Source organism: Dipodomys spectabilis, unplaced genomic scaffold, assembly GCF_019054845.1.
Source record: "Dipodomys spectabilis isolate Male_0828 unplaced genomic scaffold, ASM1905484v1 ptg000173l, whole genome shotgun sequence".
NCBI classification, from domain to species: domain Eukaryota; kingdom Metazoa; phylum Chordata; class Mammalia; order Rodentia; family Heteromyidae; genus Dipodomys; species Dipodomys spectabilis.
In genome coordinates this window covers 9,889,271-9,961,359 of record NW_024870850.1, presented here as the reverse complement: position 1 = coordinate 9,961,359, position 72,089 = coordinate 9,889,271, and the positions used below count along the sequence as shown (strand labels likewise).

The following is a 72,089-nucleotide window of genomic DNA, read 5'->3' as shown; positions in this document are numbered from 1 at the left end:
TCTGGGGAAGATGGGGCTCAGGGTCCTGCTCTGGAAGGGGAAGGATACTCCCAGCATGCCCTGGGACGTGGGGCAGTGAGCATCATAGGAAGGAGACCTGGGCCTTGAGCATGAGGTGCTGCATGTGGCTAGGGCATTGCCGGTGTCTGAGGGTTTGTTCAGCAACACCAACTGGGGGCCAATCCTGAGCAGCAGGTCCAGGGAGCACGGGTGGGTTCTGAGGATTGTAGTTCAGTGCCAGCCAGGCTGGAAGGTCTCTGAAACTCTTATATCCAAATAATCACCAAAAAAACCAGAATTGGTGCTATGGCTTAAGTAGCAAAGCACTCTCCTTGAGCTGAAGAGCTCAGGGACAGCACCCAGGCCCAGAGTTCAAGTCCTGAGACTGACAACACAATAACAGCATCAATGATACTATTCAGAACTTCCTATTTTTGCCATGCTATGATCTCTGTCTTCTGTGTTGTTCTTTTTATTTCATATACTTCATCTTTCTGTACTTCACAGTGAATTTCCATCTTGGCCACCTAAAGAAATGAAAATGAGCTGATGTTCTTATGGGTTTTTTTTTTTTTTTTTTTTGGTGCTGGTTCTGATAGTTGAAGCCAGGGTCTGGGTGTTGTTTCTGAGCATTGTTTTTGTGTAAAGTGAGTGCTCTGCCACTTCAACATTCTGACTTTTGTTGGTTTACTGGAGATAAAAGACTCATGATCTTTCCTTCCCAGGATGGCTTGGAACCATGATCCTCACATATCAGCTCTGGGAGGAGCCAAGTTTACAGGCCTAAGGCACTGGTACTCAGCTAAGTGTGATCAGTATTAATGTAACTTGTGACTGTTTAAACACAAACTGTTACAACTGTGTTTGCATTGGGCTTACTGCTTATGGGGGAAAGACATGAGGTCAGAATCATTCTGGTATGTTGTCCTCTTTGACAAGGTAAACATTCATTTTATTTTGCTGAGAATCCAGGAACAGGTGCCTTATACCTTACACTCTTTCCTTAGAAATGACTTCATACTAACTTCCTTTACTATTGGAGTATGATGAATGTATAAGAGCAACTACCTATTAATTATTAGCCCCAAATTGTAAGTTTATACTCAATAAAGGGTAAAAAGTTATTGGATTTGAAGTTTCCTTTTCTCTAGTTGACAAGTGATCAGAGACTCCATAAAATTTGATGTAGACATTTGATATGGCAGTTGAACACCCATTCACTTTATTTAGTTAGACTGTTTTGGTTCTCCTTGAAGCTTTATTGTAGTAAAATTCATCAACTCCCCTGTGTTGAATACATAGTTGTCCAACAATAGCAGCCATTACATAAGCACCTACAGAACAGTGAGTACTCTCTTCTTTGAGTCATTGTAAATGAAATAACCTATTGGGCTTCCAGACATTTCTATCTTTGTGCAGATACTTTTCTGTTTTCCAGCAATGGCCCAGCAGAATTAGAGACAACACTGTGTGTGTTTCTGTCATGCATGTGTGGGTGACTTCACTCCACTGAGCCACAGCTATAGCATTGAATGATGTCCAGATCTCTGCACTCAGAGATATGAGCTTGCTTGTCCTTTAGACTCCTGACTGTATAATGCAGTGATGGCCTGACAATATTCCCACTTCAAGCTCCTCAACACTTTTGATGTCTTAAGGGACTCTTCTGAATCATTCTTGTTCTCATAGATTTGTAAAGAACACTGAAAGGTATGGAGTCTGGCGTATCTAATGGTTTTGTCCTCTCTTTCCGGATCTTTTTCTCTTCTTATAAATGATTCCATTTCTCCATCCAGAACAATACATTAAAAAAAAGGAGAGAATGAAGATGTATAAATGACCCACCTTGGTAATTCTCATGGATCACTCTATCAGATTTTCAAACAAAATCAGTTCTTGGCCATGTGGCCTAGTTGGAGAAAACTGGTCAACTTTCACCCTTTGTCCCAGACCTTCTGGAAAATCCCAAAAGCTCATAATGTTCTCTGCCTAAAATTTCCTTTCTTCATTCAAAACCACTTCATCTCCAACAGGATTGGTAAACTGGATCTTCTTCAAAAAGGGATGCAGCTAAAAGGGACACATTACAGTATGGTGAAGTGCTTCCCAGAGTTATCACAGAACCCCAGAACAATGGATGCACACAGATTATCCTTCATTCCCATCACATGATTCACACACACCACAGGAATCCAATCAACTCTATCAAATGCAGGCCCACAGTGGACTAACTTGTTAAGAAGTTTCTAAATCCTGGTTATCCAAAATGGAATGGAGAAACTCAATTTCAAGGAAATGAAATTCCAGCCACATCCAACCAAATATCATTATTTGGTTAGAATTCATATTAGAATTCATTTCTATTATGACAGACTTCTATCACCTCTTTATAATGAATTCCTATCACTTATTTTATGATTGTGATCAGAGAGTCAGTCTGAAAAATAGATAAACAATAAACTAAGCAAAATTATAAAATATTTATGACAACTATGAAAGATTACTTTAAGCAAGACTCAGTTCATTGTGTGTGTGTGTATGTGTGTGTGTGTGTGTGTGTATGTGCCTACCTTGTACCTCAACCACAGGGCCAAGGCCCTCAACTTAAAGTGTTTTTTTTTTTCTTTCAAGATAAGCATTCCATCCATTGAGTCACAATTCCACCTCTATCTATTTGGTTTCTAATTGTAGTCAGGAGTAAACCACAGGTGTGAGCCACTTGTGTCCAGACAATCCTAGGTTTTCAAGAACTAGTCACCCTTGATCTGTTATTTTAAAAAGGTACAAGGAGAATTTGGATATATGCTACTGAAAGGGGATAGTTTTTCCCCGCAGACTGAGGATGGAGACAGAAGACACAGCACTTCTTGTCACAGATGCAGCGATCTTCAAGACATTGTCTTCATAGCTCTACAGTCATTTCATGGTCAGCACTATAGGCACAGTGTCTCTTATATTTTCCAAAATGGAGCCAGATGACCTAGTACTATCTACTATGAAACCTTCAATAGAAAGTCTACATGCCTAGAACAGATCACCTAAAACCAATGCCTTTACCTGTAAAGAGAAAAATGCCCTTGGTCGTGCATTGTCCACTCGTGGCTCTTCCATGTGATGAAAAAATATCTGATGGAGGGCGTGGGCCATGGCATACACAGCATTGTAGATGTTGTAACTCTCTTCTGACACGGTTATGTCAAAAATATGCCTCAGAAACCAATGCAATGTTGCATTGTTTGAACAGTGCCCCAAGTCTCTGCAATCAGACTTAATCAGTAGGCTATAACCAGACTGAATCCATGACGTGGGAAGGAACTATCTCCTGAGTTCTTGCACAAGGTCTTTGTCAGAATAAAATTGGTGAACCCAGAAGAGTTTCTATGATAGTGAGAGAAGATGAGAGGATCATGGAAAGAATTAGATTTGCATATGAAGAAACTCTCAAGAAATAAAATTCAGTTTGAGAGCAGATTGTCCACCTGAGTTCAACCACTATCAGCAGAGATGCAGGGCCTGCTGTGTTAGGAGTAAATAGGAAAGCAGGCTGCCTTGTGTCTGTGCTCACTTGCCACACTTTTGCCGATGAAGCACACTTCTGCAAAGAAGTAAATCTTCCCTTCTGAGGAAAGTAAAGAAAGCAAAGAAGAGCTGGGAAGGTGGCTCGCTGGTAGAGTGCTTGCCTTGTATGAGGTCCTGGGTTTGATTCTTCAGCACACATAAGCAGAAAAAGACGGAATTGGTGCTGTGGCTCAAGTGGTAGAGTGCTATCCTTGAGCTGAAGAGCTGAGGGATAGCTCCCAGGCCCAGAGTTCAGGCCCCACAACTGGCAAAAAAGAAAACAAAGAAATACAATTCATGTAATGTAGTAGAGGCACACTAAGCTGACTCAGAGAATGTCATCATTCAAGAGGATTCCCCAGAAGCAGAGCAAGATGGCAGCAAACAAAGAGAGAATATAAAGATTGCACCACCCAACAAAGAACATATGATAGCCCAGTGGTGTGGACCAAAGAGTACTTCTCCAGTAGAACAAAACAACAGAAAAGGATGTATGAGAAAACTTCTCCAGTAGAACAAAACAACAGAAAAGGATGTATGAGAAAAGGTGGAAGAAGCCATCTCCATGTTCCTCCCCATCAGCAGCATTAGTGGCTCATTATGGACAGAAACCCTCCAACATTGCAGGGAGGGAGAGAATTAAAGTTAAATCTCAGCACCATCCCCATATACTGAGACCAGTGTTGGGGAAGTGCTTATAGTCTCTACTCTTATGTCCAGACATTTAGATTGTGCCTCTGGAACTGGTTTAGGACAGAGAAGGAAGACAGTGCCACAACCTCCCTCCTCCAATCTTGTGAATGACAGCAGGTATGAGATACAACCTCCTAGTGAAGAGGGCATAAGAGTGAGTCAGGGTTTTTTTTTAGAACCCTTTGTCAGCATGTCATGGTTGGACCAATAATCCAGAATAAACTAGAGGCACTGTTTGGTTTTCGCACCCCAGCTTCCATTGGAATCTTTCAGGAGGTGTTGGAAGGTCCCTGAGGCAGAACCAAATGCCATTTGCATCAGTTTCCACCATGGGTGGAGTAGGCTGACACCTGTCTTCCTGCTTAGCCTTGTAAAACCACTATTTCTGTGTGACTCTGTTAACATCTGGCTCAGTCCCAGTCTTGTTGCTCAGTGAATCATCTCAGGGACCATTGCCCTAGAAGGACTGTACTCAAGATGGAATCAGGATGAAACTTAGGTTGTTCTAGGAATCCAGTGTGCATTGGTCTACAACAGCACAAGCTAGAGTGAGGCCTCAGTGTATCCACATGACTGTTTGGGCTTTCTGGATGGGATATTAAGCCTGATGCATGGCAGTGTTCACTAAAATGGCCCTGTGGCTTTTTTGTTGTTGTTGTGGGGCTTGAACTCTAGGCCTGGTATCTGAACCTGAATCCTTCAGGTCAAGGCTAACTCTTTAACACTTGAGCCACAGTTTCACCACCAGTTTTCTTGTTTTTATGGAGATAAAAGTCTCACAGACTTTTCTGCCTGGTCTGGCTTTCAACCCTAATCCTCTGATCTCAGCCTTCTAAGTAGCTAGGATTACAGGTGTCTGCCACCGGTGCAAAGATTGTGGCTTCCTTGACAAAACTTTCCAAGCTGCTATGACACATCCTTGTTCTCCATCCCGCTTGTCATGGGTAGGACAGGGAACAAGATGGTGATATTGTCCCACAGCTTAGTGTGGCCCAGGTGATAGCACCAGACCTGTGCCATGACCCCATAGCCAGGAGAGCCACTGGCAGAGCTCTGTACTCATCTCAGTACTTGGAAAATCATCTATCACCAGACAATCGGAGTTCTACTCTATCACTAATTGCATATGGTTGGGGCAATCTTGGACCAGGAGCCCACCTCTACCACATACAACCTGGGAGGATCTTAGTTATCACCTAGAGTGGTCTAGGCTTTTTTAAATTGTGAAAATACTGTACAAAGGGGTTACAGTTACATGGGCAAGAAAATGAGTACATTTCAAGCATTTTAGCCTCCTCTCTTGTTTTCCCTTCCCATCCCTTCCTATCTTCCCCATGCCACTCCAATCCTCCTCCCCCACCACAGTTGTAAAGTTCGTTTTCGACATAACGACTTGTACCTCTCATTGTTGCAATTGGTCCACCTGTATCCCTATTTAAACGATATGTTTTTCCCCCTTCCCCTCCACAAATTATGCGGACACCACATACAGTGAAAGCAGGGGTTATACCATGGGGGAGGGGCATACAAAGCAACAAAGAAATAATCTTATAAATGTGTTAGAAACAATGGCATGAAAGAAAAAAAAACATTTGAATACATATCTTAGGGTTCATTTCCCTGACATCAACTTATCTGATCTTTTCTGCTTGACTCAGACATATACTAATTATTGCAAACAAGGGAAACCATGGGACATATGTTTCTTTGGGCCTGGATTACTTCAATTAATATAATTTTTCCAAGTCTTTCCATTTCCTAACAAATGGGCAATGTCATTTTTCCTGGTGGATGAATAGAATTCCATTGAGTATATATACCACAATTTCTTGATCCATTCATCTACTGAGTGGCATCTGGGTTGGTTCCATATATTAGCTATGGTAAATAATGCTGCAATGAACATAGTTGTGCTGGTAGCTTTAGTGTGGTTTTGTTTGTGAACATTTGGGTAAATGCCCAAAAGTGGGATTGCTGGATCATCGAGGAGCTCTATGAGGAGTATTTTGAGGAACCTCCATACTAGTTTCTAAAGTTTTTGAACAAGTTTACACTCCCACCAACAATTCAGTAAGGTTCTCTTCTTTCCACATCCCCTCCAGCATCTGTTGTTATTAGAGTTCTTAATTGTAGCCATTCTAACTGGGTGAGGTGGTATCTGAATGATGTTTTGATTTGCATAGGCTGTTTGGTCTTGTTTGCAATAGACTGAGGATGCCGTACTGAGGCATGATAGACTAGGGGGAAATGAGGCCTGATTAATGCATGCCAGCAATCCAAAAACTCAAGCTTAAATCTTGATAATCTACTTCCCTCATAGAAAGGGAATGAAGTCATTTAGGGGAAAATGGAGTAGCATAGATTAGGAGAAAATGAGATATGGTAAGCTATAGTAAATAGAGAGTTGTTCATTAATCTACATCCCTTAAGATTATTATTGCTTTTTTATACAGAGATCATGTCATTACAGTCAGAAATAACCAACTTTGGGCGAGAAATAAGGATTCTGTGACATTGTCAACAATCATTGTACTCACAGTCTGATTTAGGGAATTGTAAGCTTTTTCTATACCTACTCAATAATAATAAAAACGTCAAAAGAAGACAGTGAAACAAATGGACATTCCAACTTTGGTAATACCTATGGGCCACTCTATCAGAATTTCAAACAAAATCAGTCACTGAATATGTGGCTTTGATGGAGAAAACTTGCCAACTTTCACCCTTTGTCCTAGACCTTCTGGAAAATTCCAAAACCTCAGAATGTCACACTCTGCCCCTAATTTACTTTCCCCATTCAAAACCACTGGTTCTCTGACAGGATTGGTAAATTGGAAATGCTTCAAAAAGGATGCAGCTAAAAGACATACATTACCCTACGTTGAAGTGCTTTCCAGAGTGAACACAGTAATGCAATATCATGGACAGATTCTGATTAGCTTTCATTCCCACCACACAGTGCACACACAGCATAGGAATCTAATCAAGTGGAGCAGATGCAAGCCTGTAGAAGACTAAAGTGCTGGGGGCAGGGAAGGTGGCTCAGTGGTAGAGTGCTTGTCTTGCATTCATGAGGCCCTGGGTCGATTCCTCAGCACCACATAAACAGAAAAAGCCAGAAGTGGCACTGTGGTCCAAGTGGTAGAGTGCTAGTCTACAGCTGAAGAGCTGAAGAAGAGCACCCAGGCCCTGAGTTTAGGCCCCACGACCGACAAAAAAAAAATTAAAACTCCAGCTACATCCGCCTAAATAATGAATTATGATAAGATAGACCTTAACTGCCTCTCTTCAATGAACCATACATAACCTTTTACTTTATGAATGTGATCAGAAATTCAGTCTGAAAATAGATAAACAATAAACTAAGTAGAATCAGAACATTTATGACACCTAGGAATGATTATCTCAAGCAAGGCTAAGTTTATTGTGTGTGCCTGTCATGGGGCTTGAACTGAGGGCCTGGGTACTTCCTTTAATTTTATTCTTTCTCTAGGCTAGCACTTTTCCATAGGAGTCACAGCTCCACTTCTGGCTTTTTAGTGCTTAACTGGAGATAAGTGTCACATACATTTCCTTGTGTGGCTTGGCTTTGAACTGAAATCTTCAGATCCCAACCTCCTATGTACTTAGCCTGGAATGATCCACAGGTATGGGACAGTTGTGCTCAGATAATCTTAGGTTTTCAAGCAAGTAGTCCACCTTGACCTATTATTTTAATCAGTTACAAGGACATTTTGGATTTTTTAAAATATGTTTTTTTATTGTGAAAATATTGTTCAGAGGAGCTAAAGGCACATGAGCAAGGTAATGAACACATTTATTATCAAGTATTTTTGCCTCCTCCTTTGTTTTTCCCCTATCTTCCCTTCCCTCCCATCTCCACAACTATACCCCTCTACTCCCAACGCCCCTTAAATTGTAAAGTTTGTTTTTCACCATAGTGTTCTACATCTCATTGCTGCAAAGGGTCAACCTATATCCCTATTTAAACATTTTGTTTTTACCCTTCCACTCTGTGATTTATACCTAGGTCAAATAAAGTGAACATAGAGATTATAGTGTGGGAGAGGAACATAGAAAGCAACAAAAAAATCACATGATACCTTATAAATATGTTAGAAACAATAGCAAGAAAGAAAAAACCACTTTTGTCCCTATCTTGGAGTTCATTTTGCTTAACATCATCTTATCTGGTCATATGTACAAAGCTTTTGATCTTTTCTACTTCTCCCAGACCTATACTAGTTATTGCAAATAAGGGAAGCTATGGGACACTTTTTTTGGGGGAGGGTCTGACTTACTTCAATTAATATAATTTTTTCCAAGTCTTTCCATTTCCTAACAAATGGGGCAATATCATTCTTTCTGATGGAGGCATCGAATTTTATTGTGTAAATATACCACATTTTCTTGTTCCATTCATCTACTGAGAGGCATGTGGGTTGGTTCCATGTCTTAGCTATGGTAAATAATGCTGCAGTAAACATAGTTGTGCTGGTAGCTTTAGTATTGTCTTGTATGTGATCATTCAGGTAAATGCCAAAAAGTGTGATTGCTGGGTCATAGGGGAGCTCTATGTGGAGTCTTTTCTGGAACCTCCGTACTACTTTCCAAAGTGGTTGAACCAATTTACACTCCCACCAACAGTGTAGTAGGGTTCCTTTATATCCACCTCCCCTCCAGAATCTGTTGTTATTAGAGTTCTTGATTATAGCCATTCTAACTGTGGTGAGGTAGAATCTAATGTTGTTTGGATTTGTATTTCTTTTATGGCTAGAGAGGTTGAGCATTTCTTCCTGTGTCTATTGGCATTCTTATTTCCTCTTCAGAAAAGTTTTTCTTTAAGTCTTTAGCCAACTTATTTATCAGGAAGTTGTTTCTTTGAGCATTTGTTGTGGGGAGATATAGATTTTGAGTTCTAAGTATATTTTGGATATGAGACTCTTGTCCATTGTATGGCTAGTGAAGATATTCTCCCAATCCCTGGGCTTTCTATTGACCTTGCTAGCTATGTCCTTTGCCATGCAGAAGCTCTGCAATTTCATGGGATTCCATTTGGCCAACCTTTCTTTGATTTGTTGTATTTCTGGGTCTCTATTATGAAAATTTCGGCCTCTGCCAAGGAGACCTAGGATTTCTCCTATTCCATCCTGTAATGTTTTCAGGGTGTCTGTTTGACCTGGAGGTCTTTGATCCATTTGTAGTTGATCCTGATGCAGGGTGATATGTAAGAATATAGCTTTAGTTTTCTGTAGTTGATTAACCAATTTTGCCAGCACCATTTACTTAAGAGGGTGTCTTTCTTCCATTCTATTTTTTTAGCTAACTTGTCGAAGTTTAGGTGGCTATAGGTTTGTGAGTTGACTTCTGATTTTTGAATTCGATTCCATTGTTCCTCAGGTCATTTCTTGTGCCAGTACCAAGCCGTTTTGATATTAAGGCTTTGTAGTAGAGTTTGAAATTTGGTATTGATATTCCTCCAGCACTGTTCTTTCTGTTCAGGATCGTTTGTGCTATTCGGGGTCTTTTATTGTTCCATATGAATATTTGGATTTCTTCTTCTATTTCCTTGAAGAATGAGGTTGGAATATTGATAGGTATCACATTAAATTTGTAAATAGCCTTGGGAAGTATTGCCTTCTTCAAAATGGTGATCCTTCCAATATGGGAGAGTGGGAGGTTTATCCACTTTCTAAGTTCTGCTTTGAATCTTTTTTCAGGTTTTTAGTTTTCATCATAGAGGTCCTTCACTTCTTTAATTAATTCCTCCTCATTTTTTTGTTTGTTGCGATATTACCAAAGGAGTTGCTTTCCTGATTTCAGCCATACTCTTCTCATTGTTGGCATACAGAAAAGCCAGTGATTTTTGAGGGTTAATTATGTACCCTGCTAGTTTGTCAAAATTTCGAATCAGCTTGAGTAATTTGGGAGTGGAGTCCGTGGTATTCTTTAAATACAAGATCATGTCATGTGCAAAGAGGGAGAGTTTTACTTCTTCTTTCCTATTTGGATCCCTTTTATGATTGCATCTTGTCTCATTGCTGTAGCTAGGCATTCTAATACTAAATTGAAGAGAAGTGGAGAGAGTGCACATCTTTGTGTCCTTCCTAAGGTAAGAGAAAAAGGCTTTAGTTTTTCAGCATTAAGTATAATTCTGGCTGTAGATTTGTCATATACAGACTTTATTGTATTGAGGAATGTTCCCTGGATTCCTAGTCTTTCCAGAGCCTTCATCATAAAGGGGTGTTGGATCTTGTCAAATGCATCTAATGAAATACCCATGTGGATCTTATCTTTGCTGTTGTTGATGTGATGGATTAAATTAGTTGATTTGCATATATTGAACCATCATTGCATCCCTGAAATTGATCCTGTTTGATCTTGGTGTGTGATCTTATGGATGAATTGTTGAAGCTGATTGGCCAAGATTTTTTTTAATTTTTATTTTTTTATTGTGTAAATACTGTACAGAAGGGTTACAATTACATCGGCAAGATAATGAGTACGTTTCTTATCAAGCATTGTAGCCTCCTCCTTTGTTTCCCCTTCCCATCCCTTTCTATTCTTCCCCCTCCCCTCCAAATCGTCCTCCCTCCCTCCCCCAACACCCCCTGCCACTGAAGTTGTACAGTTTGTTTTGGTCATAACGACTTGTACATCTCATTGTTGCAATGGGTCCATCTGTATTCTTATTTAAACGACATGTTTTTTCCTTCCTCAACACAAATTATAACGACATCAAATACAGTGAAAGCATGGGTGATAGTGTGTGGCGGGGGACATACAAAGGAACAAAGAAATAATCTTATAAATGCCTTAGAAACAATCATATGAAAGAAAAAAAAACATTTGAATACATATCATAGAGTTCATTTCCCTAACAACGCCTTATCTGACCTTTCCTGCTTGACTCAGACATATACTAGATATTGCAAATAAGGGAAACCATGGGACTTATGTTTCTTTGGGCTTGGCTTACTTCACTTAATATAATTTTTTCCAAGCCTTTCCATTTCCTAATAATTGGGCACTGTCATTCTTTCTGATAGAGACATAGAATTCCATTGTGTATATATACCACATTTTCTTGATCTATTCATTTACTGAGGGGCATCTAGGTTGGTTTCATATCTTAACTATAGTAAATAATGCTGCAATAAACATAGTTGTGCTGGTAGCTTTAGTGTGGTCTTGTTTGTAAACATTTGGGTTAATGCCCAACAGTGGGATTTCTGTGCCATAGGGGAGCTCCATGTGGAGTCTTTTGAGGAACCTCCATACTATTTTCCAAAGTGGTTGAACAAGTTGACACTCCCACCAACAATGCAGTAAGGTTCGCTTCTGTCCACATCCCCTCCAGCATCTGTTGTTATTAGAGTTCTTGATTTTTGCCATTCTAACTGGGGTGAGGTGCTATCTTAATGTTGTTTTGATTGGCATTTTTTTATGGCTAGGGAGGTTGAGCATTTCTTCATGTGTCTATTGGCCATCCTTCTTTCCTCTTCAGAGAAGTTTCTCTTTAAGTCTTTAGCCCACTTATTTATTGGGCAGTTGTTTATTTGACGATTTGTTGTTGGGGGATTTAATTTTTTGAGTTCCAAGTATATTTTAGATTTGAGACCCTTGCCCGTTGTATGGCTAGTGAAGATCTCCCAATCCGTGGGCTTTCTGCTGATCTTGATAGCTATGTCGTTTGCCATGCCGAAGCTCTGAAACTTCATGCAATCCCATTTGTCCAACCTTTCTTTGATTTGTTGTGTTTCTGGGTCTCTATTAAGAATATTTTGTTTGGCCAAGATTTTGTGGAGAAGTTTTGCATCGATGTCCATCACAGAAACGCTTGTATAGTTCTCTTTTTTTGATGAGTCCCTGCCTGTTTTTGAGATGAGGGTTATGATGGCTTTATAGAATGAGTTCCGTAGTGAACTTTCTTTTTCAATTTCATAGAAGATTTGAAGGAGTATTGGTGTGAGTTCTGCTTTGAAAGCCTTGTATAATTCTGCTGTAAATTTTCAGGTCCTGGGTTTTTCTTTGATGGGAGGTCTCTTATTGCTCTTACTATTTCAAGGTTTGATTTGTGTCTTTTTAGTTGGTTTAACTTATGTTGGTGTGGTTTCGGGCATATCGGTTTTTGCTAGGAAATTGTCCATTTCTTTCAGGTTCTCAAACTTATTATCATAAAGGTTTGAGAAATATTCCCTTATAATGTTCTGAATCTTGGTCGTTTCTCTGGTGATGCTTCCATTCTCATCTCTGAGTTTGTTTATTCGGGTGTGTTCTTTTTCTGATAAGATTTCTTAGGGTCTGTCAATTTTTTTTTTTAACTTTTTCAAAGAACAAACTCATTGTTTTGTTGATTCTATGTTTTTTTTTGAATTCTAATTAGTTTAACTTGATTTAATTTTAATTATTTCTTCCTGTCTACTGGATTGAGGTTTATCTTGCTACTCTTTTTCAAAGAAGTTCAGATGTTTTATTAAATTGTTGGTTTCAAATGTCTCCAATTTGTTGATGTAGGAAATCAGAGCTATAAACTTGCCTATGAGTACTGCTTTTGCTGTGTCCCAGAGGAGCTGTTAATTTGTGTGTTCATTTTTGTTGAATATCATGAACATTTAAATTTCCTTTCTCATCTCTTCCATGATCCACTGATGATTCAACAGTGCGTTGTTCAGCGTTGTAATTTTATTCCCTTGTCTGAGAGCATGCGGGCCGTAACTACAATGTTTCTGAATTTGGACCAGTTTGCTTTGTGACCTAAAATGTGGTGTATTTTGCAAAATGTTCTGTGTGCTGCTGAGAAGAATGTATAATCTGATGCTGTAGGGTAAAATGAATATATATAGATATCTGTTAAATCTAGTTGATCTATGCAGCTGTTTAGATTGGTGGTTTCACTTTTGAGTTTTTGCTGAGTTGTTCTAACTAGTGAGGATAGTGGTGTTAGTTAAAGACCTCAACACTTAATGCTTTTGGATCTAGGTGAGATTTGAGGGAAAGTAGTGTTTCTTGATAAATTAGGGTGCTCTGTTGTTTGGTGAATAGATATTTAGAATTGTGATATCCTCCTGAAGGAGAGATCTCTAATTAGTATTTAGTGATCTACTTTTTCTCTCCTCACTTATTTTAATTTGAAGTCTATTTTATGTGATATTAGGATCGCAACTCCCACATGTTTATGGGGGCCTTTGCTTGGTAGATTTTATTCCAGCCTTTCACTTTCATAATATGTTTGCTTTAATCGGGAAGGTGTGACACCTGAGAGCAGTTTATAGAAGGATCTTGCTTTTTTTTTTTTTTATCTAAGTAGGCAGTCTATGTTGCTTAATTGTTGAGTTAAGTCCGTTAATGTTGAGAGTTAGGACTGAGAGGTGTTTGGTAGTTCTGTCATGTTATCCTCCTTCTTAGGTGCTGTGACAACTTGGTTCTTCACATGGTTCTTGGATTCTCAGTTTGGGTACAGTTTCTTGGCCTTTATTATGGTCTTGTTGGTTTTCTATGTGTAGGACATCTTTGGGTATCTTCTGTAGGGCTGGTTTGGTGGGGATCTATTGTTTGAGTTTTTCTTTGCTGTGGAAAGTTTTCATTTGACCTTCATTATGAAGGAGAGTTTAGCTGGGTACAATATTCTTGGTTGATAGTTGTTTGTCTCTAAGGTATGGTATACATCATTCTAGCCTCTTCATGCTTTAATTGTCTCTGCTGAGAAATCTGAGGTGCTTCTAATTGGTTTCCCTTTATATGTGATTGATCTTTTCATCTTGACAGCTTTAAGAATCCTTTCCTTGAGCTGAATTGATCCTGTACAGATTATAATGTGATGGTGGGATGTCCTGTTCGGGTCTGGTGTATTTGGGGTTCTAAAAACTTCTTGTATCTGAACAGGCCTATCTTTTTGCATGTTTGGGAAGTTCCCTTATGGGATCATGTTAAAAAAATTTCCTAGACCATTAACTTCTGTCTCTAGATGCTCTTCTACATCTATTATTCTCATACTTCTTATGGTGTCTACCACACATTTCTTTGATTTGTCTTGGATAAATGTATTCTCTCTCTATATAATATATTGGCTGTCTCCAATCTCTGAGATTCCATCTTCTGAATGGTCTAACCTACTGTCAAGGCTTTCTACTTTGTTTTTTATTTCCTTTCCTTCTAATTGTTTGGCTTTGATGGCTTCAAATTCTTTGTTGGAGCTTTGTTTTAGATTGTATGAACTTCTTCACTTCTTTAATTTGGTGTTCAGTGTTTATTCTCAAATCACTTAGTTGATTGGTTATGGTTTTCTTGGACATCTGTTGGGCTCCATTTAGCATTCTCTTTGTGGTCTGTCTGGATTCCTTCAGCTGTCTGTTTATGGATTCCATGTATACCTCTATTGATCTTTGTCTATTCTCTTCCTGCTCACACAATTCCTGTCTTATTCTTTGATTAGCTTCCTCATGCTCATACAATTCGTGTATTTTTCTTTGACTGTTCTCAGCCCGCTCATGCAATTCCTGCCTTTCTCTTTGGTTGTTCTCAGCCTGCCATGCAATTCCTGTAGTAATCTTTGATTAGCTTCCTCATGCTCATGAGATTCCTGTATTAATTTTTGGTTAACCTGATCATGCTCGTGAAGTTCCCATATTAATCTTTGGTTGCCCTCATCTTGCTTCCTATCATGGTCACACTGAATCCTCTACACATTTTCACACCTTTCATTCACCAAGTTTACCGGTAGTATTTGTAGAGCTTTTTGGGAATTCTCTTCTGGATTTTTCATTAAATGTTCTGTCACTTCATTATCATGAGTGGGAGTTGAGATACCCGGACTAGCCATTTTTCTTGTCTTTCTCTGGCTTGTTTTGTCCGTTTGGTAAGAAATTAACACCAATTTTGTGCTAGAACACTATTTTAAGGCAAGCATCAACCAGAGTCCTGTAGTTACACATTAAAATGGCTGCAGATACAATCTAGTTCAACAGGTACAATCTATTCATCATCAAACAACAATGGATTAATGGGCTAAGGATATCAAAGAAGGATTCAGAGGACCAGACCTTAATAGGTTTAGGGAGAATTGTGAGGAAAAATAGGATTAGAGGAATGTGGTAAGGTAAAAGGCAAGAGTGAATTTAACCAAATCCTAATCTCAGAGAGGGAATGGATAGGACTTAATGAAAGGAGAGAGGTAAAAAAAAAGAAATAAGAGAAACAAAAATTTAAATTTAAAAATGGAAATACTAAAGTTATGGAAGAATAAAGAAATGATATTGTTGAAGAAAGGGATAGGAAGAGAGGAGGAGAGAGATAAGAAGGAAAAATGAAAAAATAAAAAATTTAAAAAATGGAATACTTAAAAATTATATAATTATAATGAAATAGTACTAGTATTAAAGAAGTTAAGCCTAAGAGGTTGTGAATTAAGTAATAAATTCCTGGATTAAATATGTACACAGTGAGGGATAAGGTCTTAGAATAGCTGACAGGTATATATTTCGGGATCAGCAGAATTGCAATTAATCACTCAAAAAAACAAAGAATAAAGGACTCAATGGTTACAAGAGATTTCACACACACACACACCTGAAATAAAAATTATGAAAGAAAAAAATAATAAAAAATAAACTTTTTCAAAAATTAAGTAGAAAAAAGAGTTCTTTGATTTTTTTGGTGGAGGGGGAGATCTTTTATTTCCCCTCTGTCTGTAACCAGTCTCTTCGTGGAGTCTCTGGTCTGCTTGTGGTGTTTGGTTTTCCTGTGGCTTGATTGGTTTCTTAAGTTTGTTAGAGCAAGCAGAAAGAAGGTATTCCTCCCCCAGGACTTTGTGATCCTCCTCCCAGTCTAGTTGAATGCGGGGGAGTACTGCTTTGAGTATCAGAAAAGCTGGAGATGTCTGTTTCCTCTAACTTGGAGTTGCTGTGCTGAGGCTAGGTTCTGGGTAGAGTTGAGGTCTGTCAGCAATCAGTAGCTTTTCCCTGAGGGGCTAGCTCCTAAGACACTCATAGAGCCCAGCCTGGAGCCATTCTCAAGGTTTATGTTTACTGAATTTCAATTCTTTGTGTTTTGCCCCTTCTGCTGTCTAGGCTGCAGTGGAGAGGGGCAGCCTCTACCTCTGTTTACCCAGTGAAGAAAGTCACTCCTCCCGAAGTTGAGCTTCCTCTCTCTGAGTGGAGCTGAACCTGGTAAGTCAGGTCAGGTTCCTGTGACCTGTTGAATGGCTCCTATGGTTTCCTTTCAAGGCCTGAGTTGGAGCTAGCTGCTCTTGCAGGGCATTTGTCAGTAACGAAGTTGGAGATATTCTGCAGTGTTTGGGGAGGGCCTAACTTCCCACTGCTGCTCCATGAGAAGGATTGAGGTTATCTTGTTTCTACTCATGCCAGACTCTGTTCCTGGGCTGTCCCTTGTCTGCGAATAGCAGGATGAACATTTCTGCTCCTTGTAAGTTCTTGCTGCTGGTGAATAGAATCTGCTCATACACCATGTCTGGCGCCTTTGTCCTGGATCGTCTCTGTTGATATGGTGGCAGTGGTAACTGCTGCTGCCATCGCCAGAACCACCCATGCTGTGCCTACTGGCAAGTGCTGAGATTTGTCTTCTTGACCAAGCTTCCTGGATTTTTCCTCTCTGACCAAACTCTCTGTAGTCTGATGGCACACTTGCTATGATTCTCCAGCCTAGGACTGTTCACTGGAACACTAAATCTGTTTTCTATGAAAGACCTTCTTTAGCCTCCAGTTTCTCCTCAGCCATCTTCCTCCAGAGTGATATTTTGGATTTATACTATTGAAAAGTTGAGATCTTATATCACACAAAGTGAGGATGAGGACAGGAGACATAGCACGTCCTTATCACAGATGTTGAGTTCTTCAAGTCACGTCATGGAGAGCATGACAGGGCAAGTGTATCTGGTATTTTCCCTAAAGGAGGCAGACTGTCTAATTCCATCTGCTATGAAAGATTCTAGAAAGTCACTATGCCTGGAACATATCACCTAACATAAAAGTCATTACTTGGGACAGAAATGTCCTTGGTTGCTCTTGGTGTGCTGGTGGCTCTTCCATGTGATGAAGAAGCACCTTGTGGAGGGCGTGGGCCACGGCATGCATGGTGGTGCAGATATCGTAACTTTCTTGTGACACAGCCATATCAACCAAGCCACAGTGGCATTGGATGAAGACTGCCCCAATTTTCTATAATCAGACTTAGGTTAACTAAAGGGGGAAAAATAATCACAATAGCTGGAAGAGGATGGTCATTGTCAGGGTCACAGTCCTGATATTAAGTAAAGTATGCCAGACCCAAAAAATATAGGTCAAACGGTTTCCCTTAATTGTAATTTTGGTATATGTCTAGGCTAATCTTATCATATGATCTGAAAAACTAAAAAGTTATGTACATATGACCATATAAAATGATGCTCAGCAAAATGAACCCCAAGGTACAGACACATGAGGTTTTTCTTTGTTGTTTTTAATGTACTATGTGATTTTTTTGTTTCTTATGTATGTTCTTTCTCCTACGGCATATCCCTTTTGTAACTGTATTTGATTTAGGTACCTTGAATCTTGTATATACGTTTATCTAATTTGGGGAGGGGAAGTGGGAATAACAAAATTCTGAAAGAAGGACACAGGATGACCCATTGCAACAATGATATTCATAAGACACTATGTTGGAAATGCTCTTTACATATTTGGGGGAGAGAGGAGTGAGAGAGGTGGGAGGGGGAAGGGATGGTAGGAGAAAAACAAAGGAGGGGTAACAATGTTGGACTAGAAATGTACTCATTACCTTACTGATGTCACTGTAACCCCTCTGTACAGCATCTTTACAATAAAATAAATAGTTTTAAGAAGAATCCCCACCCAAAAATGGCTTGGATCCCTTCTATGCTCAAATTTCTTCAGATCAACTTTTACCTGAATGGAAGTGACCCTGTTCAGTTCTTCTCAGTATTCCCAGAGCTGTGAAATTGTCTGTTGTTACCTCTTGGATTCACATTTCTAGAATAAAAACTTTATATCTTTATCCCCAATCTCAGGTTTCAGATTCATGCAGACATGAGGTCTCACAGGACTTCTCTATCTGTAAACCTCTAAAAGACTTGAGATTCCTCTTCAAGATTAATAAAAGGAGAGTTAACCACATTGCCTGAGTGGTGTGATCAAGTTTCCAATTTTAAATTTCTGTTGACTCAATTATAAATATCATTCTTTAGTCTCAGAACAATTGTTAAAGCTCCTTCATTAAGCTTAGGATGTATAAGAAGTCACCTTTTCTAATGACTATTTCCTGGGCTGAATTGGAAAGTAACCCATTTTGACAGTGGGCCCAATTTTATACAAGGGAGGTTATTTCTGGCTAACTTCCACTCTTGGGCAATTGAGCTCAAAGACTTCTCTCTTCTGGAAATAGCACTCTCATACTTATAGTCAATGGGATGGGAAAAACTCTCCCGCAGAGCAGGAAGGCTTTAGCTATCATTCCTGCAGCCCAAGGAGGAATCTGCAGAACTGTAAAGGTTAAATGCTGTGTGTATATTCCACACAACTCAAATATCTCCCCAACCCCTCTGGTTCTACACACTCAAATTGATACTAAGTCTGACTCTGCTCTTAGTTTTAACAAATGCCTTGCTTAATGGTTCTCTGGAACGACTTGTGGGGAAATTTGTTATTTATCTTTATGGCATTAATAGGTGGGGGTGTATTGATCTACTGCACCTTATATAGCTTCTGAGGGTTATTATGATTCAGAATTTCTTGTTTGACTTCCTTTCCAGTTTTTGGTTAAAGAATGCTCCTAATGTTGTCCCAAACTGACAATTCAACAACAGAACTTCCCATGTCACCCATTGATAAGATAGCATAAGACTTCAAATGTCAATGACCCTGCGCAGCCTAATGCAGTGACAGAAACAGATCTTCACCAATCAATGTCCTTTGAGATTAAGGGACCAAAGTCATTTGAGGGGAGTGAGGCAGGATAACCTCGGAAAACTGTGGCAGGGTAAATAATTCACAGTAATTAAAAAAGCTAGCAGCTAATACAGAAGATTTTTACCCATCTACATCTTTTATGATTAAGGGAACAAAGTCATATCAGGGGAAAATGAAAGATAATCCAGGGAGAATGAGGCATGGAAAATCGTTACCAGACATGATCAAAAAACCCTCAAGCTTAAAAGTAATCCATCCACTTCCCTTAATAATAAGGTAAGAAAGTTATTTTAGGGGAAAATGAAGCAGGAGAAATTGAGGAAACATGGTACATAGAAATACAGAAGCACTATCTTTGCTTCAAAGAGAGACAACAGGGTGCATTCTTTCCTGTGAGGTGCATATCTTACCCCAAGAATTAATATTTGTCTGGCAGGAAATATATCTTCCTGAGAAAATGCTCCCCCCAAACTTAAGCAACATGACTCCTTTCTTTCTTTCTTTTTTTCATTTTATTGGCTTCCTATCTTTTTCTTTTCTTTCTTTTTGGTGAAAATATCATACAGAGGACTTACAATTACATAGGTAAGATAATGAGTACATTTTGAATCAAGAATTGTAGCTTCCTGCTTTGCTTCCCTTACCCATACCTTCCCATGTCCCACCTCTCCCCAGTCCCCACCCCTACCCTGGCAAAGTCGTAAACTTCGTTTTTCTTTTTCTTTTTATTGTGAAATAATGTACAGAGGGTTTACAATTACCTGGGCAAGATAATGAGTACATTTCTTTTCAATCATTGTAGCCTCCTCCTCTGTTTCCCCTGCCCATCCCTTGCCATCTTTCCTGGTCCCCAACCCAACCCTCCTCCCTCGCCATTAAAGTTGTAAAGTTGGTTTTTGACATAGCGACATGTGCATCTCATTGTTGCAATTTGTCCACCTGTATCCCTATTTAAATGATTTGCTTTTTCCCTTCCCCTCCACAAATTATACCAACATGAAATACAGTGAAAGCAGGGGTTATACTGTGGGGGAGGAATATACAAAGCTACAAAGAAATAATCGTATAAATATGTAAGAAACAATTGCATGAAAGCAAAAACATTTGAATACTTATCTTGGGGTTCATTTCACCTAACATAAAGTTATCTGCCCTTTCTGCTTGTCTCAGACATATCCTAGTTATTGCACATAAGGAAAACCATGGGATGTATGTTTCTTTGGGCCTGGCTTACTTCACTTAATATAATTTTTACCAAGTCTTTCCATTTCCTAACAAATGGGGCAATATTATTCTTTCTGATGGAGGCATAGAATTCCATTGTGTATGTATACCACATTTTCTTGATCCATTCTTCAACTGAGGGGCATGTAGGTTGGTTCCATGTCTTTTCTATGGTAAATAACGCTGCATTAAACATTGTTGTACTGGTAACTTTAGTATGGTATTGTTTGTGGTCATTTGGGTAAATGCCCCAAAGTGTGATTGCTGGGTCATAAGGGAGCTCTATGTGGAATCTTTTGAGGAACCTCCATACTACTTTCCAAGGTGGTTGAATAAGATTACACTCCCACCAACAATGCAGTAAGGTTCCCTTCTGTTCACATCCCCTCCAGCATCTGTTGTTATTAGAGTTCTTGATTTTTGCCATTCTAACTTTGGTGAGGTTGTATCTCAATGTTGTTTTGTTTTGCATTTCTTTTATGGCTAGAGAGAGTGAGCATTTCTTCATGTGTCTATTGGCCATCCTTCTTTCCTCTGCAGAGAAGATTCTCTTTAAGTCTTTAGCCCACTTATTTATTGGGCAGTTGTTTCTTTGAGGATTTGTTGTTGGGGGATTTAATTTTTTGAGTTCCAGTTATACTTTTTATATGAGACCTCTGTCCGTTGTGTGGCTAGTGAAGATCCTCTCCCAATCTGTCGGCTTTCTATTGATCTTGGTAGCTTTGCCATCCTTTTCCATGCAGAAGCTCTACAATTTCATGCAATCCCATTTGTCCAACCTTTCTTTGATTTGTTGTGTTTCTGGGACTCTATTAAGAAAATTTTGGTCTGTTCCAAGAGACCTAGGGTTTCTCCCATTCCATCCTGTAATATTTTCAGAATGTCTGCTTTGACTCCGAGGTCTTTGATCCATTTGGAGTTGATTTTGGTGCAGTTTGACATAAGGCTTTACCTTTAGTTTTCTACTAGTAGTTTACCAATTTTGCCATCACCATTTACTGAAGAGGCTGTCTTTCTTCCCTTCTATTTTTTTTTTTAGCTCCCTTATTGAAGATTAGATCGCTATATGTCTATAGGTTCATTTCTTGGTTTTCAATTCTATTCCATTGGTCTTGAGGTCTGCACTTGTGAACATACCAAGGTGTTTTGATTACTATGGCTTTGTAGTAGAGTTTGAAATTTGGTATTAATATTCCTCCAGCACAGTTCTTTCTGTTAAGGATCGTGTTTGCTATTTGGGATCTTTTATTGTTCCAAATGAATGTTTGGATTGCCTCTTCTATTTCTTTGAAGAATGAGGTTGGAATATTTATAGGTATCACATTGAATTTATAGATAGCCTTGGGAAGTATTGATATTTTCTCTTTTGGGGGGAGAAAGGTCTGGTTTTGGGAACCGGACTCTGGGCCTGGGCACTGTCCCTCAGCTCTTCAGCTCAAGGCTAGTGCTCTACTGCTTCAGCCACAGAGCCACTTCCGGCTTTTTTTTTTTTTTTTTTGCTTATGTGGTGCTGAGGAATCGAACCCAGGGACTCATGGATGCAAGGCAAGCGCTCTACGACTGAGGCACCTTCCCAGCCCCAGTACTGCCATTTTCAGATGTTGATCCTTCCAATCTTGGAACACGGGAGGTGTTTCTACTTTCTAAGTTCTGTTTTGATTTCCTTTTTCAGATTTTTAAAGTTTTCATCGTAGAGATCCTTCACTTCTTTGGTGAATTCTTAGTTATTTTATTTTCTGTGGGGCTATTACAAATATGTTGCTTTCCTGATTTCAGCCATGCTTTTCTGACTGTTGGCATACAGAAAAACCATTGATTTTTGAGGGTTAATTTTATACCCTGCTACTATCCAATGCTTAAAGTCAGCTCAAATAAATTGGGATTGGAGTCATTAGATTCTTTTTTTTTATTGTGAAAATACTGTACAGATGGGCAAGATAATTAGTACATTTCTTATCTAGCATTGTAGCCTCCTCCTTTGTTTCCCCTTCCCATCCCTTCACCTACCCCCTTGCCCCATCTAACAAATCTCTCCCCCCACCTCGTGGTATTCTTTAAATAGAAGATAATTTCATCTCCAAAGAGGGAGAGTTTTACTTCATCTTTCCCTATTTGGATCCCTTGTATGTTTGCATCTTGTCTGATTGCTGTAGCTAGGCATTCTAATATTCAATTGAAGAGTAGTGGAGAGTGGACATCTTTGTCTCATTCCTGAATTAAGAGAAAATGGCTTTAGTTTTTCACCATTAATTATAATGCTGGCTGTAGGTTTGTCATATATAGCCTTTATTGTAATGTGGAATGTTCCCTGAATTCCTAGATTTTCCAGAGCTTTCATCATAAATGGGTGTTGGATCTTATCAAATGCTTTTTCTGCATCTATTGAGATAACCATGTGGATCTTATCCTTGCTCTTGTTGAGATTCCCAATGCTCTTCCTCTGTTTTTTCCCTACAGTATAGACTTTCCTGTTTTCTTGTGTTTTTTATTTTATTTTTGAGGTGTTTCTGGGGGTTGAACTGTGGGCTTGGGGTCTGTCCCTGAATTTTTCTGCTCAATAACTTCTAACACTTGAACCACAGCTCTACTTTCTTTCTTGTGTATACTGATTCTTCACATTCATGGGGACAAAAGTGTTGGTGCAGTTGGGCACCGTTGCTCACACCTGTAATCCTAGCTACTCAGGAGGCTGAGCTCTGAGGCTTGCAGTTCAAAGCCAGCCAGGAAAGGAAAGTATGTGAGACTTTTATCTCCAATAAACCACTAGAAAACCACATTTGGCAATGTGGTTCAAGTGGTAGAGCCCTCGCCTTGAGCTGAAGAGCACAGGGACTGCGCCAAAGCCCAGAGTTTGAAACCCACGACCGATTTCCCCCATCCCCCAAAAAAGTGTTGGTGCTTCTAATCTGCCATGTTTTCCTGACTCCTCCTTTAAAAGACAATATGCTGAGGATTCAGAGCAAGATGGCAGAGGGGAAGCTAGAGGCTAAACAAGCTCTCACATAGAAAGCAGTTTTAGTGTTCCAGTGACAGTCCTTGGCTAGAGAATCACACCAAGTGTGCCATTACACTACAGAGTTTGGCCAGAGTGGGAAAATCCAGGCCAGGAGACATATCTGCGCACTTGCTTGTATCTGTGGCTGCGGCTGCAGCGTTGGCAGCGGTGGCAGCGGCAGTAGCTAACATACCAACAGAGAGATTTTGGGACAAAGGCTCCAGATGTGGTGGGTGAGCAGATTCTATTCACCACCAGTAAGAAGTGACAAGGAACAGATATCTTCATCCTGCAGATCACAGACCAGAGACCGCCCAGGAACCAAGGCTCTGGCTTGAGTAGAACCCTGACATCCTCACTCCTCAGAGAACAGAGGAGGGAATGCCACCCCTCCCCCACCACCGGAAATCTCCATCTTTGATACTGGCAAAGGCCTGGCTGAGAATCTAGCTTCAACACAGGCCTTAGAAGGAAACAATTGGAGCCATTAGCATGTCCCAGGACACTGACCTGACCTGCCAGACTCAGCTCCACCTAAGGGAAAGTCATGCTGCCCAAGCAGAGGCAGCTCTGCCCCCGGAAGAGTGACTTTCTTCACTGGGTAAGCAGAGCCAAAGGCTGTCCCTCCCAACAGCAGCCTAGACAAACAATTGAAACTCAGTAAACATAAACCCTGAGAATGGCTCCAGGCTGCGCTCTGTGAGTGTCTCACGAGCTAGCCCCTCAGGGAAAAGCGACTGTTTGCTGAAAGGCCTCAACCCTACCCAGAACCTAGCCTCATCACAGCATCTCCAAACTAGAGGAAACAGCCATCTCCCTCTTTTGTGATACTCAAAGTAGATCTCCTTCCCTCTGAACTAGCCTGGGAAGAGGATCACAAAATCCTGGGTAAAGCAGAGCATTTTTATGCCTGCTCAAACAAACTGACTTATGAAACCAATCAAGCCACAGGAAAATCGAACACCACAAGCAGACCAGAAACTCCACCAAGAGACTGGTTATGAACACAGTGGAGATGCAGGATCTTCCCATTTCACCCTCCCCCCCCCCAAAAAAAAATAAAAGAATTCTTTTTTCTACCTATTTTTTAATTTTAATTTTTATAATTTTTTCTATTAATTTTTTTTCTCATAATTTTTATTTTGGGTGTGTGTTTGTTCTTTCTTAATATCTCTTTTAACCTTTTGGTCCTTTTTATGATTCTTTTCATTTTTTTAACTCTCTTTCTTTATTTTTTCTGTGACTTAATTGCTTTTCGGCTCACCCCCAGATATTTACCTGTCATCAATTATTAGACCTTATTCCACATTGTATACATACTTAATCCAGGAATTTATTGCTCATTTTACAACCTCTTAGGCTTAACTACTTTAACAGCAGTATTATCTCTTTAACCTATATACATTTCAGTAACCAATTTTAAGCATTTTATTTTTTAGTTTTTCATGTTTCCTTTCTATCCCTCCCTTCCTTTCATTCTATCATTTTCTTCTCAAGTATCATTTCTTTAAACTTAAATAATTTTAAGTGTTTCACTTTTTAAATTTAAATTTTTGTTTTCCCATTTTTTCTCCCTTTTTTTAAAATCTCTCTCCTATGATCTGTCCAATCTATTTCCCTCTCTGAGATTATGATTTGGTTAAATTCACTCTCTTTTTACCTCTCCACATCCCTCTAATCCTATTTTTCCTCATATTTTTCCCTAAAGCTAATAAATTTCTAGTTTGCCAAATCCGTCTCTGCTGTTCTTAGCTCATTTACCCATAGTTGTTTGATGGTGACTAGATTGTATCTGTTGAACTAGATTGTATCTGCAGCTTTTTGACTATGCAACTACAGGACTCTGGTTGATGCTTGCCTTAAAATAGTGTTCTAGCACAAAATTGGATTTACTTTCATACCAAATAGGTAGAACAAGCCAGAGAAACGCAAGAAGAATGACAAGTCTGGGTATCTCAACTCCCACTCATGATAATGTGGTGACAGAACAGTTAATAAATAATCCAGAAGAGATTTTCCAAAAAGCTCTACAAACACTACTGGTAAACATGGTGAATGAAAAGATTGAAAACATGCAAAGGACTCAGTGTGAGCATGATTAAAACAAGAGGAGGTAAACCAAAGATTAACAGGAATCTCATGACATGAGGAAGCTACTCAAAGATTAGTACAGGAATTGCGTTAGCAGATTGAGAACAGTCAAACAGAAATACAAGAATTGCCTGAGCAGGCTGAGAACAGTCAAAGAGAAATACAGAAATTGCCTAAGTAGGTTGAGAACAGTCAAAGAAAAACACAGGAATTGTGTGAGCAAGCTGAAAACAGTGAGAGAATTACAGGGATTTTGTGAACATGAGGAAGCTATTCAAAGAGTAATACAGAAAGATCTTTACTATCCATACAATGGATAAAGGCCTCAGACCTAAAATATACCTGAACTTAAAACATTAAAGCCCCCAACAACAAATCCTCAAAGAAACAATGGCCCAATAAATAAGTGGGCTAGAGTCTTACAGAGAAACTTCTCTGAAGAGGAAAGAAGGATGGCTAATAGACACATGAAGAAATGCTCAACCTCCCTAGCCATAAAATGCAAATGAAAACAACATTAAGTTTCCACCACACCTAGTTAGAATGGCTATAATCAAGAACTCTAATAACAACAGATGCTGGAGGGGATGTGGACAGAAGGGGACACTACTGCATTATTGGTGGGAGTGTAAACTTGTTCAATCACTTTGGAAAGTAGTATGGAGGTTCCTCAAAAGACTCCACATAGAGCTCCCCTATGACCCAGCAATCCCACTTTTGGGTATTTACCCGAATGATCACAAACAAGACCATACTAAAGCTACTAGCACAACAATGTTTATTGCAGCATTATTTACCATAGCTAAGGTATGGATCCAACCCAGATGCCCCTCAGTAGATGAATGGATCAAGAAAATGTAGTATATATATATATATATATATATATATATATATATATATATATATACACATTTATATATGTCTATATATGTGTGTATATACACATATAGACATATATATATAGACATATAGACATATACATATATATATGTATGCCTATATTTGTATATATATGCAAATAGAATTCCATTAGAACGAATGTCATTGCTCTGATTTTTAGGAAATGGAAAGACTTGGAAAAATTATATTAATTGAAGTAAGGGAGGCCCAAAGAAACATAGGTCCCATGGTTTCCCTTATTTTCAATAACTAGTAAATGTCTGAGACAAGCAGAAAAGGTAAGATAAGTTGATGTTAGGTGAAATGAACCCAATCCTCTGCTCTCCCAAGTCCCCTTCTAGAAGTAAATCCCCTTAGTTTGGGACATTTTAAAAACATGCTCCCCATTCTCTCCCACAATGACCAAATTCTTATTTTCCTTAAAGCTTCTCAAATCCCCTTTTTAACCCCAAATAAATATCTCTTCTTTCCTGCTATCTGCTGAGGGCTAAAACCCATTATCCTTCAGCTTCTTTCTGCCTCTCTCCTCATTCCCATTCACTCTCCCACAAACTCCCATTTTAGGAATACAAAAACCCTAATGGCTCCTACCGCTTGCTTCAGGACCCTGAAAAAATAATCAGAGTCATCTCATCTGTTCTCATTTATCCTATCCTTGTGTTCCACATCTTCTCCAACTCCCCAGTCTTTTCAGTTTTTGATTTAAACGACACCTTCTTTATTATCCCCTTACACATCACCTCAAGGCCCATCTTTGCTTTCACCTAGGAAAGACCCAAATACTCTACAGGCGCAGCAAATAACCCAGACAGTATGCCTCAAGGATTTACAGACTGCCGCCATTATTTTGACCAAACCCTACAATAGGACTTGACCAATCACAACCTGTCCCCTAGTTTTCTTCTTCAATATGACCTCCTTCTCTTCAGCCTTTCAGTTGAGCCAAATATCAAACAACCTGATCAGTAGTTATTCAAAGGGTCTATATCCTCAGAATCCTCCCCTAAGTGTACCATTTTTAGTTAATTATTTGTATGTTTATAGTTTAGACTTAAATTCCGGAAACTAGCAAAATCTGTCATATTGTTACATATATAACACATATTGTTTGTGATAAATATGCAAAGATACAAAATCTCTACTTCAATTGAATAATTCTTCTGTTTGTTCTCATTTCATTCTCCCCTCAGCATTACCGTGTTAAATCAGTCTTTCTAAAGCATTGCTTTGATTTTTGTTATCACCTGATTTCAAAAAGAAAATGATTTTCTACCAAATGAACTTTTCTTTCTTAAGATCTACAGCTTTTCCTCCAGCTTTTTCCTTGCTGTGGTTTGAATGTGTCTTCTCCAATATGACAGTATTAAGAGGTGAGGCCTTTCCAATTTGATTAGGAAATGGAGGGACAAAGTGAGCAAATGCAGCAGTTGTGGCAAAGGAATTATATAACTTGTGTGTGGGAAAAGAGGGAGAATCTGGGAAAGAGCAAGGAAAGAGGTGACATTGTCCAAAAAGAAATGTATTTTTACCTGACTTATGTAACTGTAACCCCCCATATATCCCCTTTATAATAACCATACACATTTTTTAAGTTGACAAAAAGTAATAAATACATTTTAAGAATTAGTAAAAAAGTAAATAACAAACATTCCACTCACCTTCTTAACCCTCTTGCTTCTTGGGGCTACAGAACCTTGAAAGACTCGACTCAGTTGTGCCAGATGTTAGTCACATCTAGGGGTCATTATTTCTCATCAGGGATGAGCTATACCTCCCTGCAGAATTCAGGACCTCCTCAATTATCACCTGTCCCTTTCCAACTAAGAGAATCTGGCCTTTCTTGGCCTTCTTTAACTTCTTTCGCTCTGGATTCCCATTTTTTCCCTTATAGACTTTCCCTTGCACTCTGTCACTAAATGGGTCCTTTTCATTCAACATGATTGCCAGTAGTGTTTCTAGAGCATTTTGAGAACTATCATCTAGGTTTTTCATTGACTACTCTGCTGCCAATTCCAAGTGGGATAGAACAAGCCATAGAAACACAAGATAAATGGCAAGTGAAGGAGCCTCAACTCCAAACATCAGGCAACAGATTCTGATTTCTTCAAGGAGTCTTCTGAATGCTTGAACTGTTCCTTCTCTTGTACTATTTAAAGAACATGACCATATATTGTGTCTGAGCATGATCTAATGTATTTCCCCCTCTTTTGGGATCCTTTTCTTTTCGCTATCTATTAATATTGAGGATCCTTAGAGACTGAGGTGACAAGGCTCATCTCAGACCATCATGCAATAGGTACCTTCAACTTCTCGTGAGGAATAATGACCAATAATCAAACTATTCCTACAGTGGTTCATCTTAAGTTACGTTGATGCCGTGGCATTTTTTGCCAGAAAAAAGTACTCATAGAGATTCCCATGGGAAACTAGTGCTGCTTAATACCCTGATCTAAATTTCTGAAGTAGGTAAAAGAGAGTGAGAATGTGAGAGAGAGAGAGAAAAAAGGAGAGGGAGAGAAAGAGAGACAGAGACAGAGACAGAGACAGAGGTATGGAGGAGGAGAGGGGGAGAGACAAAGATACGGAGGGGGTGAGGGAGAGGTATTTCCTTGGAAAATACACTCAGTAATATTGCAGAACAGTAAATATTTGAACAGAAATACACAACTAGCTCAGAAAATATACTCAAGTAACTGAAATCAAAGCACAGAGACTTTCACCAAAATGAATGGTCATATATCAGTGAACTGAGCAATATAATGATATTCAAGCAGTGTTATAGCATGCATATAGAGCAAAGAAGAATAACAGTAGATTTGTAATAAAAAGGACGATTGATAGCTTAAAAGGAAGATTACATTGGATGAAGCAAAGGATATCCAGGAGGAAATACAAATTGAGACAGTCTCGTTGGAATCTTGCTCTAACTCTAACACAAACCGCAAAATGAATGAGTTAAAATGGTTTTTGACTGCCGAAATTGTATAGATTTGTCTCAGACCCTCCAAGCATTCTAGACAAAATTTATGTCCAACTTTAGATTTATTTCTTTCAGTTGGTCTCTCCCTAAACCTGTGCAGTGAACTTTTCTCAGGTCTTATCAAGAGGATGTAACACTTGGGGGCAAAGATGCAGCTCAGGAGGCCTCCACTGGAGGCCAAGATGGAGAAGACCTCCACGGCCACCATGACTTTCCCCTTGGTGCTGTGGTAGACAGGCAGGAAGGTGAGCCACACACTGCAGAACATCAGCATGCTGAAGGTCAGGAACTTGGCCTCATTGAAGGTGTCAGGCAGGTTCCTGACCAGAAAAGCCACAGTGAAGCTGACCAGGGCCAGGGCACCCAGGTATCCCAGGAAAGAGTAGAAAGTGGTGAGGGAGCCCATGTTGCACAGGATGATGATATGGCCATATTCAGAGTGTGCATCTATGTCCACAAAAAGAGGAGAGATTACCAGCCAGAGACCACAGAGAGTCACTTGGATGAGGGTGCAGATGGGGATGATGAGGTTAGGAGCCCCGGACACCAGCCACGGTCTTATTCTTCTCCCTGGATTAGTCAGTGTGAAGGCCAGAACCACAGTGATGGTCTTGGCCAGGACCGTGGAGACAGCCACAGTGAAGACCACTGTGAATGTGGTGTGCTGCAGGATGCAGGTGGCTGTGTTGGGACGGCTAAGGAAGAGCAAAGAGCAGAGGAAGCAGAAGGTGAGGGAGATGAGCAGAATGTAGCTGAGGGCCCGGTTATTGGCTTTGAAAATAGGGGTGTCTTGGTGCTTGATAAACACCCCAAGAACTGCAGCTGTTAGTGCAGAGCAGCAGAGAGCCGTGCAGACCAGAGCCAGGCCCAAGGGGTCTTAATAAGCCAGGAAACTCTCAGTTTTCCTGAGGTAGTGGTTTCTCTGGGTGTTGGTAAATTGATGATCTGCACACCTGACACACTGTTCCATGTCTGGTGAGGAGTGAGAATCACTATTAGACTGGGTTCCATATTTCTCTTTCCTCACATCCTCCTCTACTCAAGCTGCTCATTTTCCCTGATTCACCAGTTGACCTGTATTGCTCTCAATACCAACTAGTATAACTCTCTGTATCAAAATATGTTCACGTGAATTCTCTTTCTTTCACATTTTTCTTCTTCTTTCCTTCTTCCCTTTCTCTTTTTTCTGTTTATCTCCCTTCCTTCCTTCCCTGCCTCACTCCCTCAGATCCCCCCTCATCTCTCTCTCTCTCTTTCTTTCTTTCTTTTTCTGTCTGTCTGTGTCTTTCATCCAGTGCTTGAACTCTGCCCCTAGGAATTTTTCCTGAGTATTCATTCTCAAAACTACCACCCTACTGCTTGAGTCACAGCTCGAATTCCAGCTTCTTTGGTGCTTAATTGTGGAAAAGATTTTTACGGAGTTTCCTGCTCATCATTGCATCAAAGCTCCATCCTCAAATCTCAATTGTCTGAGTCACTTGGATTACAGGTGTAATATATAATTACCTAGCCATCCTGCTACATTCTTGACAGGTCATACCACTCTGGCTCTCTGCTACTCACTCAAAAAATAATGGAAAATATAGAATCAGCCCAAGCACTTCAATTTAGAAAGAAGGTATAATCCTAAACTCAACCTACTACTTACCCCAAATATAAACTTCCTGAGCATTTGATCTATGGGAGGAGGAGTTGGGGAGGTTGGAAGGAAGGGATGGTAAGAGAAAAACAAAGGAGGAGGCAACAATACTCAATAAGAAATGTACTCATTTCCTTACCGATGCAAATGTAACCACTCTGTACAGGATTTTAATACTAAAAATGTATTAAAATACAGAACAATGCTCCTCCACTGATATGAGAGGATCTCAGAAAGCTCAGCTTGAGGAGGGAGAAGAGACACGAAATGGAGATGGTGAACTACTTCTGAATCAATGATAATTGAGTAATTGCTAGTCAACCTAGTGCCAGTGTCAGATATGGAGTGATCATAACAACAACAAAAAAACACCAAAAAAGCCCCAAAGCCCCATGTATTATTAGGTGTGCTAAATAGAAAATAACATTTAATTAGGAAAGTGTGGCAATGAGCATTCACAAATGAAAGTCTGTGTTACATCCACAATTCCATTTAGATTTGCACGTCATTTCAAATGTCAACAACTAATCCTTGATATTTTCTTTTTATATACTTTCTTTAAATAAAAGAAAACATGTGACTGAGGAGAGGGGAACAGGGTATTGTAATGGAGGGGCAGTGGGTTGTTTCTTCTAAGGAGAAGTATGGTTAACGGTAGTCATAGAACTTTGGGTGAAGGTGCATGTGTGTTCCTGCTGTTTTACTGTATATCACTCCACTGGTTTGGATGGACTGAAAGTTAAGAAGGAGAGATGGGGAATTTCTCTATAAGTCACAGACTAACCTGTCACATTAGAAATCTCATTCTCTGGGCAAAGAATGCAGTCAAAACAACAGGTAGCATTTCCCTCCAGAGAGGCCTTCCTGAATCCAGGACCACAGTTCTCAGTGCAGACAGACTGAGGAGTCTGGGAGGATTCAGATGAAGGGTAGTGACTATTCATCCTTTTACCTGACATCCCAGACACTCCAGTACTTTAAGGGAAAAGATCATCAAAACACAAAATCTTTAAATACATACAACCAATGAATTGATTGAGCCTTCTTACAGTTTCATGTAACATGACCTGAAGAATACATGGGGCCTCGACATCCAGCCCCTCATGCTATCAGGAAGTCATGGAGCCTTGAAGGGTGGATGTTAATTCTAGGAAATTAGGAAATGGGAGTTAACCCTGCATCCCATTCTTGTATCAGGTTAAGATGTGTTTTCTCTCATGAGAAGAACATCACTTTAAAAAACTTTAAAACCACACTCTAAAGCATGGCTAAGTGCTTTGAACGTGCTGCTGTACCCAGGGTTATTCACATCTCACTCTCTTGACTTCCCAGCTGCCATGAGGTGGGGAAACTTCACTGGCAGATGCTCCTTTCATTACAACCTGTCTCAACACAGATCCAAAAGCAACAATCTACCCAAGCATGGTCTGAAATCTCCAGGCAGAAGCAAAGCAAGCCCTTCTGCCTTCTCATTTGATTCCCTCAGGTATTTGGTCACAGTGTTGGGAAGATGATTCACAGGTGGCATTCACCTTTTATGATATTCAATATGCAAACACAGAACAACATATTGATTATGAAATGTTCCCCTATTCCCTCCATGAATCTGTTAGTAAGAAACTTCCAGAAACAGGAATAGGTGAAATGTACACGACTGAACCATAGTTTTATTGAACAAGCTTTAAAAAAAGGGTAAGCTTATTGCTTATTTATACATAGATTATGACATTATGCTTAGAAACAACCAACTCTGGGGGAGAAATAGGATGTGGTGACACTGTCTACAAGCATTGTGATTGTAACCTGACTAAGGAAATTGTAAGCTTTTTCTACAACTACTTCCTAATAACAATCCTTTTTTTTTAAAAGGAGAGAGTAAAAAAAGCAGAAATGACCCACCTTGGTAATTCCTATGGGCCACTCTATCAGATTTTCAAACAAAACCAGTTGTTGACCATGTGGCCTAGATGGAGAAAACTCGCCAACTTTCACCCTTTGTCCCAGACCTTCTGGAAAATTCCAAAAGCTCTTAATGTCATACTCTGCCTCCAATTTCCTTTCCTCATTCAAAACCACTTGGTCTCCAACAGGATTGGTAAACTGGATCTTCTTCAAAAAGGGATGCAGCTAAAAGGGACACATTACAGTATGGTGAAGTGCTTCCCAGTGTTATCACAGAACCCCAGAACAATGGATTACTCTTCATTCCCATTCCCTGATTCACACACCACAGGAATCCAACCAACTGTATCAAATGCAGGCCCACAGCAGACTAAAGTGTTACCAAGTTCTAAAACCTGGGTATCCAGGATGGGATGCAGAAACTCAATTTCAAGGGAATGCAACTCCAGCTACATCTAACAAAATAATGAATTATCATATGACAGACCTCAAAGACTCTCAATTGCATTCCAATCACTTATTTTATGATTGTGATCAGAGAGTCAGTCTGAAATAAGGGGAATAATAAACTAAGTAGGATAGTAAAATATTTATGATAATTATAAAAGACTACTTTAAGCAAGACTTAGTTCATTGTAGGGTGTGTGTGTGTGTGTGTGTGTGTGTGTGTGTGCGTGTATGTGTGTGTGTGTGTCTATCCTGTGACACAAACTCAGGGCTTAGGCCCTCAAATCGAGGTGGTTTTAATTTCTTTTCAAAGTATGCATTCTATCCATTGAGCCACAGCTCCACTTCTGGCTTTTGATGTTAACTACAGTCAGGAGTAAGCCACAGGTGTGAGCCACTTGTGTCCAGACAATATTAGGTTTTCAAGAATTAGTCACCTTGATATGTTATTTTAAAAAGTTACAAGCATAATTTGGATATATTGAAAAGGGGTCGGCTTTTTCCCACACATAGTGAGGATGGGGACAGAAGACACAGCCCTTCCTTTTCATGGATGCAGCATTCTTCAAGAACATTGTCTTCACAGCTCTACATTCACTCATGTAGAGCATGACAGGCCCAATGTTTCTTGTATTTTCCGAAATGGAGCCAGATGACCTAGTTCCATCTGCTATGAAATCTTCTATAGAAAGTCTATATGCCTAGAGTAGGTCACCCAAAACCAAAGCCATTACCTGTGAAGAGAGAAATGTCTTTGGTTGACCTTTGTACCCTGGTGGCTCTTCCATGTGATGAAGAAACATCTGGTGGAGGGCGTGGGCCAAGGCATACACAGCATTATAGATGTTGTAACTCTCTTCTGACATAGTCATGTCAAAAATATGCCTCAGCAACCAATGGAGTGTGGCATTGTATGAACAGTGCCCCAAGTCTCTGCAGTCAGACTTAATCAGTAGGCTATAAACAGACTGAATCCATGACCAAGGAAGGGAATTATTTACTAAGTTATTTTACAAGGTACCTTTCAGAATAAAATTGGTGAACAGAGAAGTGTTTCTATGATGATGAGAGAAGGTGAGAGATGCATGGAAGGAGTGGATCAGACAGTATCTTTTACCAATGGTGACATCATCATAGGGTGAGTTCATGACCCACACTTTCCTTGTAATTAAAATGTGCCCAAATTTAACAATAAAGCTTAATAGAAATTTACTGTCCCCATAAATGATAACCACATTGGTTGATGAGTCCATTAGCTGGCGATACTTCGATAGATCATATGAGTAATCTGTAAAGGCATTGTAAGGGATCATGTTCTCAAAGGCAAAACAGACTCTACTCTTGCCCATCTCTTCTCTCAATTCTGAGAGGAACCACACACCATAGTTGTCTTCAGTGTTGAACAGTCCCACCCAGGTCCAGCCGAAATGAAGCATCAAAGAGACCATGGCCAGGGCTAGACCTCAGTCCTTGGCAGCCATCTGATAGACAGTCCCAAACTTTCCATGGTCACTCAGGAGAGGATCAAAAGTCCCAAAAGTGAACTACAGGGAAAAAATGAACACAACACCAGGAAGAGGATGGTAATAGGCAAGTCTCTGTCCTGATGTAAGCTAAACAACAACTGGCAAGGGTGGGAGCAAAAGTTTGCTTATCCCATTTGCAAAGTCATCTCCCATGTTCCAAGCACTTTGCATACATGTATGGTTAAGGCTCAGAGCTTTGGGTCATCCTTTCCTCTCTTAAAAGCTGTCCTTTTATTTAGAGCAAAGAAAATGTGTCTGTTCCACCCACTTTTGGAGTCTTTTCCCTGTGAGATTATGCATTTGGAAGGGTTCATGATAATACCTCTTCAGCCTGTCCAGGACAGAGTCCATGTGGACATAGCTTCACATCTGCCCACCGCTCCCAGCCTCACCTGTGGAAGTTGGTAGAGGTCCAGCAGTGTCCCGATTGGAACAGATGTGCTTGAAGTTCTTGTGAGTCCTTCTAAAGCTTTGCTGTCTCTTCTGCAGGTGTAATTGGGGCTGTTTTTATTTTTCCCAGACAGCCAGATGAGAGGATCCTCTAACAGATCAGTACCTGAGTAATGTGCTGTATAGATCTCAAACCCCAGAGTCATGTTGGGTAGCAGATGGGGATTCTTGTTGATCTCCTCCACAGCCAGCAGCAGGGTGAGAAGCAATTGCATTTCTTTAAGTTGATCCTGCACAAAGGTCACAAATTTTGGGTAGGTATATGCTTATCACAAATGATTAACTGCAAATCTCATGACTTCTTTTTGAATCAAGTGCTTATCTCTACCCACAGTAGTATGTGTAGATCCTATCTTCCAACAGGTTGGCATTCTAATTTGGAGTCTTAGAATTGAGAGAGCTCCTATACAGGACTTGATCAGCATGCATGAGGTGACTGTTCTTCTGAGATTCTAGAGAGGAGGGGGGGATGAGCAAGGTGGCTTTTCCTCTCTTGCACATATGTCTATGTGAAAAACACTACTGTCTGTTGGAACACAGGGGCATGCCCAGCTCACACCCCAAATCATTAAGTACCTTGAATTAGCTGCGCATATGAAAAAATTCTTAAGAAATACAATTCAAATTGGGAGCAGATTGTCCACCTGAGTTCGACCAATATGAGCAGAGAGGCAGTGCCTGCTGTCTCAGGAGTAAATAGCAAACAGGCTGCCTTGTCTCTGCGCTCTCTTGCCAGACTTTGCCGATGGTGCACCCTTCTGCAAAGAAGTGAATCTTACCTTGTGAGGAAATTAAAGAAAACAAAGAATTTCATTTCATGTCATGTGGTAGAGGCACACTAAGCTGACTTAGAGAATGCCATCATTCAAGGGGATTCCCCAGAAGCAGTGCAAGATGGCAACTGAGGGAGAGAGAACCTGAAGCTTGCCTCACCCAACAAAGAAGAGATTAGAGTCATGGGGTGTGGACCGGAGGGTACTTCTTTAGTGGAACAAAACAACAGAAAAAGATTTGTGAGAAAAGGAAGAAAGAAGCTGCCTCCATGTTCCTCCCAGTCAACAGCATTACTATCTCATTATGGACAGAAATCCTTCAACATTGCCGGGAGGGAGAGAATTAAAGTTAAATCTCATCCCTGTATCTTAGAACCAGTGCTGGGGAAGTGGTTATAGTCTCTACTCTTGTGTCCAGACATTTAGATTGCTCCTATGGAACTGGTTTAAGACAGAGAAGGAAGACACTGCCACAACCTCCCTCCTCCAATCTTGTCAATGACAGCAGGTATGGGAAACAATCTCCTAGTGATCAGGGCAGAGTGGGTCAGAGTTTTTTCTTAGAACCCTGTGTCAGGCATGTCATGATTGGACTAATAATCCAGAATAAACTAAAAGCACTGTTTGATGCTAGCACCCAAGCATCTGCTAGAATCTTTCAGGAGATGTTGGAAGGTCGCTGAGGCAGAACCAAATGCCATTTCCATCAGTTTCCACCATGGTTGAAGTAGGCTGACACCTATCTTCTTGCTTAGCCTTGCGAAGCCACTGTTGCTATGTGACTCTGTTGAAATCTGGCTCAGTCCCAGTCTTGTGCACAGTGAAGAATCTCAGAGACCATTGCCCTAGAAAGATAGTGCTCAACACGGAACCAAGCAGAAATGTAGGTTGCTCTAGGAAACTAATGTGCACTGGTCTATATCAGCATTAGCTGGAGTGTGGGCCACCTGACAGTTTGGCTTTCTGGATGGGAGATTGAGCCTGAGTGTATGGCAGTGTTCACCAAGATGGCCCTGTGGCCTCTTTTTATTTATTTTGTCAGTTTTAGTGCTTGAACTCTAGGCCATGGATCTGTCCCTGAATTTTTCAGTTCAAGGCTAGTGCTCTACCACTTGAGCCACAATGCCACTTTTGGTTTTCTGATGTTTATTTGGAGATAAAAGTCTCATGGATTTTCCTGCCTGGGATGGCTTTGAACCCTGGTACTCAGACCTCAGCTTCCTAAGTAGCTAGGGTTACTCTCATCAGCCACCGGTGCCTAGCTGTGTCTTCCTTTACAAAATTTACCAAGCTGCTGTGACACAGCATGGTTCTCCATTCTACTTCCCATGGGTTGGATACAGGGAATTGAGATGGTGATCTTGTCCCATAGCTTAGTGTGGGCCATATGATAGCACTAGAACTTTGCCATCACCCCATAGCCAGGACAGCCTCTGGCAGAGCCCTATAATCATCTCAGTACCTGTGAGTCATCTACCACCAGACAGTCTGAATTCTATTCTAGCTATCACTAATTGTGTATGGTTGTGGCCATCTTGGCCCATGAATGCACCTCTACCACATTCAACCTGAGGCAATCTTAGTGCTCACCTAGCACTGTATTGGTCTTGATTGCAGTGGACTGAGGATGCTGTACTCAGGCTGGACAGACTAAGGAAAATGAGGCCTGGTTAATGCATGCCAGGAATTCAAAAACTCAAGCTTAAAGCTTGTCCATCTACTTCCCTTAATGTTAAGGGAATGAAATCATTTAGGGGAAAATGGAGTAAAATAGATTAGTAAAAAATGAGGTTTTGGAAGCTCACAGTAAATAGAGAGGTATTCATCCATCTACATATCTTAAGATTAAGGGACCATGCAGAAAAAGCATTTGACAAGATCCAACACTCCTTTATGATGAAGGTTCTGGAAAAATTAGGAATCCGTGGAACATTCTTCAATACAATAAAGGTTGTATATGACAAACTTACAGCCAGCATTATACTTAATGATGAAAACAAAAGCCATTTCCTCTTAACTCAGAAACAAGACAAGGATGTCCACTTTCTCTTCAATCTAGTATTAGAATGCCTAGCTACAGCAATAAGACAAGATGCATACATAAAGGGGATACAAATAGGGAAAAAAGAAGAAAACTCTCCCTCTTTGCATATGACATGATCTTGTATTTAAAGAATCCCATAGACTCCATTCCCAAATTACTCAAGCTGATTAACAACTTTGGCAAAGTAGCAGGGTATAAAATTAACCCTCAAAAAATCAATGGCTTTTCTGTATGCCAATAATGAGAAAAGTGTGGCTGAAATAAGAAAGCAACTCCATTCATAATAGCCCCACAAAAAATAAAATACCTAGGAATTAACTTAACCAAAGAAGTGAAGGACCTCTATGATGAAAACATTAAAAACTAGAAAAAGGAAATCAAAACAGAACTTAGAAAGTGGCAAAAACTCTCATGCCCCTGGATTAGAAAGATCAACATCATGAAAATGGCAATACTTCCCAAGGCTATCTACAAATTCAATGTGGTCCTATCAAAATTTCAACCTCATTCTTCAAGGAAATAGAAGAGGCAATCCAAAAATTCATATGGAACATAAAAGACCCCGAATAGTAAAAATTATCCTTAACAGAAAGAAAACTGCAGGAGGAATATCAATACCAAATTTCAAACTCTACTATAAAGCCATAGTAATCAAAACAGCTTGGTACTGGCACAAGAACAGACCTCAGGACCAATGGAATAGAACTGAAAACCCAGAAATGAACCTATAAACCTATAGCCATCTAATCTTCGATAAGGGAGCTAAAAAAATAGAATGGAAGAAAGACAGCCTCTTCAGTAAATGGTGCTGGCAAAATTGGTTAACTACTTGTAGAAAATTAAAGCTAGATCCTTATCTATCATCGTGCACCAGAATCAACTCCAAATGAATCAACGACCTCGGAGTCAAAGCAGACACTCTGAAACCATTACAGGATGGAATAGGAGAAACCCTAGGTCTCCTCGGCACATGCCAAAACTTTTTTAGTAGAGACCCAGAAACACAACAAAACAAAGAAAGGTTGGACAAATGGGATTGCATGAAATTGCAGAGCTTCTGCATGGCAAAGGACACAGCTAGAAAGATCAATAGAAAGCTCAAGGATTGGGAGAAGATCAACACTAGCCACACAACAGACAAGGGTCTCATATCTAAAATATACCTTGAACTCAAATAATTAAATCTCCCAACAACAAATCTTTAAAGAAACAACTGCCCAAGAAACAAGTGGGCTAAAGACTCAAAAAGAAACTTCTTTGAAGAGCAAAGAAGGATGGCCAATAGACACATGAACACATGCTCAACCTCTCTCGCCCTAAAAGAAATGCAAATCAAAACAACATTGAGATATCACCTCACTCCAGTTAGAATGGCTAAAATCAAGAACTCTAATAACAACAGATGCTGGAAGGGATGTGGACAGAAGGGAACCTTACTGCATTGCTGGTGGGAGTGTAAACTTGTTCTACCACTTTGGAAAGCAGTATGGAGGTTCCTCAAAAGGCTCCACATAGAGCTCCCCTATGACCCAGCAATCCCACTGTTGGGCATTTACCCAAATACTTACAAACAAGACCGTAATAAAGCTACCAGCACAACTATGTTTATTGCAGCATTATTTACTATAGCTAAGATATGGAACCTAGCCAGATACCCCTCAGTACATGAATGGATCAAGAAATTTTGGTATATATACACAATGTATTCTATGCCTCCATCAGAAAGAATGACATTGCTCCAATTGTTAGGAAGTGGAAAGGCTTAGAAAAAATTATATTAAGTGAAGTAAGCCAGGCCCAAAGAAACATAGGTCCCATGGTTTCCGTTATTTGCAATAACTAGTATATGTCTGAGTCAAGCAGAAAAGGTCAGATAAGGTGATGTTAACGAAATGAACCCTAAGATATGTATTCAAATGTTTTTTTTCTTTCATGTGATTGTTCCCAACACATTTATAAGATTATTTCTTTGTTTCTTTGTATGTCCCTCCCCCACAGTATAACTCCTTCTTTTACTTTATTTCATATCGGTATAATTTGTGGAGGGGAAGGGGAAAAACAAATCGTTTAAATAGGAATACAGGTGGACCCCTTGCAACAATGAGATGTACAAGTCCTTATGTCGAAAATGGACTTTACAACTTCCGTGCGGGGGAGGGGGAAATTTGGGAGGGGGGGAGGATGTGAAGGGATAGGAAGGGGAAACAAAGGAGGAGGCTACAATGCTTGATAAGAAATGTACTCATTATCTTGCCCATGTAGTTGTAACCCCTCTGTACAGTATTTTCACAATAAATAAAGAAAAGAAAAAAGAAAAGGCAAGAAATAACTTAAAAAAAAAGATTACGGGATCAAAGTCATTGAGCACAAGAAGAAGCTGGATAAATTATGGGAAAAATGAGTCCTAGAGAAGGCAACTTAGAAACATGTGATTTAGAAACACAGGGCTACTATCTTTACTTCAAAGTGAGATGACAGGTTGCATTGCTTCCTGAGAGATGCATTTCTCATCATATGAAATAGCAGTTGTCTTGTTGTATGTACGCCTTCCTCCAAGATGCTCCCCCAAACTTTAGCAACATCCTACCCCAAATATAGACAACAGCACACCTTCCCTCAAGGATAAACATCTGGAAAGAATGCCCAAAACATACAGAAACTCAGAAAGCATAACACCAGGAATGATTAGAACAAAAGTTTGCACCTATGTTTGCATAACTTTGAAGTCAGAACTCCTTCCTTTACCATATGAATACCCCTGGCAGCCCAAGAGCTGTGTGTCTCTCCTCAGTTAGAGTGTGTCTTTGCCTTTCTGCTTCCTGTTTGTCTACCTGCTTGCTTGTTTGCTTCCTTACTCAGGAAAGCTCTGCCACATTTTCTTACTGTTGTGCCTTGTCTAGAATTTTTTTTCTGTGATCAAAGTCCAGGATCCCAAGTGAAGAGTCCCTATTTTCGAGGGAAACTTCATTAACCTTCATCTGATTTGGTGACCCTGCAGGTTGGTATTCCAGGTGTAATAAAGTTCTGGTGTCCACAGCTGTGACAAAGGCACACAGATCTTGCCACTGCTAGGCAGAATCCACTCACAAGGCCATTCCCTGTGGACGAGGCATATGTTCCCCCTGTGCACTCAGGAGGAGGCATACTTGGACCCATGACTCATTAGAGTTCTCTTGAAGTTTTTAGAACCACACAGTATTTGTCACCAAAATTGCCTTTGGTTTTCTCTGGTACTGAAGTGGTTTATCACCTCACAGCTGACTTCCCTCAAGGCCTGCGCTCCCTCTAGTGGTGCCATTGTGGAAGTCGCTACAGACTCAGGAACACTGAAGCCTGCCTGGAATTTCTGGAAAGACAGGCACAAAGCCAGACCACTGGTGTAATTCAGAGACATTTCAAAGGCCAGATGGTACCACATGCCAATATGAATCAAGAATGTTCCAGAACAATGAGTTCTCCTAGAATTCATTGTAATCATTTTGGGGAAATTCTCATAGAATCTCAACTCTCATGGATGTTTGTTGATGTCCTTGTGTACAATTTAACTCTCAGGCTTGACAGCTAGAATGTCAGTAATACTAAATATGAATTGGGAACTGGTGGCTAAGGCCTGTAATTATAACTACTAAGGAGGCTGATATAGGAGAATCATGTTTTGTAGTTACTTTGGCCAGGAATGTCTGTGAGAGTCTTATGTGCAAGCAACTCAACAGAAACTGGTGCAGAGCTGTGGGTCAAGTGGTAGAGTGCCAGTCATGACAGAAAAAATGCTTAGGGACAGCCATCAGGACTTGGGATGACGCCTGAGTATCAGAGTATGTGTGAACATGCACACACACACACACACACACACACACACACACACACACACACACACACAAACCCACAGCCCAATTAGAGAATGGACAGAGAAGAGGATAGCTCTGACATCTCCCACATCCCATGGGGTACTTTTCTAATGCTGGGTTTACACATGAGCCCCATCTTTCTCATTCACTTCCTCACCAGGTTCAATTATCTTCAATATCCTTCACATACCTCTCATTCAATAAAGTATTCCTCTCCTAAACCAACCCCAAACAGGATGTTTCCACACAACTTGTCTGAGAAGATTCATCCATGACTTCTCTAGTTTACAGAGAATTATGTAGATCTGAAAGTAGTGAGCTCACCTGGGTCAAATGCATGAATGAAAGTGTATATAAAACATGAAAAAGTCAGGCATCTTTCTAGTTACTCAGGAGGCTGAGATCTGAGGATCAGGGTCCAAAGCCATCAAAGGCAGAAGAGTTCATGAGACTCTTATCTCTAATAAACCACCCAAAAATTGGAAGTGTCCCAAGCAATGGAGCGTTTGTCTTAAGCTGAATAGCACAGGGGCAGCATCGAAGCCCAGAGTTGAAGCCCCATTACTGACAATAGATATGAAAAAAACATTCAAATATAGTTTAGGAAGTTATGATTAGGGAAAAATAAATAAGCCGGGAAAGATGTTGGAGGACAAGGAATGGAAGCAGAGCTTCTGGGAATGACATGGGACACAGGCCAAGACACGGACATCAGGGCAGACGTTTACTTACATTAGTTAAGGGGAAAAAATCAAACATGTCTTGAATCTCTTATTACTGATTTGTCCAGCAGCTCCCCATTCCCAGAGCTTTGCTGACACAAAATAATTCCAAACATTGGTCCTGTTTTGAAAAGTGTAAAGTACAGAATTGATTGAAGATTCCCGGGCCTTTGCACTATGGATGGGGACATTGCTCTTTAGTGTCCATATGGACTCTTGGTCACCCCAGTGACCCTGAGTAACAGTGATGAGTGGAGGAGTCACAGTGATGGTGGGGTGGTCGGACATCTCTGGAAAGGGGAGTGGAATGGAAGACAGACAGAAAACTCTTTACCCTTGGATGAAAGAATAATACTCATCAGGAAAATCTGAAATGAAGTAGAGCTGTTGTAGTGAGGGCAATGTAGAAGATGCAGAGGACATCAGTGATTGTGTCCAAACTTCCCCCACCTCTGACTGTAACCCAAAGAGAAAATTCACAATTTAAGGAAAGCCAAGAAATCACTTACTGAATGTTCTGTTGCTGCAGGGTAGGGTCATTCAAGCTTTGAATGAATAATTCCCAAGAATAGATGGGGTAAAATCCAGCAATGACCACATCTCCCCTGCTGCATGCCACAGATTTCTCTGTGCAAATCCGTCTGCTGTCTTCAGAGGAACTGACCTGGTGTGGATGCTGGAGAAGCAGTGTCAGAGCCACAGGGAACATTGTTGCTGCTTTGACCTGGAGCTGTGATTCTGGATGCAGACTGTGATTTCTGTGTCAGGCAGGTGTCTAAATGGATCTTCAGTTTTTGTGGCTTCTTGTTACCTGGATGGCCTCTACTGTCCCAGAGGAATGCAGAGCCCATTCTGCCCTCTGGCTCTGCATCTGGGGTCCGGCTTCAAGGTCAAAACAGAAGTTAGAAAACATGTGTACAATCTTCCTCTCCACTCCTTCAGGGTGTGATTTCATCCAAGACTGTAGATAATGAAACTCCAGGAATGGATTCCTTTCTTGTTGAGTTGTTCACAAATTAGTTTGAAAGCAAAAAGTTGAACAGAAAAAGCACAACCAATCAAGGGTCACTAGGGATGAGGGGAATGGATGACACCAGAAGATGCCATGTGAAGGTCAAATGGTCATAGAGTGCCATGGCCTGAAAAGGCCCAATCAGAGTTATTGGAGCACCGTCAAACATAAGGATGGGCAGCCTCACAATCCAGGGCCAAGTGAGCCACAGAAGTTTGCTGAAATGAACCATTCAGCTTTCCATACCATCTGCACATGCATAAGTATCCAGAAGTGGTCAAGGCATTTATTTACTGCTCCTGGTGTTACCAACAGTCTCCCTGAATTCAGCTATTACAGATCAATACTTCAAGGTCAATGCAGATATCCAATTGGATATTTGCACTCTGAACCTTGAACTTCTTCAGTGCTTGCATGTCGTTGACCATCAGACTGCACCTATCAATATATTGTGGTGGTCCACTGTTAGACAGAGATGTTCTATGATCTGTGACTTTCTGGGAACATAGTAGGCTTGCCCACTGAGGATCCTGGTAGCTGTGGGTGTATGGATGGGTCTTGCTCTGCTGTGTCCCCATCATGTCCAGAGTGCTTTGGTAATTCTTGTCACCACTTGTACAACTGTGTGGTGCCAGCTCTGTCCATGTCTCCCTACCTGTCTTCTCTATTAGTTCCTCATAATAGAAGTGAAACCAAGGTCCCAATATAGGGTCCTGCTTTACCCAGAGTTCACCATGGTGGCTGGTTCTGTGAACTGGCTGCATATATTTATGAGGAAGGGCTTGGCAAATGTAAGTTGGAAAAGTAAGTATGCAAATGCTATTTGGTGTTGGTAGCCAGCAAGACCTTGCAAGAGCATCAGTGCTGGGGCCTAGCCTGACTTGGATTCTGAGGTAGAAATCTTTGTTGCTTCTATACCCAGGATTACCAGTATGAGCCACCTGTGGCTGGCTCAGAAGAGAAACATTTATCCTGTTCTCTTCATCTATTACTCTATTTCTGTTAAATCTGCCCAAGAGAACAGGCCCTCCCCACTTCCTCTTCACCTGCCTGAAACCAGTAATCAGCTGCCAGTCACCTGACTGTGATTCAGTAAAGGACCCCACACTCCATGGTGACTTCTTCATCCACAGAGGTGACTTCCTGAACCACCCTGGTCACGCCTCCATAGGACAGTGAGAAGTTCCCCAGACTCTGTGGTCATTTCCACATCGCTGTGGTCCTGGCTCAGCACAAGTCTCCTTCTCTCTCTTTCTCTTTTTCTTTTATTCCTTTTCCTCTGTCTTTTCCATGCTCTTCCATCTCCTGCATGTAGGCAGTTTGCCTTTTCTGCCTGAACCATGTATCAGGTTTCCTTGCTGGCAAAGCTAACAGTTTCTACTTCATTGTCATTGATATCTACTCTAGTACTCTAAGCCTTCTTCTCCCTACATTTCAAAAATGAGAGAAAACTTGGGGATCTTTGTTGGGTGTTATTCATCTCTCTCTATCTGTCTATCTCTCTCTCTCTCTGTGTGTGTGTGTGTGTGTGTGTGTGTGTGTGTTGTAAATGTGTTGTGCAGAGGTGTTACCATTATGTAAGTCAGGAAATGAGTACGTTTATGTTTTTATAATGTTACCCAGTTTTTCCCTCTCTTCCCCATCCACAAGTTGTATGCTTTATTTTTCACATGGTGTCCAATATATACTACTGCTGCATTTGTCAGGGTGATTAACTAAACACGATGATCTTCATTTTCTCCCCTATTTCTGACTCATACATATAATTGCATGCTCAAGACACCATTATGTCTGTATTACTCAATTCACTTTTTCCATTTATGTGTTGATTGGAATGGAGTCTGGTTCTGAAACTCAGCTTCTAAGTAGTGTCATGATAAACACTCATTATATAAAAACATAAAAATAACAAACACCAATATTTGTGTGTATGTAATGTGCATATAATATTATATCTTTTGTCATATTATGTTACCAACGGTGTTATAACATTCCTTTTGGCAACATCTTCAATAGCGTCTGCTATTATTAAATTTCTTTTCTTTTTCATATCTTATCTCATTTTTCTATATTTTTTATTTTAAAACTTTTTTATTGTGAAAATACCATACAGAAGGGTTACAATTACATGGGTAAGCTGCTACATTCCTCCCTTTCTTCCTTCCTTGCTTCCTTCTTTCCTTCCTTCCTTCCTTTCTTCTTTCCTATCTTCTTCTTTCTTCTTTTCTGTCTTCTTCCTTCTTTCCTTTCTTTCTTTCCTTCTTTCTTTCATTTTTTATTGTGAAAATACCATACAGAGGGTTTACAATTACATGGGAAAGATAGTGAGTACATTTCTTATCAAGCATTGTTGCCTCCTCCTTTGTTTCCCCTTCCCATCCCTTCCCCTCTCCACCCCCCACTCCACTGCCAAAGTTGCAAATTTCGTTTTTCAACATAACGTCTTGAACATCTCATTGTTGCAATGCGTCCACCTGTAATTCTATTTAAGCAATTTGGTTTTTCCTTTACCCTCCACAAATTATACCAACATCAAATACAGTGAAAGCAGGGTTATACCATGGGGGAGGTATATGCAAAGTAACAAAGAAATCATCTTATAAATATGTTGGAAACAATCGCAAGAAAGAAAAAAAATTGAATCCTTATCTCGGGGTTAATTTCGCCTAACATCAACTTGTCTGACAGTTTCTGTTTGTCTCAGACATGTACTAGTTATTGCAAAGAAGGGTAACCTTGGGACCTATGTCTCTTTGGGCCTGTCTTACTTCACTTAATATAATTTTTCCAAGTCTTTCCATTTCCTAACAAAGGGGGCAATGCCATTCTTTCTGTTGGAGGAATAGAATTCCAGTGTGTATGTATACCACATTTTCTTGATCCATTCGTCTAATGAGGGGCATCTGGGTTGGTTCCATATCTTAGCTATGGTAAATAATGCTGCAATAATCATAGTTGTGTTGGTAGCTTTAGTATGGTCTTGTTTGTGATCATTTGGGTAAATGCCCAAAAGAGGGATTGCTGAGTCATAGAGGATCTCTATATGGAGTCTTATGAGGAACCTCTATACTACTTTCCAAAGTAGTTGAACAAGTTTACACTCCCACCAACCATGCAGTAAACTGCCCTTCTGTCCACATCCCCTCCAGCATCTGTTGTTATTAGAGTTCTTGACTATAGCCATTCTAACTGGGGTGAGGTGGTATCTCAATGTTGTTTTGATTTGCATTTCTTTTATGGCTAGGGTGGTTGAACATGTCTTCATGTGTCTTTTGGCCATCCTTCTTTCCTCTTCAGAGAAGTTTCTCTTTAAGTTTTTAGCCCACTTATTTATTGGGCAGTTGTTTCTTTGAGGATTTGTTGTTGGGGATTTAATTTTTTGAGTTCCAGGTACATTTTAGATATGAGACTCTTGTCCGTTGTGTGGCTAGTTATGATCTTCTCCCAATCCTTGGGCTTTCTATTGATCTTTCTAGCTATGTCCTTTGCCATGCAGAAACTCCGCAATTTCATGCAATCCCATTTGTCCAACCTTTCTTTGATTTGTTATGTTTCTGGGTCTCTATTAAGAAAATTTTGGCCTGTGCCAAGGAGACCTAAGGTTTCTCCTATTCCATCCTAATGTTTTCAGAGTGTCTGCTTTGGAACCAATGTCTTTGATCCATTTGGGGTTGATTCTGGTGGAGGGTGATATATAAGGATCTAGCTTTAGTTTTCTACCAATTTTGCCAGCACCATTTACTGAAGAGGCTATCTTTCTTCCCTTCTATTTTAAGTTCCCTTATTGAAGATTAGATGGCTATGTGTCTGTAGGTTCATGTCTGGGTTTTCAATTCTGTTCCATTGGTCCTGAGGTCTGTTCTTGTGCCAGTACCAAGTTGTTTTGATATTATTACTTTGCAGTAGAGTTTGAAATTTGGTATTGATATTCCTCCAGCACTGTTCTTTCTGTTGAGGATCATTTTTGCTATTCGGGGTCTTTATTGTTCCATATGAATGTTTGGATTGCCTCTTCTATTTCCTTGACAAATGAGGTTGGAATATTGATAGGTATCGCATTGAATTTGTAGATAGCCTTAGGAAGTATTGCGATTTCCACTATTTTGATCCTTCCAATCCAGGAGCATGAGAGGTTTTTCCACTTTCTAAGTTCTGTTTTGATTTCCTTTTTCAGGTTTTTCAAATTTTTCACCATAAAGGTCCTTCTCTTCTTTGGTTAAGTTAATTCCTTGGTACTTTATATTTTGTGTGGCTATTACTAATAGAGTTGCTTTCCTGATTTCATGTATGCTTTTCTCATTGTTGGAATACAGAGAAGCCATTGATTTTTTTGAGGGCTAATTTTATACCCTTCTACTTTGCCAAAGTTTTGAATCAGCTTCATTAATTTGGGAGTGGAGTCCAGGGAATTCTTTAAATACAAAATCATGTCATCTGCGAAGAGGGAAAGTTTTACTTCATCTTTCCCTATTTGGATTCCTTTTATGTTTGCATCTTGTCTTATTGTTGTACCTAGGCATTCTAATACTAAATTGAAGAGAAGTGGAGAGAGTGGACATCCTTATCTCATTCCTGAGCTAAGAGAAAATGGATTTAGTTTTCCACCATTAAGTATAATGCTGGCTGTAAGTTTGTCATGTACAGACTTTATTGTATTGTGGAGGACTGTTCCCAGGATTCCTAATTTTTCCAGAATCTTCATCATAAAGTGGTGTTGGATCTTCTCAAATGCCTTTTCTGCACCTATTGAGATAATCATGTGGTTCTTATCCTTGCTCTTGTTGATGTGATGAATTATATTAATCAGCTTTGTATCCCTGAATGAATCCTGTTTGATCGTGGTGTACGATTTTTTGGATGAATTGTTGAAGTCTATTGGTCAAAATTTTTTTGAATGTGTTTGGTAGTGAACTTTCTCTTTAAATTTCATTGAAGAGTTGGAGGAGTATTGGTGTGAACTTTGTTTTGAAGGCCTTGTAGAATTCCTCTCTAAATCCATCTGGTCCTGGTCTTTTCTTAAATGGGAGGTCTCTTATTGCTGTTTCTATTTCAATGCTTGATATGGGCCTTTTAGAATGGTTTAATTCGTTTTGGTTTAGTTTTGGCATGTTGATATTTGCTAGGAAAAGGACCATTTCTGCTAAGTTCTCAAACTTATTAGCATAAAATTTTGAGAAGTATTCCATTATAAGGTTCTTAATCTTGTGTTTTTCTGTGGTGGTTTCCATTCTCATGCCCGAGTTTATTTATTTGGGTGTGTTCTCTTCTTTTTCTGATAAGATTTGCTAAGGATTTGTCAATTTTGTTAATTTTTTCAAAGAACCAACCCTTTGTTGTGTTGATTCTTTCTATGGTTTTAAAATTCTAATTCGTTGAATTCTGATTTAATTTTAATTATTTCTTTCTGTCTACTGGATTGGGGTTTATCTTGCTGCTCTTTTCCAAGGAGGTTTAGCTGTCTTTTGAAATTGTCAGTTTCAGATCTCTTCAATTTGTTGATGTAGGAACTCAGAGCTATAAACTTGCCTCTGAGTACTGCCTTTCTTGTGTCCCAGAGGAGCTGTTAATTTGTGTATTCATTATTTTTGAATATCATGAACTTTTGTATTTCCTTTCTAATCACTTCCATGAAGCACTCATAATTCAACAGTGTGTTGTACAGCTTCCTTGTGTTACTGTTGAGTTTTTATTTTATTCCCTTGTGGTCTGAGAGAATGCAAGGTATAACTTCAATGTTTCTGAATTTGGACAAGTTTGCTTTGTGATCTAAAATGTGGTCTATTTTGGAAAATGTTCCATGTGCTGCTGAGAAAAATGTGTATTCTGATGCTGCTGGGTGAAATATTTGGTAAATGTCTGTTAAATCTAGTTGATCTTTGCAGCTGTTTAGAGACAAGAGAAACTGGAAAAACAAAAATGTCAATTTAAAAAGTGAAAGTTAAAAATTATCTAAGTGAAATTGTGAGAAGAAAGGGATAGAATGAGAGGAGTGGAGGGATAGAAAGGAGACACGAAAAAGTAAACAATAAAAATTCTTATAAAATTATATAGGTTAAAAGAGATAATACTGCTATTAAAGAATTTAAGGTTAAGAAGTATTGAATTGAGTAATAAATTTCTGGATTAAATATGTACACAATGGGGGATAAGGTCTAATAATTGATGATAGGTATATATCTGAGGATGACCAGAAGAGCAATTAAGTCACGGAAAAAAGAAAGAGAAAAAAAAAGAAAATATGAAGAAAAAAAAGGACCAAAATGTCAAAAGAGATTTAAAAAAGCACAGACACACATACATATATACCTAAAATTAAAATTATAAGAGGGAAAAAAGATATTAAAAATATTGTTTATTTTTTAAAAATTAAAAATTTAATATAAGGTTCAAGAAAGAGTTCCTGCTTTTTTTGGGGGGGGGGGGGGTAATGAGAAGATCCTGTATCTCCCCTGTGTCTGCAACCAGTCTCTTGGTGGAATCTCTGGTCTGCTTGTGGTGTTTTTTGTTCCTGTGGCTTGATTGGTTTCTTAAGTCAGTTTGTTTGAGCAGACAGAAAAATACTCTACTTTACCCTGGATTGTGTGATCCTCCTCTCAGCCTAGTTCATTGGGAGAGAGATCTGCTTTGAGTATCACAAAAGAGGGAGGTGTCTGTTTCCTCTATTTTGGAGATGCTGTGTTGAGCCTAGGTTCTGGGTAGGGTTGAAGCCTTTGAGCAAACAGTAGCTTTTCCCTGAGTGGAAAACTCATAGAGAAACTCACTGAGCCCAGCCTGGAGCCATTCTCATGGTTTATATTTACTGAGTTTCAATTGCTTGTCTAGGCGGCTGTAGGGAGGAGCATCCCCTGGCTCTGTTTACTCAGTGAAGAAAGTCACTCCTCTGGGGGTGGAGCAACTGCTGTCTGGGCTGGGTGACTTTGCCCTGGGTGGAGCTGAGCCTGGCAGGTCAGGTCAGTGTACTGGGACCTGCTAATGGCTCCAATTGTTTCCTTCCAAGGCCTGTGTTGAAGCTAGCTGCTCAGCCAGGCCTTTGTCATTATCAAAGATGGAGAACTCCGGTGGGGTGGGGGAGCGGTGGCCTTCCCTCCTCTGTTCCCTGAGAAACGAGCAACAATAATAAAAAATGAATTGAGCAATAGCTGGGAGCTGGTGGCTCAAAAACGTAATCCTAGCTACTCAGGAGGCTGAAATATGAGGATGGTTGAAAGCCAGCTTGTGCAAAAATTCTGTGAGATCCTTGTCTCCAATAAACCACTCAGAAAAACTGAGAATGGTGCTGTGGCTCAAGTGGTAAGTGCCTGCCTTGAGCTGAAGAACAGAGGGACCGAGCCTAGGCTCAGATTTTAAGCACTGTGACCAACAAAAAAAAGAAAGAATTGAGTAACATAAATTAGGTTTTACATTGAAGTAAATATCTAACCAAAGCCAGGAAAACTTAAATTAGGTGCTATTTTTTTCTTTGTCCTTTAAAGGAAACCACAATGGGAAAAATATGTATGCAAATTAAATTGCACATTATGCACATTATGTATCTGAAAGATGTCTATGAGAAAATAGAAAATCTGAACACACACTCCACAATTGTTTTATCAAAGGAATCCTGTGGGTAAAAGGAAGGCAAATATGAGTTTGGATGGGTTAGTTCTGACAAGAAGTTGCAAAATAGGAGAAGAAAAATAAGAAAACTGTAAAACACAAGCCAATATTCTTACCATTGTATGTTCGCACAGCCAGTTAGAGAATTTCTACCTCCTATCCCTTTGGCTGGTGGAAGCTACCAGTGCATTGCCAAGAGGCTTCCGAATCACAGTATCCCAGTCTAGTTGTTTCATGAGCCATTCACCACCTGTTAGAGCAGGAGTCTGGCTTCTGCGTCTGGGAGCTTCCTGATCCACCCTTACCAGGCCAACCAACCTAGGGCACAAGCCTCACCGCGTGCATTAAGCGGTCCCCAGATATGAGAAGCAGCATGTCTGAGCTGCCCAGCTCCTGAGCATGGTTTGGCACCTCTAGGGGAAGATGAGGCTCAGGGTCCTGCTCTAGAAGGGGAAGGATACTCTCAGCATGCCCTGGGGCATGGGGCAGTGAGCCTCATAGGAAGGAGACCTGGGCTTTGAGCATGAGGGATTGCATGTGGTTTTGGATTACCGCAGGGCCTTGCCCGTGTCTGGGTGCAGATTCCGCAACAACAACACGGGGCAGGTCCTGAGCAACAACCTCAGGGGACAAGGGTGGGATCCATAGTCTATTCCTGCTATTCTGCCCCCTCTCTGGGCTGAGGTGTCTCACCTGCCACGCGTGAGCTTCTCTTTTCTTTTGCTCTCAGAGTTTGGGATGATTTTCATTTAATGATTGTGTGGCTTTAATATATTGGCTATTCGGTCTGTCTGTCTGTCTGTCTTCACCTTTTCTTTTCTCCGTGTATTTGTTGAGCCTTTGCCATCATTGGCACTGCTCACTGTGGCATCCACAGACCCTCGTGAGTAATGACACCACTTGCTTTTTCTTTAAAAAATTTAAATACAGGATTCACGTTTCTTGGAGTTGGGTGGCAAAAGTAAAGGGAATTAAATAGGAATTTATGTTTTCAATATGAAAAACATCTCTCTCTCTCTCTCTCTCTCTCTCTGTGTGTGTGTGTGTGTGTGTATCAGCCTTGGAAGTCAGGGCTCCAAGCTCCCTCTCTTGGCATTGTGATACACATGTGGCATTTTAGCATTTAACAAATACCCCAAGTCCCATATTTTTACTTGTAAGGTAGAGATGAAGTCACATAGACTTTTCTGTCCAGGCTAATTTAGAACTGTAATCCTCACATCCAAGCCTTCTAAGAGAGCCACTGGTTTCTGGCTCGCAAAAAAGTATGTTTCTAGTATAGAAATTCAAAATGAATTTAATAATAGATTTCCACAAGAATGTGAAAATTTCATAAACAAGGCTTTAGTCCATATTTTAAGAGTAATACTTTTTCTTTATTGACATTATGTAATTAGATAAATTTCACACTATTGTGGCATAATGATACTTAGCTAAAGTCACTAACACATTTAAATCTTCACAATGCATCTTCTCATCGTCTTGATCTACAAAGCTTATGAACTCTACAGACTTTAACAATAAAACTGTTTCCTCCAAATTGGGTGATATGTTCATTTCTTTCCTTTTGCTCAGTATCAGCTGTTTCCTCTTTCTCTCTCATTCCCACCCTCCAATCATCACTGTTGAGTTGCTTAGTTCACTTTCATCAATGACCAGTGCCACTGATGGGCCGTCTGCTGTATTTTTTTCACCCATTTTCCTCCACTTCTTTGCCCTCCTCCTGGCTTCCCTCAGATGTACATGCCTATGCAGCATATATGGTGTCAAGGGCATAGAGTGATTTAGAATTTATATGAAAAGTAAGAAGAGGTCCTTTATTTCTTGGGTCTTGTTTACTTTGTCATATCTCAATGTAAAACATGTTTATGACATGTAATTTAGTCCAATCAAATGGAGATTGAACATCACTGGATCTTAAAAAAATAAGCAGAAAATAAAGCAATGGAAGAAAGGGCATACTATCTTTTGCCAGCATAGCTAACGAGATCTACTCCAAAAATCGAGTGTGGGTATTCGTCGCTTTTCTCTTCTTCCATTTCTGTTTGGAAGTCCTTAGAGATTTGGTCCAATAAGATGCACAAGTTTGCTAATTGTGAGCTCTGGAGATTGATTTTCCTAATGTCAATGATGAGTCCATCCTTTCCCACATTCACTTGAGCATCTCCTGGACAGCTGCGGTCCTCTGGAACAGAGGCTGGCACTAGCCCGCTCCTGGTCTGTCAGTTCTGAGGATGGAGGCTGAGCTTTCTCTATGCACCAGACTTGAAGAGATCCTTGGTTCTTTACCCCTTGGTTATATCTAAAGACAGAAGCATCTCTACCCAGTAAGTACTGATGTATTTGATACATGAAGAGTCTTGGAAATACCACCTCTTACTCAAAAATATCAACATAATGGTTTTGGGTAGCCAGATGGTAGGACAGCGCAGTAAAAATTATTTCACCACTTGTGTGAATGCTTCAGTTCCCTATGTTTTATACTTTCTTATAGTTATGTTTTGTTACCAGAATGGGTAACCAAAATTTTTTTTCTTTCTACCTATACAGTACTGGTTCTGATCCTGTTAAGTTCTTCCCCAAATTACAATAGCTGTATTATTCTAAACTCTTTCTGAGTACTGCAGAGAGACTATCACAATCCTATTGAAGGTCTGGACCTCAGTTATCAAAACAGAATCAATGGCAGGGTGCTGGTGCCTCATGCCTGTGATCCTAGCTACTCAGGATGCTGAGATCTGAGGATTGCAGTTCAAAGCCATCCCAGGCAGGGAATTCCAAGAAACTCTTTTCTCCAATGGACCACTGAAAACCAGAAGTGGCAATCATTAAATGAGCACCTATACAGAACAGTGAGCACTCTCTTCTTTGAGTCATTGTAAGTGGGATAATCTGTTTGGATTCCAGACATTTCTGTCTCTGTGCAGATGCTTTTCTGTTTTCCATCCATGGCCCAGCAGAATTAGAGACAGCACTATGTGTATCTCTGTCATGCATGTGTGGCTGACATCACTCCACTGAGCCACAGCTACAGCCTTGAATAACATCAAGATCTCTGGAGACATGTGCTTGTTTGTCCATTGGACTCCTTCTGGCTGTACAATGTGGTGGTGGCCTGACAATATTCCTACTTCAAGCTCCTCAACACTTTGATTTCTTAGGGACTCTTCTGAATCATTCTTGTTCTCATAGAATTGTAAAGATCATTGAGAGTTTTGAAGTCTGAGCCTATCTGATGTTTTTGTCCTCTCTTGGGGAGCTTTTTCTCTTCTTATAAATGATTCTCTTTCTCCATCCATTAATATTGAGGATTCTTAGGGACTGGGATGACAAGGCTCTGCTTGGCCAATTGTGTACTCAGTATTTTTGGATTTCAATAAGAAATAATATCCAATAAGCAAACGATTGCTGCAGCTGCTCATTTGGACAACTGTAGTTATGTTGGTGCACTCGCATTTCTTCCCTAAAAAATACATTCATAGATTCCTCTTGGAAACTGCAATAGATTAACATCGTGCTCTAAAATTCTTAAAGAAAGGAAAGAAAGAATGAGAGATTTTCCAGTAAAATAAACTCAGTAATGTAGCAAAATAGAAAATATGTGAACAGAAATATTCAGCTAGGTCAGAGAATGGACTTGAGTTACCATAATGAAAGCATGGAAATGTTCAACAACATAACTTCCTTTACTAGTAACTTCCTATACTTATATAGTGATATTCAAGCAGTGATATAGTATAGGTAGGAAGAATAATTGATACAGGAAAGAGAAAAGAATAAGCACAGTAGACAATGTACTCATTAGGAAGTATGATAGTATAAAGGACAGATTACACTGAAGGAGTCATAAAATATCCAAGTTAGAATGCAAATTTTGGAGGTCTTGTTGGGCATGTGCTATGTCTCTAACATAACCAGAGGAATGAATTAGAGTAACTTGTTTGTTCAAAGAAGTCCTCACAGTAAACTAAGATGTGATACAGATTGCTCTCAGAGCCTCTAAATATTCTAGGCAACATCTATGTTTATCTTAATGTTTGTTTCTTCCAGAACCTGATCTCTCCCTGAACCTGGAGAAAGAATTTCTCTCAGGTCTTATCAGGATGATGTAGCACTTGGGGGCAAAGATGCAGCCTAGGAGACCTGCACTGGAGGCCAAAATGGAGAACACCTCCACGGCTACCATGGCCTTCCCCTTGGTGCTGTGGTAGACAGGCAGGAAGGTGAGCCACACACTGCAGAACACCAGCATGCTGAAGGTCAGGAACTTGGCCTCATTGAAGGTGTCAGGCAGGTTTCTGGCCAGAAAAGCCACAGTGAAGCTGGCCAGGGCCAGAGAGCCAAGGTATCCCAGGACACAGTAGAAGGCAGTGAGAGAGCCCATGTTGCACAGGATGATGATGTAGCCATGTTCAGAGTGTGCATCTTTGTCCACAAAGGGAGGAGAGATTCGCAGCCAGAGGCCACAGAGGGTCAGCTGGATGAGAGTGCAGATGGGGATGAGGAGGTTAGGAACCCAGAAGAGCAGCCACTGCCTCGTGCTTCTCCCTGGAGCAGTGAGCGTGAAGGCCAGAACCACAGTGATGGTCTTGGACAGGACCGTGGAGACAGCCACAGTGAAGACCACTGCGAATGTGGTGTGCTGCAGGATGCAGGTGGCTGTGTGGGGACGGCCAAGGAAGAGCAAGGAGCAGAGGAAGCAGCAGATGAGGGAGATGAGCAGGATGTAGCTGAGGGCCCAGTTATTGGCCTTGACAATAGGGGTGTCTTCGTGCTTGATAAACACCCCAAGAACTGCAGCTGTGAGTGCAGAGCAGCAAAGAGCTGTGCAAGCCAGAGCCATACCCAAGGGGTCTTCATAAGCCAGGAAGCCCTCAGTTTTCCTCAGGCAGTGATTTCTCTGCATGTTGGCAAACTGATGATCTGCACACCTGACACACTGCTCCATGTCTGGTGAGGTGTGAGAATCACTATTAGTTTGTGTTTAGTATTTGTCTTTCCTCTCAACCCCCTTCATTCAAGTAGCTATCACATTTCCCCTGATTCACCAGTTGACCAGTAGTGAGTTCAATACCAACAGAGTAACTCTATATCAAAATGCTTTCACATCAAATCTCTTTCTCACATTTCTTCTTATTTCCCTCTTCCCTTTCCGTTTTTATGTTTATGTTTTCTTTCTTTCCTCCTTCCTTCCTTCCTTCTCTTTCCTTCCTTCCTTCCTTTCCTCTTTCCCTCCCTCCCTCCTTCCTTCTCTAGCTCCTTTCTTCCTTCCATCTGTCTGTCTTTCCTCCAGTGCTTGAACTCTTGCCATGGGATGTTTTTCAGAGTATTCATGCTCAAAACTACCACTCTACCACTTGAGCCACAGCTCCAATTACAGCTTTTTGGGTGCTTAATGGTGATAAAGAATCTTACTGAGTTTCCTGTACATCATTACATCGAAGTTCCATCCTCAAATCTCAACTGCTTAAATCGCTTGGATTACAGGTGTAATATATGATTACCAGCATTATGTTCTGCATTCTTGACAGGTCATAGCACTCTGGCTCTCTGCTACTCATTCAAGACATAATGGAGAATAGAGACTCAGCCCAACCAATTCACTTTGTGCAAGAGGGTCTAATCCAAACCTCAATCTCCTCAATCTCACAAACTTCTTGAGCATTTGATCTGTGTCAAGAACAGTGCTCCTCCACTGATATGATAAGGTCTGGGAAAGATCAGCTGGAGGAGGGAGAAGAGAAATGAAATGGAGATGATAAACTATTTCTGAATCTTTTATTTTTGAAGAGTTGCTAGCAGCCTAGTGCCAGTGTCAGGCATGGAGTGACCATAACAAAGCCCATTGTATTATTAGTGCATGCTAAATAGTAAATAACATTTAATTAGAAATGAGCAGCAATAGGCACTCAGAAATGAAAGGCTGTGTTAGGTCCACAATTCCATGATGATTTGCATATCATTTCAAAGATCAACAACTGGTCCTTGATATTTCCTTTTTTTCAGCTTAGCTCTTATTTTCTCCATTTCTCCCTTGTTTATTAAATATATGTTTTATTGTTAAGATACTGTACAAAGTGGTTACAGTTACATGATTAAGGTAATGAGTATTTTCCTATGGAGCATTGTTCCCCCCTTTTTTTAATGTTTTTTATTGTAAAAATACTGTACAGAGTAGTTACATTTACATGAGTAAGGTAAAGTGTACATTTCCCTTCTAGGATTTTGCCTCCTGCTTTGTTTTTGCCTAACCATCCCTTCTTTGTCCACATCCCCAAGTACTCCCCCAACAATGCCAAAGTTGTAAATTCGTTTTCAATATAGTGTCTTGTACATCTCCTGGCTAAAATGGGGCAACTATATCCCTATTTAAGCAGTTTGTTTTTTCCTTGCCCTCCCCAAATTAGGAAAATGTATATACAAGATGCAGGGCACCAAATCCAATACATTGAAAACAGGGGTTATACCATGGGGGTGGAACATACCAAAGAAAGAAAAAAATCACATGGTCATTATAAACGCCCCAATCTTGGCGTTCATTTCACTTAACATCAACTTATATGGACATAGTACCTAGCTTTTGACCTTTTCTGCTTGTCCTAGACAAACAGTAGGTATTACAAATAATGGAAACCATGGGTAAACATTTTCTTTAAATATAAAAAATGCGATTGAGGAGAGGGGAACATGGGTATTCTCAAGATGAAGTCTGTAATAGATTAGAAAATACAGTCAGAGATGTATGGAGGGCCAGTGGGTGTTTCTTCTAAGGAGAAGTATGGTTAACGTTGCCCTGGAACTCTGCGTGAAGGTGCATGTGTGTTCCTGCCATGTTACTGTAGATCACTCCACTGGCTTGCATGGACTGAAGGTTAGGAAGGAGAGATGGGGAATTTCTCTAACTAACAGACTCACCTGTCACATTAGAAATCTCATTCTCTGGGCAAGGAGTGCAATCAAAGCAACAGGTAGCATTTCCCTCCAGAGAGGCTTTCCTGAATCCAGGGCCACAGCTCTCACTGCACACAGACCGAGGAGTCTGAGAATATTCATATGAAAGTTAGTGACATTTTATCCTTTCAATTGACATCTGAGAAACTCAGTGATTTAGGGGAAATGATAATAAAAACACATAATCTTTATATGCACACAGCAAATGAATTTACTGAACCTTCTTACAGTTTCATCTGACATGAGCTGAAGAATATGTGGGGCCTCAACACCCAGCACTCATACTATCGGGAAGTCATGGAGCCTTGAAGTGTTGGATGTTAACTCTATGAAATTAGGAAATGGGAGTTAATCCTGCATCCTATTCTTGAATTATGTGATCTGTTTACAGATGAATAAGAGCATGAGAGGAAAATCACTCAGGGAAATTTCAAACCCACACTCTAAAGCATGGCTGATTGCTGTAGAGGTGCTACTGTACCCAGGGCCATTCACATCTCTCTTGGCTTCCTAGCTGTCAGGAAGTGGGTGAATTTTACTGGCAGATGCTCCTTTCATTACATCCTGTCTCACTAGACTAAGAAGCAACAATCTATCCAACCATGGTCTGAAATCTCCAGGCAGAAGCAAAGCAAGCCCTTCTGCCTTCTCATTTGATTCCCTCAGATATTTTGTCACAGTGCTGAAATGATGATTCACAGGTGTCATTTAATTTTATGATATTCACTATGCAAACATAGAACAACATATTGGTCATGATATGTTCCCCTGTTCCTTCCATGTATCTGTTAGTAAGAAACTTCCAGAAACACAAAGTTTTGAAATGTAAACCACTGAGCCATAGTTTCATGGAACTAACTTTAAAAAAGGATAAGCTTATTGCTCATTTATATATAGATCATGCCATTATGGTTAGAAACGACTGACCCTGGGGGAGAACTAAGGATGTGGTGACAATGCCTACAAGCATTGTGATCATAACCTGACTTAGGGAATTGTAAGGTCTTTCTACAACTACTTCTTAATAACGATACATTTTTTTTTTTAAAAGGAGAGAGTAACAAATGTAGAAATGACCCACCTTGGTAATTCCTATGGGCCACTCTATCAGATTTTCAAACAAAACCAGTTGTTGATTAGGTGGCCTAGATGGAGAAAACTTGCCAACTTTCACCTTTTGTCCCAGACCTTCTGGAAAATTCCAAAAGCTCTTAATGTCATACTCTGCCTCCAATTTCCTTTCCTCATTCAAAACCACTTGGTCTCCAACAGGATTGGTAAATTGGATCTTCTTCAAAAAGTGATGCAGCTAAAAGGGACACATTATAGTATGGTGAAGTGCTTCCCAGTGTTATCACAAAACCCCAGACAATGGATTACTCTTCATTCCCATCCACTGATTCACACACACCACAGGATTCCAACCAACTGTATCAAATGCAGGCCCACAGCAGACTAAAATGTTACCAAGTTCTAAAACCTGAGTATCCAGGATGGGTTGCAGAAACTCAATTTCAAGGGAATGAAACTCTAGCCACATCCAACAAAATAATGAATTATCATATGATAGACCCCAACAGACTCTCTAAATTGCATTCCAATCACTTGTTTTGTTATTCTGATAGGAAATAAGTCTGAAATATAGGTAAATAATAAACTAAGTAGAATCATAGAATATTTGTGACAACTATGAAAGATTACCTTAAGCAAGACCTTGTTCTCTGTGTGTGTGTGTGTGTGTGTGTGTGTGTGTGTTTGTGTGTGTGTGTGTGTGTGTGTGTGTGTATGCCTGCCCTGTGGTGTGTTCTCACAGTTTAGGCACTCAACTTGGTTTTTTTTTTTTTTTGTTCTTTTCAAAGTAATTATTCTGTCCATTGAGCCACAGCTCCCCGTCTGGCTTCTTGGTGGTTAATTGTAGTCATGAGTGAGTCACAGGTGTGAGCCACTTGTGTCTAGGCAATATTAGGTTTTCAAGAACCAGTCACTCTTAGAGGAGATCTTCACTAGAAATACAATGAAGAAAGTTCTCATATCTAAGATATACTTGGAACTCAAAAATTAAATACCCCAATAAGAAATTCTCAAAGAAACAACTGCCCAACGAATAAGTGGGCTAAAGCCTTAAAGAGAAACTTCTCTGAAGAGGAAAGAAGGATGGCCAATAGACACATGAAGAAATGCTCAACCTCCCTATCCTTAAAAGAAATGCGAATCAAAACAATATTGTGATATCACCTCACTCCAGTTAGAATGGCTAAAATCAAGAACTTTAATAACAACCGATGCTGGAGGGGATGTGGACAGAAGGGAACCTTACTGCATTGTTGGTGGGAGTGTAAACATGTTCAAACACTTTGGAAAGTAGTATGGATGTTCCTCAAAAGACTCCATGTAGAGCTCCCCTATTACCCAGCAATCCCAGTTTTGGGCAATAACCCAAATGTTTACAAACAGGACCACACTAAAGCTACTAGCATGACTATGCTTATTGCAGCATTATTTATTATAGGTAAGATGTGGTACCTACACATATGCCCATAGTAGATAAATAGATCAAGAAAAAGTGTTATATATACAAAATGGAACTCTATGCCTCCATCAGAAAGAATGACATTGCACAATTTGTTAGGAAATGGAAAGGCTTGGAAAATTTTATATTAAGTAGAGTAAGCCAGACCCAAAGAAAGATAGGTCCCATGGATTCTCTTATTTGCAATATCTAGTATATGTCTGAGTCAAGCAGAAAAGTTCAGATAAGGTGATGTTAGGGAAATGAACCCTAAGCTATGTATTCAAATGTTTTTTTTTCTTTCATGTGATTGTTTCTAACACATTTATAAGTTTATTTCTTTGTTGCTTTGTATGTCCCTCCCCCACAGTATAACCCCTGTATTTGATGTCGGTATAATCTGTTGAGGGGAAGGGGAAAAAGAAATCGTTTAAATAGGGATACACTTGAACCAATTGAAACAATGGGATGTAGAAGTCGTTATGTCAAAAACGAACTTCCCAGCTTTGGTTCGGGAGTGTGGGGGAAGATTGGGTAGGGAGTGCGGGGGAGGGGAGGATTGGAAGGGATGGGAAGGGGAAACAAAGAAGGAGGCTACAATGCTTGGTAAGAAATGTACTCATTATATTGCCCATGTAATTGTAACCCCTCTGTACAGTATTTTCACAATAAAAAAACTAGTCACCCTTAATCTGTTATTTTAAAAAGGTACAAGGAGAATTTGAATATATCCTATTGAAAAGGGGATGGTTTTTCCCAAACATAGTGAGGATGGGGACAGAAGACACAACACTCCCTTGTCACGGATGCAGCGTTCTTCAAGAACATTGTCTTCACAGCTCTATCATCACTTCATGGAGAGCACAACAGACTCTCTTGTATTTGCCAAAATGGTGCCAGACAGCCTAGTTGCATCTGCTATGAAAGCTTATATAGAAGTTCTGCATGCCTAGAGTAGGGCACCCAAAAGCAAAGCCATTACCTGTGAAGAGAGAAATGTCCTGGGTTGCCCATTGTGCACTCTTGGCTCTCCCATGTAATGAAGAAACATCTGGTGGATGGCATGGGCCACAGCATACACAGCATTGTAGATGTTGTAACTCTCATCTGACATGGTCATGTCAAAAATGTGCCTCAGCAACCAATGCAGTGTGGCATTGTATGAACAGTGCCCCAAGTCTCTGCAGTCAGACTTAATCAGTAGGCTATAAACAGACTGAATCCATGACCTGGGAAGGGAGTTATTTGCTGAGTTCTTGGAGAAGGTCTCTGTCAGAATAAAATTGGTGAACGCAGCAGTGTTTCTATGATGGTGAGAGAAGATAAGAGGTGCATGGAAAGAGTCAATCAGAAAATGTCTTTTAGCAATAGTCACATCATCATAGGGTGAGTTCAGGACCCAGACTTTGCCTGTAATTAGAAAGTGCCTAAATTTAAGAATAAAGCTTAGTAGAAATTTACTGTCCCCATAAAGGATAATCACATTGGTTGATAAGTCCAGTAGCTGGCGCTGCATTGATAGATCATTTGAGTAATCTGAAAGGACACTGTAAGTGATCATGTTCTCAAAGGCAAAGCAGACTCTACTCTTGCCCATCTCTTCCCTCAATTCTGAGAGGAACCACATTCCATAGTTTTCTTCGGTGATGAATAGTCCCACCCAGTTCCAGCTGAAATGAAGCATCAAGGAGACCATGGCCAAGGCTAGACCTGAGTCCTTGGCAGCCATCTGATAGACAGTACCAAACTTTCCATGGTCACTCAGGAGAGGATCAAAAGCCCCAAAGGTGAACTACAGGGAACAAATGGAAACAACATCAGGAAGAGTATGGTCATAGGCAAATCTCAGTCCTGATGTGAACGACACAACAAGTGGTAGTATAGTTGTGGGAACAAAAGTTTGCTTATCCCATTTGCAAAGTCATCTCTCATGTTCTGAACTCTTTGTAGACATGTACAGATAAGGCTCAGAGCTTTGGCTCATCCTTTCCTCTCAACACCCCTCCTTTTATTTGAAGTAATGAAAATGTGTATGTCCCACCCACTTCAGGAGGCTTCTCCCTGTGAGATTATGCATTTGTAAGGGTTTGTGATACCACCTCCTCTTCAGACTGTTGAGGACAGAGTCACTGTGGATATGGCTTCACATCTGCCCACCCCACCCAGCCTCACCTGTGGAAGATTGTAGAGGTCCAGCAGTGTCCCTATTGGGACAAATGTGCTTGAGGTTCCTGTGAGTGCTGCTATAGCTTTGCTGTTTCTTCTACAGGTGTAATTAGGGATGTTTTTATTCTTCCCAGACAGCCAGGTGAGTGGGTCCTCTAACAGATCAGTACCTGAGTAATGTGCAGTATAGATCTCAAACCCCAGAGTCATGTTGGGTAGCAGATGGGGATTCTTGTTGATCTCCTCCACAGCCAGCACCAGGGTGAGAAGCAATTGGTATTTCTTTAAGTTGATCCTGCACAGAAATCACAAAATTTGGGTAGGTATACAAGTCTTACAAATGATTAACTGCAAATCTCATGACTTTGTTTAATCAAATGTTGATTTCTACACACAGTAATATGTGTAAATCCAACGGGATGGCATTCTAATTTGGAGTCTAAGAAAACTTCTTAGAATTGGAAGAGTTCCTGAACAGGTCTTGATCAGCATACATGAGATGACTATTCTTCTGAGATTGAACAGAGAGAGAGAGAGAGAGAGAGAGAGAGAGAGAGAGAGAGAGAGTGAGGAATGAGCAAGCTGGCTTTTCCTCTCTGCCTTATATGGATAAGTGAAAAACACTTCTGTCTGCTGTGACATAGGAGGAGGCTCAGCTAACATCCCAAATCATTTAGTCCCTTAAATTAGCTGTGCATATGGAAAAAATCTTAAGAAATACGATTCCAATTGGGAGCAGATGGTCTACCCGAGTTCAACCAGTATGAACAGACAGGCAGGGCCTGCTGTGTTAGGAGTAAATAGGACAGCAGGCTGTTTTGTGTCTGTGCTTGCTTGCCACACATTTGCCAATGGTGCATCCTTCTGCAAAGAAGTGAATCTTGCCTTGTGAGGAAAGTAAAGAAATCACAGAAGTACAAAATTCATTTGTAGTGGTAGAGGCACACTAAGCTGACTCAGAGAATGTCATCATTCATGGGGATTCCCCAGAAGCAGAGCAAGATGATAGCCCAGGAAGCTAGAACATGAAGATTGCCTCACCCAATAAAGAACAGATGAGAGTCAGGGAGTGTGGACTGGAGGATACTTCTCTAGTCAAGCAAACAACAGAAAAGGATGTGTGAGAAAAGGGGGAAGAAGCCATCTCCATGTTCCTCCCCATTACCAGCACTAGTAGCTCATTATGGACAGAAACCCTCTGACATTGCAGGGAGGAAGAGAATTAAAGTTAAATCTGAGCACCATCCCCATACACTGAGACCAGTGATGGGGATGTGCTTATAGTTTCTACTCTTGGGTCCAGACCTTTAGCTTGTGCCTCTGGAACTGGTTAAGGACAGAGAAGGAACACACTGCCACAACCTCACTCCTCTAATCTTGTGAATTACAGGAGGTATGGGATACAACCTCCTAGTGAGCAGGGCAGAAGATTGGGTCAGAGTTTTTCTTAGAACCCTTTATCAGGCATGTCATGGTTGGACCAATAATCCAGAATAAACTAGAGGCACTGTTTGATGCTAGTACCACAGCTTCCATTAGAATATTTCAGGAGGTTTTGGAAGGTCGCTGAGGCAGAACCAAATGCCATTTCCATCACTTTCCACCATGGGTGGAGGAGGCTGACACCTGTATTCTTGCTTAGCCTAGTGAAGCCACTGTGGCTATGTGACTCTGTTATCATCTGGCTCAGTCCAGTCTCATTGCACAGTGAATAATTTCAGGGACCACTGCCCTAGAAGGACAGTGCTCAAGATGGCACCAGGCAGAAACTGAAGGCTCTCTAGGAATCCAGTGTGCATTAGTCTACATCAGCATAAGCTAGATTGTGGCTTAAGTGTATCCACATGACAGTTTGGGCTTTGGGGAGGCTAGATAGCCTGAGTAGATGGTGGTGTTCACCAAGACGGTCCTGTGGCTTGCTTTTTTTTGTTGGTTTTGGGCTTTGAAATCTATGCCTGGGATCTGACCCTAAAATCTTCAGCTTAAGACTAGCTCTCTAGCACTTGAGGCACAGAGCCACTTCTGGCTTTCTTTTGTTTTACTAGAGATAAAAGTCTCACAGACTTTTCTCCCTGGGGTGGCATTGAACCCCGGTCCTCAGATCTCGCTTCCTAAGTAGCTAGAATTCTAGGCATCGGCCACCCATGCTGGCTTGTGGCTTCCTTTACAAAACTTACCATGCTGCTGTAGCATTGCATGGTTTTTCATCCCAATTATAATAGGTAAGACAGGGAAGTAAGATGGTGATATTGTCCCACAGCTTAGTGTGGGCTAGATAATAGCACTAGAACTGTGCCATGACCATATAGACAGGACAGCCTCTGGCTGACTCTGTAATCACTTCAATATCTGAGAAAGTCATCTACCACCTGACAATCTGAATTCTATATCAGCTATAACTAATTGTGTATGGTTGTGTGCATCTTGGCTCATGAGCACACCTCTACCACATTCAACCTGAGTCAATCTTAGTACTCACCCAGCACTTTATTGGTCTTGATCGCAGTGGACTGAGGATGCTGTACCCATGCAGGATAGACTAAGGAAAATGAGGCCTGGTTAATGCAAGCTCAAAGCTTGTCCATCTACTTCCCTTAATATTAAGAGAATGAAGTCATTTAGGGGAAAATGGAGAAGAATAGGTTAGTAAAAAATGAGGTATGGGAAGCTCACAGCAAACAGAGAGCTATTCATCCATCTACATAACTTAATATTAAGGGACCAAAGTCATTGAGCACAAAAAGAATGTGGATAAATTAAGGAAAAAAATGAGTCCTAGAGAAGGCAACTCAGAAACATGTGATTTAGAAACACAGGGCTACCATCTTTACTTCAAAGAGAGGCAATAGGTTGCATTGCCTCCTGAGAGATGCATTTCTCATCATATGAATTAGCAGTTGTCTTGTAGGGCAAATGCCTTCCCCCTAAAATGCTCCCCGAAAATTTAAGCAACCTCCTACCCCAAATACAGACAACAGCACACCTTCCTTTCATCAAGGATAATCATCTGGAAAGAATGGTCAAAACATACAGAAACTCAGAAAGTGTAACACCAGGAGTGATTAGAGCAAAGATGACAAACCTATGTTTGTGTAACTTTTAAGTCAGACCTCCTGCCTTTACCATCTGAATACCCCTGGCAGCCCAAGAGCTGTGTGTCTCTCCTCAGTTAGAGTGTGTCTTTGCCTTTCTGTTTCCTTTTTGTCTACCTGTTTGTTTGTTTGCTTCCTTACTCAGCAAAGCTCTGCCACATTTTCTTACTGTTGTGACTTGTCTAGAATTTCTTCTTCTGCAATCAAAGTCCAGGATCCCAAGTCCCTACTTTTAGAGGGAAACTTCATTAACCTTCATCTGTTTTGGTGACCCTGCTGTTTGGTATTCCAGGTGTAATAGAGTTCGGGGGCCACAGCTGTGTCTAACGCCTGTTCCAGCACACAGATCTTGCTATTGCAAGGCAGAATCCATGCACAAGGCCATTCCCTGTGGATGAGGCATATGGTCCCCCTGTGCACCCAGGAGAAGGCATATTTGCACCCATGACTCATTGGGGTTCTCATGAGGTTTTTAGAACCAGAGAGTATTTTGTCATCAAAATAGCCTTTGGTTTTCTCTGGTACTGAAGTGGTTTATCACCTCACAGCTGACTTCTCACAGTCCCTGGGCTCCCTCTAATGTTGACATTGTGGAAGTCACTTACAAACTCAGGAACACTGAAGCCTGCCTGGAATTTCTGGAAAGACAGGCACAAAGCCAGACCAGTCAGACTGGTATAATTTGGAGACATTTCAAAAGCCAGATGGTATCACATGCCAATATGAATCAAGAATGTTCCAGAATGATGAGTTCTCCTAGTATTCAATATAATCATTTTAGGGAAATTCTCATAGAGAGAATCTCTACTCTCATGGATGTTTGCTGATGTTATTTTGTGCAATGTAACTGAGGCTTGACATCTAGAATGTCAGTAATACTAAATATGAATTGGGAACTGTTGGCTCAGGCCTGCAATTATAACTACTAAGGAGACTGATATAGGAGAATCATGTTTTGTAGTCATTTTGTGCAGGAATGCCTGTGACACATTTTATGTGCAAGCAAATCTACGGAAACTGGTGCAGAGCTGTAGGTCAAGTGGTAGAGTGCCAGTCATGATAAAAAAAGCCATCGGACTTGGGATGATGCCTGAGTACCAGAGTCTATCTGAACATGCACACACACACACACACACACACACACACACACACACACACACACACAGCTCAATTAGAGAATGGACAGAGAAGAGGATAGCTCTGACATCTCACCCTTCCCATGGGGTACGTTTCTATTGCTGGATTTACACATGAGCCCCATCTTTCTCACTCACTTCCTCACCACATTAATTTGGCTTCAATATCTCTCATAAATCTCTCATGGAATAAAGTATTCCTCTCCTGAACAAACCCCATACAGGGTGTTTCCACACAACTTGTCTGAGAAGGTTCATCCATGACTTCCCAAGTTTACAGAGAATTCTATAGATCTGAAAGTAGTGAGCTCACCTGGGACAAATGCATGAATGAAAGTGTGTATAAAATATGTGAAAAAGCCAGGCACCTTTGCTCATGCCTGTCATCCTATCTACTCAGGAGAGTGAGATCTGAGGATCAGGGCTCAAAGCCAGCCAGGGCAGAAGAGTCCATGAGACTCTTATCTCCAATAAACCACTATAAAATTTGAAATTGCACTGTGGTGCCAGCAATCAAGCACTTGTCTTAAGGTGAATAGCAGAGGGATAGCATCCAAGCCTTGAGTTCAAGACCCATTACTGACAATATATATGAAAAAACTTTCAAATCTAGTTTAGGAAGTTATGAGCAGGGAAAAATAAAGAAGCCTGGAAACATGGTGGAGAACAAGGAATGGAAACAGAGTTTCTGGGAATAACATAGGAGAGAGGCCAAGACATGGATAGCAGGACAGAAGCTTACTTATATTAGTTAAGGGGAAAAAATCAAGTATGTCATGCATCTCTTATTACTGATCTGACCAGCAGCTCCCCATTTCCAGAACTTTGCTGACATGAAATAACCTCAGAAGTCGAAACTGCATGTCTATCCTAAGAAACATTGCCCTGAAGGCGGTCCAAACATTGGTCCTGTTTTGAAAAGTATAAAGAACAGAATGGATTGAAGATTCCCTATCCTTTGCCCTATGGATGGGGACATTGCACTTTAGTGTCTTTGTATGGACTCTTGGTCACCCCAGTGACCCTGAGTAACAGTGATGAGTGGAGGAGTCACAGTGATGGTGGGGTGGTCGGCATATCTCTGGAAAGAGGAGTGGAGTGGAAGATAGACAGAAAACTCTGTACCCTTGGAAGAAAGAAAAATATTCATCGGAAACACCTGAAATGAAGTAGAGCTGTTGTAGTGAGCGCAGTGTAGAAGATGCAGATCACATCAGTGATTGTGTCCAAACTTCCCCCACATCTGATTGTAATACAAAGAAAAATTCAAAATTTAAGAAAATCCAAGAAATCACTTACTGAATGTTCTGTTGCTGCAGGGTAGGGTCATTCCAGCCTTGAACGACCAATTCCCAAGAATAGAGGGGGTAAAACCCAGCAATGACCACATCTCCCCTTCTGCATGCCACAGATTTCTCTGTGCAAATGCGTCTGCCATCTTCAGAGAAAGTGATCAAGAGAGGATGCTGGAGGAGAAGCAGTGTCAGAGCAACAGGGAACATTGCTGCTGATTCGACATGGAGCTGTGATTCTGGATGCAGACTGTGCCTGCAGCGACAGGTGGTGTCTAAATGGATCTTCAGTTTTTGTGGCTTCTTGTTACCTGGATAGCCTCCACTGTCCTAGAGGAATACAGAGCCTCTTCTGCCCTCTGGCTCTGCATCTGGGGCCCAGGTTCTAGGTCAAAACAGAAGTTAGAAAACATGTGTACCATCTTCCTCTCCACACCCTCAGGACCATGATTTCATCCAAGACAGTAGATAATGAAACTCCAGGGATGGATTCCTCTCTTGTTGAGTTGTTCACAAACTTGTGTGAAAGCAAAAAGTTGTAACAAAAAAAGCACAACCAATCAAGGGTCCCTAGGGATGATGGGAATGGATGACACCAGAGGATGCCATGTGAAGGTCAAATGATCATAGAGCGCCATGGCAAGCAAATGCGCAGTCAGAGTTATTGGAGCACTGTCAAAGATGAGGATGGGCAGGCTCACAACCTGGGGAAAAAGAAGACACAGAAGTTTGGTGAAATGACCCATTCAGGTTTTTATACCAACTGCACATGCACAAGAATCCAGAAGAGCTCAATGTATTTACTTACTGCTGCAGGTGTTACCAACAGTGTCCTGGAATTCTACCATTACAGATGAATACTTCAAGGTCAATGCACTTAACCAATTAGACATTTGCACTCTGAACCTTGAACTTCTTCAGTGCTTGCATGTTGTTGACCATCAGACTGCACCTATGAATATATTGGCAGTCCACTGTTAGACAGAGATGTTCTATGATTTATGACTTTTTGGGAACATAGCAGGCCTGCACACTGAGGATCCTGGTAGCTGTGGGTGTATGGATGGGTCTTGCTCTGCTGTGTCCCCATCCTGTCCTGAGTGCTCCGGGAATTCTTGTTCCCACTTAGACAGCTACGTAGTGCCAGCTCTGTCCATGTCTCCCTACCTGTCTTCTCTATTAGTTCCTCATAATAGAAGTGAAACCATGGTCACAGCATAGTGTCCTGCTCTGCACAGACTTCACCATGGTGGCTGGTTCTGTGAACTGGCTGCATATATTTATGAGGAAGGTCTTGGCAAATGTAAATTGAAATGTAAGGATGCAAATGCTATTTGGTATTGGTAAGTCAGCAAGAAATTGCAAGAGCATCAGTGCTGGGGCCTAGCCTGACTTGAGATTTTAGGTAGAAATCTTTGTTGCTTCTATACCCAGGATTATCGGTATGAGCCAGCTGTGGCTGGCTCAGAGGACAAACTTTTATCCCATTCTCCTCATCTATTACTCTAACTATTTCTGTTCAGTCTGCCTAAGAGAACAGGCCCTCCCCACTTTCTCTTCACTTGCCTGAAACCAGTAGTCACCTGTCAATCACCTGACTGGGAGTCAGCAAAGGACCCCACAATCTGAGGTCACTTCCTCATCCACGGAGGTCACTTCCTGGACCATCCTGGTCACACCTCTGTAGGACAGTGATAAGTTCCCCAGACTCAGTGGTCACTTCTATATCCGCTGTTGTCCCCTTCTCTCTCTTTTTATTTTCTTCTTTTTCCTTTTCCTTTGTCTTCTCCATGGGTCTCCATCTCCTGACGGTGGCCAGTTTGCCTTTTCTGCCTGAACCGTGTATCAGGTTTCCTTGCTGGAGAAGCTAACAATTTCTCCTTCATTATCATTGATATCTACTCTAGTACTCTATGCCTTCTTCTCCCTACATTTCAAAAATAAGAGAAAACTTGGGGATCTGTGTTGCCTCTATCTATCTGAGTGCTTTCTTTCTGTATGTCTATTTGTCTGTGTGTATTGTAAATGTGTTGTACAGAGGAGTTACCATTATGTAAGTCTTGTAATGAGTACATTTCTGTTTTTACAATGTTACGCAGTTTTTCCCTCCCTGGCCCACCCACAGGTTGTATGCTTCATTTTTCACACGGTGTCCAGTATATACCACAGCTGCATTTCCCAGGGTGCTTAACTGAACACAATGTTCTTCACTTCCTCCCATATTCCTGACTCAAACATTTAATTGCATGCCCAAGACTCCTAATGTCTGTGTGACTCAATTTACTTTTTCCCTTCATGTATTGATTGGAATGGAGCCTTGTTCTGCAACTCAGCTTCTAAGTAGTGTCATGATAAACACTCACCATATGTAAACATAGACATAACAAACACCAATATTTGTGTGTGTGTGTAATATGCATGTAATATTATATCTTTTGTCATATTATGTTACCAACAGTGTTATAATATTCCTTTTGGCCATATCCCCATTAGTGTCTGTTATTATTAATTTTCTTGATAATAATCAACTTATTTAATGCCAATTATTTTTATAATAAGCTCTATTTTATGCAAGGCAAACGCGCTGCCACTGAGCCACCTTCCCAGCCCATAAGCTCTATTTTATGAAACTCAAGATGTACTCATCTGCTACTTACTTGAACATTTTGTGGGTATAAAAATTGAAGCTGGGAAGTGGTGCTGTGACTTAAGTGGTAGAGTGCTAGCCTTGAGCTGAAGAACTGAGGGACAGTGCCAAGGCCCAGAGTTCAAGCCCCACAACACACCAAAAAAAAAATTGAAGACTGAAATAATTTTTTATCCAAATGAAACCAATTTGTTTCATCAATTCCCTTTCTCAAGACTTTCATTTACTAACTTCCCTTGGTCATGGGACTTGAACTCTTGGTCTAGGTGCTGTCCCTCCGTTTTCAGCTCAAGGAGAATGCTCTACCGCTTGAGCCACAGCACCGCTTTTGGTTTTCTGGTGGTTAATTGGAGATAACAGTCCTATGTAGTTTCCTGCCTGGGCTGGCTTTGAACTCTGATCCTCAGATCTCACCTCCTGAGTAGCTAGGATTACAGGTATGAATCACTGGCACCTGGATTCCTTACTGAGTTTTTAAAAATTACATGTTTAATTAACTCTTTGAAAACATTTGATCTCAAAATGACATTTTTAAAGATGTAAAGTAGTAATCCTTAGACAAACTATTTGTAAATTGATATTTCCCATTTGGTTTTAAAGCCGGGAGAACAGGAAAATCACATGTAGACTGACATTGCATGAAGAGTCCAAACTTAACAAACTTGAGGGATCTCAGACCATCTCTTGGTGTTTTCAAAATGCAGCTGATTGCATCACTTCACATATCACTCTTGTAACTTTCTTAAGGTAATATTTGAAGGAAAGCAACTTTTAGTTAAAAACACTCATATATTGGCCTTTTGGTGTGTAAAGAATTGAGCAATAATAATAATAATAATAACAATAAAAAAATTGAGCAATAGCTGGGAGCCGGTGGTTCAAACCCAAAATCCTAGCTACTCAGGAGGCTGAGATTTGAGGATCACGGTTCAAAGCCAGCCTGGGCATAAAACTTCATGAGACTCTTATCTG

General features: G+C 40.5%; 1 protein-coding gene and 1 non-coding gene across 2 annotated transcripts; both read right to left on the bottom strand.

Moving 5' to 3' along the window:
* Positions 1–52,143: 52,143 nt before the first annotated feature.
* LOC122120013 lies at positions 52,144–52,229 on the bottom strand. Its single transcript, XR_006149635.1, has one exon. It is a non-coding gene; the product is annotated as a small nucleolar RNA SNORD35 (small nucleolar RNA).
* A 3,125-nt stretch (positions 52,230–55,354) lies between these two features.
* On the bottom strand, positions 55,355–68,892 carry LOC122119629 (vomeronasal type-2 receptor 116-like). Its single transcript, XM_042693633.1, has 8 exons — positions 68,782–68,892; positions 68,478–68,644; positions 67,971–68,087; positions 62,957–63,245; positions 61,767–62,576; positions 59,357–59,584; positions 58,240–58,363; positions 55,355–56,274 (listed from the first exon to the last, which is right to left on the bottom strand). Exons 1-8 carry the CDS (start codon positions 68,890–68,892, stop codon positions 55,355–55,357), a joined length of 2,766 nt encoding a protein of 921 aa, XP_042549567.1.
* Positions 68,893–72,089: the final 3,197 nt, after the last annotated feature.

What these genes read in the sequence shown, in the direction of transcription:
- LOC122119629 (XM_042693633.1), bottom strand. Translation starts at nt 68,892, where the DNA reads ATGGTACACATGTTTTCTAACTTCTGTTTTGACCTAGAACCTGGGCCC. An exon ending in CTGCAGCAACAGAACATTCA is followed by an intron (nt 68,088 to 68,477) that starts GTAAGTGATTTC and finishes TTTTCAAAACAG; the next exon opens with GACCAATGTTTGGACCGCCT. An exon ending in GGGAGCTGCTGGTCAGATCA is followed by an intron (nt 63,246 to 67,970) that starts GTAATAAGAGAT and finishes ATTTCTGTGCAG; the next exon opens with GATCAACTTAAAGAAATACC.